The sequence below is a fragment of the Zingiber officinale genome, chromosome 4B (assembly GCF_018446385.1).
Source record: "Zingiber officinale cultivar Zhangliang chromosome 4B, Zo_v1.1, whole genome shotgun sequence".
Lineage (NCBI taxonomy): Eukaryota > Viridiplantae > Streptophyta > Magnoliopsida > Zingiberales > Zingiberaceae > Zingiber > Zingiber officinale.
The window spans coordinates 128,346,774-128,418,862 of record NC_055993.1 but is presented as its reverse complement, the minus strand read 5'-3'; the positions used below and the strand labels follow the sequence as shown (position 1 = coordinate 128,418,862).

Below are 72,089 nucleotides of genomic sequence, written 5' to 3'. Positions count from 1 at the left end.
GCCGGAGCTCGACGGTCTTCCGCCGACGTTTATAAACGCCGCTCGTCTCTCGATATTTAACGCCGGAGCTCGGCGGTCCGCTCGGAGGGTTTATAGACGCCGGCTCGTCTCTCGATATTTAACGTCGGAGCTCGACGGTCTTCCGCTCGGATGTTTATAGACGCCGGCTCGTATCTCGATATTTAACGTCGGAGCTCGACGGTCTTCCGCTCGGCCGTTTATAGACGCCGTCTCGTCTCTCGATATTTAACGTCGGAGCTCGACGGTCTTCCGCTCGGACGTTTATAGACGCCGGCTCGTCTCTCGATATTTAACGTCGGAGCTCGACGGCCTTCCGCTTGGACGTTTATAGACGCCGGCTCGGCTCTCGATTTTTAACGTCGGAGCTCGACGGTCTTCCGCTCGGACGTTTATAGACGCCGGCTCGTCTCTCGATATTTAACGTCGGAGCTCGACGGCCTTCAAGGCTAATTTCAACACGGTCCGAGCAGCACGTGGTCTTCGTGTAGTCGGTCGTTCGGCCAATAATTTCAAAATACGTTTTATCACTTTGCCTCCTGCATTAAAAGGACATAGGCGACCAAGACACACATAAAATGAATTATATCAGCGCACCTTTCACCCAGCTCGATAAGGTTGGAGATGATTTGCGCTCCAAGGTCGGTCCAGCTGTCGTCCGTCTTCATCCTCCAAATAGTAAGCGCCCGAGCGGAGCTTTTTGATGATTTTGAAGGGACCCGCCCACGGAGCTTCAAGCTTGCCGACGTCGCCGACCGGCTTGACTTTCTTCCAGACAAGATCGCCGACCTGAAATGATCTGGGGATTACGCGGCGGTTGTAGTTTTGCTTCATCCCCCTGCCGGTACGCCATCAGCCGAACGGACGCCTTGGCTCTTTCTTCTTCGACCAAATCCAGCTCCAGGTTCCTCCGCTCGGCGTTGTCCTCATCGTAATTTTGGATCCGAGCGGACTCGACGCCGAGAATGACTGCTTCGCCGCCATACACCATGTGGAAAGGCGTGGCGCCCGTCCCTTCCTTTGGAGTCGTTCGGATGGCCCATAAGACGCCCGGCACTTCACTCCATCTGTGTATTGATGCAGGGTTGCCGTGTTATCAAACTTACCCAGATGATCATCAGGGTCGGTTGTCCCATTGTACTCGCCGATCGTCGGAGGTACGTAGTGCTTGGGCAGAGGGTCTCGTAGAATAGCCTATGAAAATTGACGATTAATCCGCTCGGGCGATGAGTCCGTGCGGGGGGCTTTTCCTTTCCTGTCATCTCGTCTAGGCATTTCATCCGAAGAAGATCCCCGACCTCTATGAGTTGCTACGGCTTCGGGGGTGCGGAATAGGGCTCGATGAAATGCAACGGTAGCCGGTTGTGCTTCCGCTCGACCACCAGACGCTGACGTTGCTTGCTGTTCCGGCCGCTCGGCTGTTGCTTTCTGTTTTTGCTCCACAAGCTTGCCGGCCCTCAATTCGACCAGAGCGTCGAGTTCCTCCGTCGAAAGCGTCACCGTGTGTTGTCGTCCAGCCTCGTCCATTGTTTCCGTTCGGATGCAGGAGCGTTCCCACAGACGGCGCCAAATTGATCCTGTCCGAATGTTGAATCAACGGACGCTGGACACGTGGCGCTCCCGGCTGCTGACGTGGATCTTCGACTGGTTGCACGATCCTCCGGTGAACCTGCACAGAAGTCGGGTCGGGAAGGGGTTCCCGGCGGCGACCCTCCGACGCTCAAGTCAGGCAAGCAAACAGTGAAGAAAGTGGCTCCAGAGGTGTTGAACGCGTACCTCCGGCGAAGTATGCGGCTCTTTATATAGAGCGGTTAAAGAGCTCCTACACGTCCACCGAGGCGCGTACGTATCCGCAACCCATACCTCGGTATGTGTCTGTCAGAAATCTTACCTGACGCCATACTGCTACAGTCCAATCACGTCTTCGATGGGACAACAGAACACCTCGTTGTCAGACTTGGAGTATGGCCTAGCCATAGGACTTGACGGCTGTCAGAAGATGTTCCTGTCCTTCTTTACCCACCACCGCCTGGGATGTCCGTCCGGCCGGCTGGACGAAGAGCGTCGTCCGGACGGCCCTCATCCCCTGCGCCGGCCGGGCGGCACGCCCATCACGTCCCGCCTGTCGTTTGCATTGATATGCTGGGGAGACTTCCGGGCGGGTGCTACGTAAGGACTGTTAGCACTATGCTACCTTATATCTTCGACCAAACCTGACTTCCGCTCGGCCATTCTTTACTGTTCCATTGAGCGCCAGACCCCGACTCCTATCCGACCGGCCTGGAGGTCAGCCCCTCCTTCTCCGGTCAGCCGACTTGTCCACCTGGCCTTTTGACTTCCACATGGCGTCGACCCCTCCAAACGAGGGCCACCTGTTCTATCCGTCGGATCAGTTCTGATGAACAAATATCACAACAAACTTGTCAACACTAAAGAAGTAAACTCCCACTACGATTCTGATTCTTCATCCATAAGTTTTCACAATATAAGAGAAATCCAGCCCATCAAAAATCTCCAGCTTCCAAATTTTACAAAAACCTACAAAAGCACAACAACACTTGAAATTCCAGCGTCGCATACATACTTTAAACACCAAACCGAAGGAAAAAAGCCCCCATACCTTTTGTAGCATTATTCCAGGTAATTTGTCGGAAAATAACCAAGATGAGATGGTTGCACAAAAAATTTCTCAGTTGAACAAAAAAAGATTAAAGGGGCATCTAACACGATCAGGAGGAATCAGAAACCAGGAGGTCAAATGAAAAAGGGAATCAAAATTGTAGCAATAAATGAGAAGTTTTTCAACCATGATTATCTAATTACACTAGTGAAATGGCAGAAGCAACAACCTAAAAGGTCTTCGCTTTCTTCCACACGGTGCCAGGGAGGGAGGCTGCTGGAGGTTGCGGGAGGGGGCCTCTGGAGATCGCGAGAGGAGGGAGGCCACGGAGGTGGCGCTGGAGGGAGGTAACGGGAGGAGGGAAGCTACCGAGGTCGCTGGAGGCCATAGGAGGGAGGTCGCGAGAGGGGGCGACGCTGGAGGTCAGGGGAGAGGAGGCGACGCTAGGGCTTCTGTGCGTGGGCACGTGCACGCGTTTTGCACGTGAGAAAGATTTTATACTACATATATGGTAAGGGAGGGATCAGAAATAAGTGATCCAGAACATCTGATCCCATTTATCAATGGACAAGTGGTTAAGAAATTATAATTGATATTTCATATGTGGCAAATGGCGATTCGCTCGCCCTCAGCGTCCCTATCAAGGAGGTAAATCACGGGTAGCTATTAGCCATTAGTGCAAATGGCCAAGACATGAGGGAGGTTATGCTCGGAAACATTTTCGACCTCAAGACCTCATGTGGCAACACCCTATGTCTTAACCATCACAAAATTATAAATGATATTTCAAAATTTAATTTAATATAATCTGTGTATTAACAATATATATTCTTATCTAAAATAAATTAATAATAATGATTATATATATTCTTACGACAATTAATGTAATTATTATAAATAATTTATTGTTTAAAATAAGTTGTACTGTAATTCTTATTTAAAGAAGAGATCGTCGAAGAAAGAGGCACGAAGTCATTTTATCAAATCTTGTCATTTTTGCACATTTTGATCAAGATTTGTTCGAAAAATTCGATTTTGCTACTGTACTAATCGTCGATGAATAAACTATCGGACAACTATCTTCTGGATTAATGAAGTCACCAAACAAAAGGCAATGGTTGGACCAAACTTTCGCAAGCTTGAGAAAGAGAAATAAGGAGAAGATTAGAATAGAGGTTAAGGGATGCCCGGACTTAACTACTTCAACGACGTTTAAATCAATTTTGGATAAAGGGAATGGGAAAAAAATACAGTGAAATATGATGATTAATTAAAAGGCAAAAATGAAAGAGAAAGAAGAGGTTAACCTGGGTGCCAGTGTCGGCATCAGCATTGGTGTTGGTGCTCGTCGTCCACAATCCGAGTAGATCGCTTGAGCTCGCTTTGCCATTGTGCGGTTGCATGCATACATTCACTCAGGAAAGTGAACTTCTTTTATATCCATAATGTCAAAAAGATGTTGGTATCTTTTTGGATATTGATAAATGAGATGTCATACTTCAATAGAAAAAATATCACATTGTTGTACTAGAAGGTCATGTTGCTTACATTTTGTAGGGTATAAGATCATGTAAGATCAACAATATGTTGATCATACTATTCCATGTATTCTGATAACTCATATATTATTTCACGTGTTACACATGCTACGTCAATCCACAAAATATTGAGATTGTTGAACTCAAGGGTGTGGCTTCTTAAGTGGAAGAGCATCAAATTGACGGACTGAGCAGGAATAACCAGGGTGTCCGATCGACAAGGTCAAGTGGAAATGAGTAGTGTCTGATCGGCAGGGTCAAGTAGAAATGAATGGAGCCGAACGGACTAAGCCGATGGTGCTGAGTCAGTGACGCTGAGACGATGATCAGATTAGAGAATATCGTCTCGAGTAAACTGACGAGCATAATAAAGCTTCTCGTTTCGGACCAACAGATTAGGAACGATCCCGCTTGAATTTGACTACATCTATTGACCTTCCTAATGCTTCCTAATACACGTGGACTCTCATACTCCCCATGTCAGTTACGTTATCTTTGTTCAGTTATGTTATTTTTGGTCGAAGTTTAGAATGAGAGGACGCCGGAAGAGTGACACAGTGCCTGAGACTATCCGCGTGGTCGTCGCAGAGCAACAGTCGCCGAAAGTGAACCCGTGCACCCGCCGCCCGGAAGCGGGACCTAGCGTGATGAGCAGGATGAAATCGGTGGCCGTGGCTACGTCGTCGGTTCTCCGCCGCAGACGAGGATTTGATGATCGACCCTACGATGAACAGTTGAAAACAGAGGCGATGAGAATTTTGTTTGGATCAATTTCTTGGTGATAGTTGAACAAGAAAAGTTCAATCACAAACTTGACAATTTAGATTTGTTTTTCGTACAGCAAAGCCAAAAGTCAAATGTACCGATCAATTTTAGATCAATCCCAAAACAAAGAAACAAAAAAAAAACTATAAATTAATCGATGACTTGGTCAACCTCTGGCATGGCGGCCATTGGGGAGGCGCTTGAGCGCCTCCAACAGAGTGTTCCTCAGCCGGCCGAGGTGCGGCCGGACGTTCTGGTTCTCCAAGTAGATCCGGCTGATCTCGTTCCACCCCCTCTTGTGCACGCCGTAGCGGTCCTTGATCACCGGATCATCCGCCCGGTACTCCTCCCCGATCGTGCTCTCGTCCGCTTCGATGTAGTACTCCAAGTACTCGATCCTCATCGCCGGCGCCGGGTCCCCGAAAGTCTCCCTCGCGAGCCAGTCCAGCCCCCCGAACGGCACTACCTGGATCATCACGGCGCCGTCGGGGAGGAACACCATGTTGGCGAGTCCGGCGCCGTGGACGCCCATCATCACGTCGGCGGAGTTCACCAGCCGCGCGAAGTCGCTCACGTTGGTGCCCTTGTGCGGCTCCGTCACCCGCACGTCGAACCCTAGCCGCGCCGCCATATCCCTCATCCCCTGCATGTTCAGGAAAACCCTAGTTTTGTTCCGCGCGATGATCAGCAGCCGCGGCTTCCGCCGGGCGTCCGCCGCCGCCGCCGCCGACCGCTCCAGGCCGTACGCCTTCCTCAGCATCGCCTTGAAATCCACCATCGAGTACCCCGTCGGCGTCCTCGCCGGGTCAATGCCGAACACCGTGTGGTAGCTCAGCCCCACGATCACCCGCGGGAAGCAATGAACCGCTCCTTCCTCTTCGATGTCCGCGTCGATGATCTCGTAATCGGAGAGCTGCCTAAAAATCAGGGCGAACTTGGTCACCCACCAGTCCTGGTTGTCGGCGACCACGAACTGAACCTCCCCGCGGAATCGGTAGGCGGAGATGAAAAGGGGGACGAGCACATCGGTGAAGTCGTGGAAGTGGTTTCCGGTGAACCCGCCGAGCGAGAACACCAGCGCCGGGACGCTGTGGTTGACCGTGCATTCCGGCGGCGGTCCTCCGCCGGGGAACGGCTTCAAAGTCCACTCCTTGATGTGCTTCATGGTCGCAGAGTTGTTCTGTTTTCTGCAGTAAGGCTTGTTTTTCCATTCTCTCTCCGTCAAGGAAGGGGGCAGGAAGACGGTCTGCAACCTTCCTTGCAATCTCACATCTCCTTCCGCTTCGCAAACAACGGATCTATTGCTTGTTCTTGAGCAAATTGGCTCCTGCGAGACGATCGCAGCTTTCTCTGCAACAATTTCTCGAGCTATTGCAGTGGTCTCTTCTTCATCTTCATCCTCTGCACAGAACAGGTAGGGTTTTGTTCCAGATTTAGCTTCAAAATCTTCGCCTCTTCTTAAAAATTCGATCTTTGCTTCAAAATCGTTCAAATTACCTGTTATCGCAGCCTCCTCACTCTTCGAAATCGTTTCTGCTCCTGCCAAAGCCTGTGGCTTTGCTGCAAGAACAGTATGCTCTTCAGAACATAAATTCCTTAAATTGCTAGCTGAAAGAAAGATGAACAGAGAACACGAACCAAACGGAGCTGCGCAGTATCGAGCCTTGATGAGGGAGAGGATGCAGAGAGACATGATCACGATGGCAACGATGAGCACGTTGCCTGCCCTCCTTGCCTCAATCCGTGAAAGTGAAGGATTCCTTGCAGACTTCATCCTTGTTCTCCTGGATCAGTCATGGCTCCTCTTCTGATCAGATCCTTCGCTTAGATATAGCCAATGTTCGCGAAGGCGACACAAGAATATCCAAAAACATGACTGGACCAGTAGAATCTCACCCTAGAAGAGCTGATAGATGGTCTCTTCGGAATGATTGGAAACTATACATTTACTCCATCCATAGCTACTTTACCTTCAAGGATATTGCAATGTTGTTGTTCTATCAGTGTCTGAATCACCACAGTAATTGTCTTCCTTAAACTAAACGATTGGGTAGGTGGGCAGGCAGATTGGCAGCTCCATTTGAGCAGCCAAAACTCGTCATTATCTGAGCAGGTGATGAACCGGTGGTTGCTACAGCTTGAAGGCACAGTTTGAGCAAATGCAAAATGTGTTGCAGTCTGAAGGTGTTCAAATCCATCGCTCAGTGATAGGAACGCAACGCTTTATTGTTCTTTATTGTCTGATACACTCACTACTGCAAGCAACTGCTGAGCTTCTTCACCGCGGAATCAGGAGCAAAGCTAGCAATCGATCAGAGGCGTGGACCTGCGAGAGGTGCGGAGCTTCTTTGTGCTTAGAGATGTAGTTGTCGTGGTAGATCGTCAACCTCCAAAGAACTATGAAGGACACATCCCACCAATAATTCTAGGGTTTGCACGAGAGTGTAGTGGGAATTAGTAATAGTTTAACCAAGTCGGAGCATGGCGAGATTAGTGGGCTATTGTGTCAATTGGGGTTGGACAAGTTGAATGAGTTGAGCGAGTCAAATGGCATGAGCAAGTCGGGCAAAAATGGTAAGTCAATGAATCAAGCAAACTCGACAGACGGAGCAAATTGGATATCTGAAGTTGAGTGATGGAGTCGACTAAGTAGAAGCTCAATAAACTGTCAAACCGAACAACACTCTCGTAGTTATCGGTAAAAATGCTGGTAAAGATGTTTAAGGGTATGAGCGTTTTGGTTTACGTATTTTTTATTTTCATGAAATAGACATGAAAAATATAAATCAAATACTATTTTCTAAAATATACATGTTTTCGAAAAAAAAAAAAAAAACCACGAACCAAACACTCTGAAGTTTTGCACGATTCCAAAGTTATTAATTGTTTTTCCAAAATTACCCTCACATAAGCAGCGAGAAGGCAGCGAAAGAGAGGGACGGGACAAAGGATGCACGTCGAACTCTTCGCTCCAACCTTCTTAACTTAGTAATATAGGACTAAATACATATACATATATATTACCAGAACAACAACAAAAAAAATAAAAAAATTAGTTTGAATTAAAACACAGAACTCAACATGTAGCAGACAGTAAGCATCAGCGACCCTATTTAATGTTTTTTTTATTTATTTATATGTTTGTTAAATATTTGTTTATTTATATAGAATTATTATTTTTAATAAATAAATATACAAAATTTAAAATACTAATATAATTATAAATATTAAATTAAAATATTAATTAATATTATAAATAAAGATAAATAAAAATAACTAAATGGATAGTGGGGTTATAAAAAAAATTATTGAAAAAAAATTGATAAATTCAATTAGCTTTATTGTCTCATCCTTGGATGATTGATCTTGATCCCATGAAATTTTTCCATCAATTATCATGATAAATCGAAAAATACTCATGGTGGGCAGTCCAGAACCCAGTATCATTTGGTTGTGTGCCATATTTGGAAAAAAAACTTTTAACGGGGTGACCGATTGGCCCCACGGAATTTTTCCACTAGTTACCAGGATAAATCGGGAAGCGCTAACGACGGACAGCCTAAAAGCCCAGCATCCTTTGATTGCGCGCCCTATTTGAAGAAAAAATCATTATAAATTTGTCATAGTTAGGGATCGAATCGTGAGTTTTTGAGTAACAACTTGGATACTCTGTCTCTTCGTAAAAATGTTATTAAAAAGGTTTATGATAGTGAAGAAAGGTTTTAAAAATGAGTGAAGTTTTAAACTTTTGATATGACAATTAATCATGTCCGAAAATCGTGAAGAAGACTTGCTGGAGATGTGATTTCTAGGTTGACCGCTTATAGAATCCGCTCCGTTTTGCAATATACTAAACGTCAGTGTCGGACAAGGGAAGGAGTCATTGGCGTTAGTCCTTCGTCGCTCAAGTCAACCATCGGAAAAATGGAAGGAAGCTAAGCAATAGCAAGTAGAAGCATGAATAATGAATAATGCGTACCTCCGTTGGTACATGGACCTCCCTTTATATAGCATCCCAGTAGGCGACGTGCACGCACCTCAAGGTGTGGCCATGTTCAGAGACGGATTTATGTATGGGCTGTCCTGGGCTGTAGCCCAGCCCTGTTTGAGAACCATATCTACTTCCAAGCCACCTCCAGATTGAGCTTATGCTTCCTCTGATTTCATACCCACTTCCTTCGTCTTCGAGGCAACAATAGCCTATATTTTTTCATCCTTTGCTGCTACTTCCTCTGTAGCGGTGGCAGCCGAACCATCAGTGGTGCGGTATTGTTTCAGATATGTCTTTCGTAATTGTTTTCCTCGATCTTCATGTAGTGAGACACAACACCGAGCAAGTCAGAGGTCGCTCCAACGGTGGAAGACTTATCGACCTTGCAACGGCGCCACCGAAGGAAGGCGGACTTGGTCACGTCCTCTGCCACTGTGGCGCTTGAGAAGAGCTTAGTCTGGTCCATCTGCTGCTACCCGTGGCCCGTGGGAGTCTCCGGATCCTGGCTTGTCGGCGCTGTTGCTGTCGGAGCCACCAAAAACGAAGGGCAGAAGCTTGCGAAGGTCGAAAACCTCAAGCAAATGTGTTAATGTATAAAGAGGGTACATCGTGAAAATTTGAGAAATTTAAAATTACTTTAATATGAATAACATTATATTTTTTATTATTTATTATAATTTATTATATTTTTACTATTAAAAACATTACATTTTAATTTTTTTATAATTTCTTTTATTTATCTCAGTCATTTCATTTCTATAGCCTAGTCCATCTATTTTTTCTGGATCCATCCCTAGGCACGTTCTTTAAATTCTCCTATGAAAAGACATGTCATAAATTACTCTGACATCGTCATACCTTAACAAGGTATGCAAATATCTGACAACACAGTAGAAGTTTTCGTCGTACAATCCGCCTATTAGCTATGTCTCATTGTCAACGGTATTATCTCTCAAAGGGATATCAAGAGATATGAAAGGGATCCAACCGGACCAACGCTCTGGTCACCTTAGCGTTCCTCTATTTTGTGATGAACATCTGATATTCTTACCGTAGTGCTCTTGGTTATACAAACATTCTGCTCGAACAAGTCACTTATCGATCGGACATTTTATGCCTGATTAATAACTATACCAGACCTCCACCTCATCTACCATCTTCATTCTTGACCCGCACTTGATGGACCTTATCACCACATCAACAATTATACAATGGAACATAAACCTGGTAAAAGGTTCACGACTGCAATGCCCTAAGCAACTGTAGTTATTTTTATCTAGATTAATTTTAATTGAATTTAAATATTTTTAATTAAATTTAAATAATTTGGATAAATTAATATAAAAATATATTTTAATATACTGATGTTCAATCTGCATACTGAACTTCTAACAGTTAGCCGATAGCATTTGCATGATAGATGATGTTGGACCCCGTGGTGTTTTGATGTGATCAATCAAATTGGTTAGGTCCGACTTTACATTTGATCCCTGTGTCTGAGTGTGCAAGAGCTTAGGAGCACAGGAAGTCGAGCGGAAGACGCAGCTAGCGAAAAGGACGGCACGGGAAGGGAGTCGACGGGCTCGGTGCGTCCGAAGGACGAGAGAGCTGCAGAAGAGTACACCGGTGGACAAGAAGAACGTGTGCGGCGTTCGAGGGACGTTAAGCCGGAGAGGAAGACTGCTCGAGAAGAAGGCCGGGAATTGGGTTCGAGTGAGCCCTATTCCAATTGGCCATAATCACCCAAAAGATCGTAGCGTCAGAAGTCAAGGCAAAGGAGAACGTGGACTGAAAATAAAGCTCAAGGCGCCTTAAACCAGTGCTGAAGGCGCCTCAAACTGGTCAAAATAACTGTTTATGCTGCGGATAAAGTTTTATCCGCTGACCGAGCTGGAGGCGCCTTGAATCTTGTTGGAGGCACCTTGGACCCTCGGGATAGACTTTCCAAGAGCTATATAAAGGCCCCTGAAGCTAGGAAATATTCAACAACTCAAGCAATCAACTGTGTAGTCTTTCCTAGCAATAGTTCTAAGCTTCCAAAGTGTAAAAGACTTCTCCGCCTTCAGAAAAGGAGATGTTTCTAGTGCGCGCTTTTCATCGCCCTGGATTAATAACCTTCTTGGTTGTAACCAGGTTAACTCTCCGGTCTTCTCTGTCCTTCTGTTTAGCTTTATTGTTTTAAATTTATTATTATTGCTATTTGCACTTTCTAGTTGAAAAATCCGAAGAGAGTAGTTTAATTTGTGCAGACAATTCACCCCCCTCTTGCCGGCCTCCGCTGCACCTACAATTGGTATCAGAGCAAGACCGCCTCAGAAGGACTAACCGCCGACTGAAGCACAACGATCAAGACGATGGCTGGAGCGAATATTCGTCCCCCGAAGTTCGATGGAGACTTCGCGACGTGGAAACGCCGGATGGAGGTATTTTTCAATACAAAATTTGACATTTGCTTAATTATGAAATATGGCTATACAGTTCCAAAAGATAAAGAAGAAAACACGTGGAGCAAGAAGAAGCAAGCCGATTTTGTCGCCAACGGAAAGGCAGAATTCCACCTGCTTTGCGTGCTACCACCACAAGAGGTAAGTCGAATCGGAAGCTACGACTCCGTGAAAGACCTCTGGGAAAAATTCCTGGAGCTTTACGAAGGTACCTCGGAAGCTAAGCTAGCGAGGCGCGACATCCTCCAGACCCAATTAACGAACCTCCGGATGAACCAAGGCGAGAAGGTAGCGCAACTCCAAGCAAAGATCAAAGAGCTGATCACGCAACTAACCAATCTTGGAGAATAAGTAACGAACCGGGACTCAATCCGGTACGCGCTCAACGCCTTCCCCAGAACTCCAGAGTGGACCTCCTTAGTAGATGCGTACTACATCTCTAAGGACTTTGAGGTAAGTACTTTAGAAAATTTGTTTTCTACTTTTGAACTTCACGAATCTCAGATTGCAGAGCCCATTAAAGTGGAGAAAGCAAGTCAGAACATTGCCTTGAAGGCAAGAACAAACGATTCTGACTCCGAAGCCTCGATCGATGAATCCAAAGCTGCATTAATGGTAAGACGATTTAATAAGTTTTTTAAATCTAACAAATTTAGATCGCAGAAGCATGAGCGAAAAAAAAGAACGGTTCGTTGCTACAACTGTAACGAAGAATGGCACATCAAGGATGACTGCCCTAAATTAAAAAGCAAGTAGAAAGAAAAGGAAATGGTCAAATACAAGAAGCCAGAATCCTCCAAGTACAAGAACCTGAAGGCCACTTTGTCAGATTCGTCGTCTTCTGAATCAGACGTCGAAGTCTTCTCAGGGTTAGCGCTAATAGCTAACCATCAGATGGAAGAATAATCAAGCTCAGAGATGAGCATAGATGAAGGGGGAGGAACATCGGAAGAAGAAAGCTGCAGTGAAGGGGAGCCTCACCAAGTCAAGTAAGTAAGGTACGTAATCTAACCCCGACTCAGTCTTTTCGCTTTATTAAATCTCTTTCTAAAGACTTATTCAAATTAGAAAAAGAAAATGCTGAATTGGAATTGAACCTAGCAAAAGCATGTCCACTAGAAATGTATGATAATCTAAAATTAGAAAATGATAAATTAAAAGTTGAAATTGAGAAATTGAAAGATAATGATGCATGCTTAAATAAATTTTCAAAATCAAAATTAAGAATTTATGGAAAATTGAACTGGTATATAAGAAAACATCAGGGCCAACTTAGAAGAATACCTAAAGGATATGTATCGCCTAAATTTTTAATCAACCCTGTAGGAAGGAACCTTTATTGGGTTCCAAAATCTTTGCTAGTTTAAATTTTTCTTTTTAGTTAAAAGCTTACAGTGAGAAAATTAAACAATGAGTTTCTTTATAGAAACTTTGTCTAATGAAGTGGTTGTTGCTCCAATAACCAAGAAGGTCTAGTGTCTCACCACGACCTGGAAGTCGAAATATCGAAATAAAAATGTTTAATTAACTTTATGATAAAAGCATTAAAATTAGAATTAACTAATGTTTTGAAATTTTTTTAAATATTTGATTAGAAATTCTTTTAAATTTTTTTTTTTTTAGAAAAGTGTCTCTTGAAAGTTTTACTTAGAATTTTTTTTAAAAAAAAATTAAAAAAATAAATAAATTTAACTTAGAAATTATTTTAAAAAAATCTAAAAATTAATTTTGACTTAGAAATTACTTTGAAAATTTCTAAAATTTCAGTTTACTTAGATTTTTTTTAAAAAAATTAATGTTTCTTCTTATAACCCTGTTTTTACTGTGATCAAAGAAGGAGAGAGAAGTACAAGTTTTGGGGGAGAGCATTTTTTAAAAAAAAAAATTTAAATATTTTTGAAAAATTCTGGTTAATTCTTAATTTAGTAGTTGCAATTTTATTTATTGCAAACTTATGCTTAACATGTTAGTTTAGTAATTTTCTTTTAATTTTTTTTTTTGGTCTATTTTTAACCCTAACTTGAACTTGGGTTAATGCACATCAAAAAGGGGGAGATTGTTGGACCCCGTGGTGTTTTGATGTGATCAACCAAGTTGGTTAGGTCCTGTTTTGCGTTTGATCCCTGTGTCTGAGTGTGCAGGAGATTAGGAGTACAGGAAGTTGAGCGGAAGACGCAGCTAGCGAGAAGGATAGCACGGGAAGGGAGCCGACGAGCTCGGTGCGCCCGAAGGACGAGAGAGCTGTAGAAGAGTACACCGGTGGGCGAGAAGAACGTGCGCGGTGTTCAAGGGACGTTAAGCCGGAGAGAAGACTGCTCGAGGAGAAGGTCAGAAATTAGGTTCGGGTGAGTCCTATTCCGGTTGACCATAATCACCCAAAAGATTGGAGCGTCGGAAGTCAAGGCAAAGGAGAAAGTGGGCTGAAAATAAAGCTCAAGGCGCCTTAAACCAATGCTGGAGGCGCCTCCACCTTGGAGGCGCCTTCAATCTGGTTTGAGGCGCCTCGGACTGGTCAAAATGACTGTTTGCGCTGCGGATAAAGTTTCATCCGCTGATCGAGCTGGAGACGCCTTGAACCTTGTTGGAGGCGCCTTGGACCCTCGGGATAGACTTTCCAGAAGCTATATAAAGGCCCCTAGAGCTAGAAAATATTCACAACTCAAGCAATCAACTGTATAGTCTTTCCTAGCAATAGTTCTAAGTTTTAAAAGTGTAAAAGGTTTCTCCGCCTTCAGAGAAGGAGATGTTTCTAGTGCGCGCTTTTCATCGCCCTGGATTAACAACTTTCTTGATTGTAATCAGGTTAACTCCCGATCTTCTTTGTCCTTCTGTTTAACTTTATTATTTTAATTTTATTATTATTACTATTTGTACTTTCGAATTGAAAAATCCAAGAATGATAATTTTAATTTATACAAACAATTCACTCCTCTTTTACCCGTCTCCACTGTACCTACAGATGACGCCTTCCCCAGATGGTGTGCCGCCTGCATTGCTATGCGCACCATAAATATAATCGCACTATTAGAAAATATTCTATTATTTTAAAAATATTTATCCGAGTTACAATAATCTAAATTAAAATTACAATCGAAATCACATTTATCGATAGACTTTAATATTCTATAATCTTATAGATATTTGTCCAAGTTAAAATAGTATGAATTAAAATTATAATCGAAATGAGACTTATCTGCTTATTGGTCTACTTTAATATTATATAATCTAAAAATTATTTGCGAGAGTTACCATTATGTATCCTAGAGTAATTTTGATATTAATAATTGAGTTAAGTTATTATGTCCTGATGTATAAAGACTTAAAAATATAAAAAGTTAAGCAGAAGATATATTAAATAAAAAAGATTGTATGAGAAAAAAGTTAGTATATTTGATGTATCTAAAGGATGAGAAATTATAGAAAAATATATTGATAGAGTAAGAAGGATGCGTGAGACATATTTTAGAGATAAAAAATAGAAGAAAGTATGCTCAAGGAGAAGATCAAAATTAGATTCGGATGAGCTCGACTCTAAACAAACAGAGCATCCTTCAAGCGAGCGGAATTAGAAAATGATCAACTCATGACCATTAGAGGTGTCTCTGATTGAATGGAGGTACTCTGATTGATCCTGTTTGAGAGTTGAGTCGATGGATGTTGGGGGCGTGTCGTTCTCTGCTGACTCCACGTAGACTTTGAGCTGACGTGAACTCCGGTGAACCTACAGCAAAACCGAGCGGGGAGGGGGATCCCGGCGACGGTCCTCCAACGCTCAAGTCAGGCGAGAAGAAATCGAAACAGTGTAACGAGGCCAAGAGCTACAGTAGATCCGAATGCATACCTCCGTCGAAGGTTGGGGACCCTTATATAGGGGCTCCCAGGAGGCATGTGCATACTTTTCGAGGCGTGCACGCTCCTCAAAGCATATCTAGAAATGGTCGTGTCAGAAAAGTGTGCCTGACGCCATACCTCAACCGTCCGAGCATATCTCTGACATGACAGTGGAAACATCCACCGTATAATTGTCTGTCCGAGCCGGCCGCCAACTATGCTATTCGTCGGCGACACATGTCTCGAGAAGGATATCACCGGCTGTCCCCTTTGTCCTCTTCTGCTCTTTTTGTCTGTTACTAGCCTGACCGGGAGAGATGCAAGGACCCACTGCCATCCGGGAGGGGACGTGTATTGGTCCGAGCAGGAAGGCCGCTCGGCCACATACTCGGACGGGAGTGTCTTCGCTGATTTGCAACTCGCCGGAGCGAACAGGTCGCCCGACGCCTCAACTTTCCTAGGCGGACTCATGAGCGTCAGAAACCCGGCCCGATCAACCAGGTGGCCTTCCGATCGGCCACACCTTTAGGTTGACTATCTTGGCTTTGACCTCCACATGTCATTGACCTCTATCCCGCACGGGACTCCACTCTTACTACCGGATCACTGATGATCTAAACTCGGAAGATCCAAAGCACCTTAGATGTAACTGAGGTGCCTCACATGTAGACTAGAGTCATTGTCGGCTATGGGATTGGAGGCAACCTTGACTACTTGAGGAACCTCCAAAAAGTTAGAGTTGTTGCCATGGAGATAAGGTGTGAAGTCAAGCTCAGGAGAATTGAAACACCTCCGATGAACCGAGGCGCCTCCGATGCCACCATATCAACTAGAGCACCATTACAACGAGGATAAGAGTCAGTTCATTGGAGGCACCCTAACTCACTAGAGGCGTCCCCGATGTGTCACGTAGAGTCGTCAATTTAGATTGGGTTCACCCGTTGGTTTTGCTCACCCTATCAAATAATTTAAGCGAATTGAGTTGAAATTTTATCAACCCAAGTCCATTGCGGGTCGACCTGCCTTGGCTCACAACCCATGCAAGTCGACCCATGATGGGTTAGGGTTGGCCCGCAAATTGAGAGACACATGTAAGCTAAGTTAATTTTATGTCAATTTATTATTTTTCTTTTTTATAATTTTAAAATAAAAGCAGTAGTTTTTATCAAATATATGTACTTATTTGTATCTATTTATATTTAAAATATTTATTTCTGGATATATTTGATTAATGAAATATTTCCGAAGTAAACGTTGAAGATATTAAACTTTTTTAAAAAAAATTAATGGGTCTACATGTTGGTCCGTCTAACCTGCAATCCGCCTTTGATTGGGTTGAATTGAGAATTTTTTTCAACCTGCCAAGATGATGAGTCAGCCCACCTCGCCCCATCAAATGGATGACCAACCATGGGCCGACCTGCCCCGCCACGGGTTGGTTTGTCTGACAGCCAGGGATGACAACGAGTCCGTGTTAGGGTGAGTTTGGCCAAACCCGGAACCCGCCCCGCCTCCCTTTGGACCTGGCTCGCCCAGCGAACCCGGTTGGGCGGGTCCGGGTTAGACCCACTAGACCCACCATATTTATTTTTTATTTTTTTGAAATACAAAATAAAATTTTTAAAAAATAATTAAACATTAATTTTATTTTCAACATTTATATTAATAATATTTTGTAACAAAAAATATTATCACAAATTAAAATCTATCAATTTTGATTCAATTAAAAATTAATTATCAATTTTATTTAATTAATAATTAATAAAAAAATACTATACGAGGCGGGTCCGGTTAAACTTGGGACCCACCCCGAACCCGCCTGAGACTCATTTAGGCGGATTTAAACCCACTCCACTGAGACGGGTTTGTTACAAGTCTGAGTTTCAATCTACCCCATGGTCATCCCTACTGACAGCTCTAGTGCCACATCAATAATGGTCACTTTTAACTAGTAGGTTATAAATTGTGCCCTCAAGCTAGCTATAAATAGAACACACTTTGTTCTTAATCTCTAAACTCTATACCTTCATTTTAAGTGCTCGAGCCTTGAATTTGTGTAAGAGGCTACTTCATCTCCAACCCTTGTCAAAGAAGGAGACTCATAGTGCTTCTAATTGTCTTGGATTAATAATTACCAGATTGTAACCAAATAAATCTCTCGAGTCTTTACTTTCTTTTATTGTTGATTTGTGTGTCCTTACAAAGCAATTAGTAAGAGAAGTTGTAAATTTTTATTTGCAGGATATTCACCCCCTCTACCTAATCCACCCGATCGTAATAAGTGGTACCAGAGTCCAACCGTTTTATAATGACTTGTTGGTGTAATTTACACTAATGATCTAACTCATGTTTTGATGAATGACAAGTGAATTGAAGTTAGAGTGTTTGTGATCTAATTGCTTTACCAAGTGTGTAGGAGTTGACGGATTTGGAGGACCTGACACCAGGTTGAAATCCAGCTAGCTCTACAAGACCCGATAGCTAGTGTGAAGTCTATATAGGTCAAGGAGTGATACAATATCTGGAGGGAAATCTGGTTGGGTCCGTGGGACCTGACAACTGGACGAAGTCCAAGTTCAGTTAGGTCCGCTGGACCTAACAACTAGCTGGAAGACATGGTCGATCAAAGGTAAGTCAAGCAACTATAGTTGGTAAGTACAAGGTAAACAATTGGAAAAAAGATTCAATGAGGACGCATTCCAAGTTGAGGGAATAATAGGCGTCAGTTCAGTTTAGGTCCATTTGGAAAACCTAAGCTAAGACCTTAACTATATCCTGATATCGAGGAGATATGATCTAATTACTACTACTATCTTATTGTATTGTGCTAACTTTATTTTGCAGGATAACATATTTTGGTTGTCTGGACTAACTCTTTTTTATAGGAAAGAAGAAACTGAAAAAGAGTGGTCTGAGCGCCCAAACCCCTGGCCCTAGATTGGTCTGGGTGCCCGGACTAGTTTCGCCCGGACGGGGTGCTTGGCCAGGGACCCGGGCAGTTCGAGTGCCCGGAGTTGGTCCAGGTGCCTGGATAAAAAAGTTCATCTAGAAATTGAGTTGGAGCGTGACGATTGGACATCCCACATCAACGGTCCAGGCCGCCGGAGGGGGTTCAGGCCCCCAGAGGTGGATAAACTTTGGGGATGAAGTTTTGACGAGAGCTCGCCATATCAACACGGTCTAGGAGCCCAGGAGGGGATCCAGACATCGGGACGAGGCTATAAAAGTGGCCTTCGATTAGCAAGTTCAGAACATCAAGTGCTACGACTTTCATTCCCGTGCGCCATTCCAAAAAAGCTACTACGATGTTGTAATGCTCCTACGACAACCGACGATCAAGTTCTATTCATTATCTCTATTGTCGGTAACATTTTCTTATAGTTCTTGTATTTCAATTTTATAACATTTCAAAACATTAATGGATTGCCTAATGAAAATATTCAACGAGTGCGGTCCTTAAAGTAGGAGTTATCAAAGGCTCCGAACCAAGTAAAAAATTACTTGTGTTAGCGCGTACTTATCTTTTTCTTTCTAGCTTATTTCTCTTTATCTTTTTATCGTTGTGTACTCTCAACTTCCGAAAAAGCAAAAGTCATTATTCACTCCCTCTAGCGTCTTTACGATCCATCAGGACTAACCGTCGACTAAAACAACAAGCAAGATGGTCGGAGCAAGCATCTATCCACCCAAATTCGAGAGGGAGTTCATGCTTTGGAAGCATCGAATGGAAGTATTTTTTAAAATTGATTTTGACATATTATTAATTATTAGATATGGTTTTGAAACATTCAAGGACTAGAATGAAAAAGAAAAAGAAGAGCAACAATAGAATAAGAAGCAACAAACCAAGTTCATGGCAAACTGTAAGATCAAGTTCCATCTTTCGAGCATACTACTGCCTCAAGAAGTCAACCAGATCAGTGTCTACGACTCCGCTAAATAACTCTAAGAAAAATTTTTAGAGTTGCATGAAGGAACCTCGGAGGCCAAATTAGTAAGACGAGATTTGTTTCGAAATCATCTAAGCAACCTCTGGATATAAAAGGGAGAAAAGATAGTACAATCGCAAGCCAGATTCAAGGAGTTAATAACTGGCCTCAACAACCTTGGTGAAATAGTAACAAATAGAGATTCACTAAGGTATGCATTAAATGCATTTTAAAGAACTCCGGAATGAACTTCAGCTGTAGATTTCTACTACATCTCTAAAGACCTTGAGATAATTATTTTAGAAAAATTATTTTCAATTTTAGAACTTTACAAATCTCGATGTACATGACTAAGAAAATAAATGGAGCTGAATCAGAATATAACGCTAAAAGTTAAGAAAAATAAACTAGATTTAGAGTCATTTCTTAACAAAGACGAAGAATCATATATGGTAAGAAAATTTAAAAGATTGTTTAATTTTAACAATTTAAAAGAGACAAACAAAAAGGCTTCTACGCAGAAAAAGAAAAGTTAGTTGTTACAACTGTGATGAGGAGGACATATCAAGGACAAATATCCCAAATTAAAGACATGGGAAAAGAAAATAACAAAGGTCAAGAAAGTCCAAGTACAAAAATCACAAGGCAACTTGAAACGACTCATCGTTAGAAGAGTATGAAACCGAGAAATACATCGGACTAGTACTAACGACCAACCTCCTACCTAAAGATGACGAAAGCGAAAGCTCTTTGAAGAAAAGCAACAATAAAGGGGGAGACTCAAATTGTAAATTAAAAATGATAAGTAAGGTATGGATATTTCTCTCAGATAAATTATATAAAGCAGTAAAAATGTTACCTAGAAGACTATGTTTTAATGACTGAATATATAAATTCGAATAAAGAATATGCATACTTAGTAGTAGAATTTGATAAAAATAAAGATGAAAATGAAAAAAAAAATAACAAATAAAAATATTTCAAATTCATATGCTTCAAACTAGGGATGACAATGGGTCGGGTTCGGGTCGGATTCTATATCCTCCGTCCCCATATCCATCGGGTATAGGATCTCCGATGGGTATACCCATACCCATTAAAGGATCGAATATCTTCTATAGTTTTAATTTTTCTTCTTTCTATCCAAACACTTTACATGAACAAATTGGAGTTTGGCAAGTAAATTGGAGTTTTTCTTCTTTCTATCCAAACATTTTTCTTCTTTATGTTTTGGCACAAATTGGAGTTTGGCAAGTAAATTTTGTAATTACACCCAAAAAATTTTGCAATAGCCCCTATTGTAATTGCATAGTTCATGTAAAGTATTAAAATTTTCTTTAATATATGTATATATATTATCTAATCGGGTATTCGGGTCGGGTATCGGGTATTGATAGTCCCTCCATACCCTCCTCCATTCGGGTCGGGTATCGGATCCTCCATCGGGTTCGGGTGGAATTGCCATCCCTACTTCAAACAAAAATTTAGATATAAAGAAAGACTTAATTGATATATTAAAAATTATAAGGACCAAATTATAAAAGTATTAAAAAAATGATATTTTAGAAAATATTTAGTTAATTTAGTAGAAAAAAAATTATTTTGAGTTCTAAAATTTCTATTAACCTAGAAGATTTCCTTTAATATTTGCTAGAAATTTTATTATTAAAATTTCTGACTTACTTGAAAATAGTTTATATAAACATAATTTTGAATTTTTTTCAATTTTTTTTTACAGAAAAGCATGCTATCTTCTATAAGAAAAAATTCCAAAATTTTTTAACTATTAAATAATTTTTTTAATAAAAATCAAATTTTTAAAATTGGAAATTTTTGGATATTGATTTTAGAAAAACTTAATTTTTATATAAATAACCATTATACGATGAATATTCATAAAAATTAGCAAATTGTTTTAATGCTGAAGTCTATTTTTTAAGTATTTAATTTTAAAATTAATTATTTCTGTCTAAAAAAATATATTATCTCATTATCAGTAAAATAATTTCTCTTATAATTTTTTTCTATGATTGATTATGTTTTACATTTAAAAAATAATAATATTTTCCAATGTTAAAAATAATTTTTAAATTATTTGTAGCAAATCTGAAGTTTAATTCTTCAACATTATTTTATTTAAAAAATAGTTTTTGTACGCATACGCAAACTTACATCGCATATGTACATTCCTTTGAAAATTTCTTCAAATTTGTTCTTTACTATTTTTATTTTTTTACATATTTTTAATATAATAAAAAGGGAAAACTAATAAGTGTTAAGTTAAGGGGAGGACTTAATTTCAATATTTGTATTATGATAGTATATATTTTTTATTATATAATTTTTTATTTGATTTCTCTAATTTAATTCGGATTGATGTACATAAAAAAAGGAAGATATTGTAAGTATTTTGGGTTGATTTGATGTTGATCAACTGATTTAAGTTAGACTCTGTATGTTTGATGTATTGTGTTTAGGTGTCCCGGAACATAGGAATACAAGAAGTCGAGTGGAAGATATAGCCAGCGAGAAGGATTTCACGGGAAGGGAGCCGACAGACTTGGTGCATCCGGAGGACGAGGAGCTACGGAAGAGTACACCAGTGAAGTGAGAAGTGAGCACGAGGTGCATCCGAGAGGGACAAGAAGTTGGGAGGAAGTTTGCTCGAGGAGAAGGTCAGAGTTAAGTTCAGGTGAATTCAACTCCGGATGAACTAAGCATCACTCAAGCGAGTGGAGTGAAAATGGTCAACATAAAAGTTGACCATTAGAGGTGCCTCCGATTGAACAAAGAGGCTATGATGATCTGAAGATCTGAGGTGCCTCGGATAGAACCGAGGCACCTCGTATGCTGAATGGTGTCATTGCTAGCTACGAGACTTGAGGCGCCCTCGACTACTCGAGGCGCCTCCAAAAAGTTGGAGTTGGTGCCATGGAGATAAAGCGATTTGCTCGCCCTAGTGTCCCCACCAACAAATCTTTAGGTTAACACGGAAGAGGTAAATCATGGGTGATTACTAGTGATTAGTGCAAGTGACCAAGGTATATGGAAAAACATGCTCGGACACTTCGAGTTTCAATCCCAAAACTTCATATGGTAACACCCTTGTCTCAACAACCCTACTTGAAGGAAATCTACTTCCCCAACAAACCCATGATATGGAAGAATCAAACCAATTAATGGTTCAAGTGAACCAAGCTTGATTTCATGAGAAGAACCATTTTCATTGGGATGATCTAAGCTCCAATTGACGTATCTTAATTTGAATGTGAATTATCTTCAATTGAATTGAACCAAGTTCCTAATTGAACTGAGCTTTTTCTTAATTATCAGAAATCTTAATTTCCTACCAAATCAAGTTCACATCCTAAGAATGAATTAATGTCATAAATATAGCGAGATATCATGATGAGCTCAAAATGAATCCTATTTGTAAAATATGATATGAATCAAGAGGATATAAACGACAAATACAAAAGTTAAAATAATACATCAAAATATTAATTATCATATAATTGTCGAGCAAGTGCACGACTGAAAGAACGGAAACGAGGGGGAATAGAGTTTTTTTACTTTTCCGTTTGCTCTTTCACGCCTCTTCTACTTATAGTCATGACTTCCTTATACATAGCTCTGACCTTTCATATTAGTGAATGACCGATTAAAAGTCATCCGTTGATCATCAATGGTCATCCATTTCAAATTGTTGAGCAACAAATAAAAGAATAGTTTGAATGATAAAATATTGATTAATTTGTTTAGGCAAATTTTGTTCTGACTGATTTAACATTCGATGCACGCACTAGCACAAGTCATCTTTAGTTTGCTGCAATCCCGGCGAGGGTGCTAAGTGAGAGAAATTCTCTTCTGTTTACAATTTCAATGAACATATACATTATAAATCAATCGTAAAATCACAAACTCCACGACGTGAGATTAAACTCCTATGCACTTGGAAGTCTTTCCCATCCGCCTCTTTTATTTCCATTCAAATTTTCAACTCACACCGCGAGTTGAACAGCTTCACGCTTTCGTGAAGAACATGGGGGCCTACGTTCACCATCTGCTTCATGCAAATTTAATTTTTACGCGAGGCTGTCTACTTCCTGCATTTACTGCTGCCAAAAGCATCGCAAATACCATTTCTACAGATCAATAAAAATTGACTTATGCATGCCCTTTCATCTACGAAGTCCCAAAACTTGGAACAGAAAAATTGCAGAATATAAAATGTATATATCAACATGCATGATGCACCTGTCTAAAGTTTTACCCTGTGCAGAGGATCCAACTGTACCTGACCCAGTACTGGACTACGAGGCACTCGAAGGAAGTCTTCTGGTTGACAACAATGGTAGACCATATCCCTTCTCCGATAATCCATTTGTTCCACGCGCACGAACAGTAGAAGACAGGGTTGTTAGGAATGACGACAAATTGTATACAGACAGACTGACAGAGAGCAGTTTGGGTTGGACCTGGAGCCCAAGCAATGTTACATTTTTGCCACCCCTATCACGAAGAGAAGATCCTCTGGTCAGGTTTTTATAGGTTAAGAGATGATCTATAATATAATTACATTTTTGTCACCCCTATCACGAAGTAATTTTTATTTATTTAATAATTATTTTACAAAGTTGATCAATTTCTCTAAACAACAATATAAATATTGACATGAGTTAAAGAAATACCCTAAGTCTATTGCCCAGTACCAAAGTTACATGGTTGGAACATCTGGATCTATCGTTACGGCAATGCTTCCTTTTGCATATGGCGCAAAGCTTCATGTAGATGATGCTCAGCAGTGTCATAGTTCAGAAACCTCATGAACCAGAATTCATAATTGTCGACCTGAATATACTTTTCGGTAGAATTTGTTTTACTTGTAGAGGGCACAATTGAAATCAACTGATGTAAGTGAATTACAACCTGCAAATTAACCATGATGAGAGTTTCAATTGGTAAACTTGATTAAATTAACAAAGCATATATGAAATGAGAAGGAAAATAAGAATACTTCGGATTAACCGTTAAATCACAGATAAAATTAAGTACATTAAATCATAAAAGGCTGAGAGCATGGTGATTGACTAGTTGTCGGAGTAGGCAACTAGTCAATCACCATGCTCTCGGCCTTTGAAGTATGAAATAGTCGAGAGCATGCAGATAGAGAACTGTATACTTGATTGTAGAAGTAATGATTTACTCTATGTAGAATATAAGTATGAAATAGCAGAACTATTGAGATGTGTGCATTTCAAGCTACTTCATGACTTGTTAGTGAAATATAATCAAGGTATAACTCACCGATGCACCAAGAAACCTATTTTATGCATTAAGTTAAAATCCACCAAGACGAGTTGAGATCCTCTGTCCCCAAAATGGTGTGTCCCCATGTCCCCTCATCGATCGGACGGTCATGATAACATCGTGATGTGCACTGCATCCTTGAGATATGATTTAAACCGTCCGATCGGTGAGGGGACATGGGGACACACCATTTTGGGGACAGAGGATCTCAACTCCACCAAGACACCTATTTCATGCATTAAAATACAAGTCATTTTCATCCCTTTGGATGCTCAAGTGATTTTAGCAATGTGTACACCTTGACTCATTCTTGCATACAGATAGTAAGGGTATTCCAGTGCAACTGATGAAACATACTTACAATAACAATCCAAGCAATTTATTTATAAACAGTGTTTTTCCATTGAGAGCACAAGGTTGTATATATATATAGAAATGTCTTCCACTAAAACATTGGTCATTACAAAAGTAGAGGCTTTCGAGAGATAGAAAGGAATAAAAGTTAATAAGGTTCATACAAATAATGCTTTTCCACTCTACCGAATGTTGAGGATGAAGAAGAAACCAAGTAACAAGGAAATATCTTGTAGGCTAGTCCTGAAAAATTACCTTTCATAAGAGTTACCACATTAAATTTACCTAGCTAGTTGTTTAATGGGCATATACACTTATTGACATATATGCGTGCAGTATAAACCGCCTTGAGCAAGCTTAACAGAATAAAAATAGGAGCTTGGAAATTATTAGATTAATTAGGGAAAATAGTATGATGGTGAGTGATACAACAACCAGCTGGAAAGCATCAGCTCACTAATTCAAGAACATAGTTCAGCGACAGAAAACTAAACATAGATTGCCCTCCATCCCAGCGAAACAACAACATCAAAGGAAGGAAGAAGAATGAGAAGTCAAATGTGTGGAGGAAACAACCAAACTAACCCAAATGATTCTGCGTGTAGGCTGAACAAAAGGCCACCTTGCACTACGAACCAAAACCAAACATTTGACTAACTTGTTTAATCGATGATTTAGTGGGCTCTTCTTCGTTAGCTGCTCACGAACAGCCTGCACACAAAACGACCGCTCGTTGCTTGCCGAGGCAACGACTTCCTCGTGCGTTGGTGAGGCAGTAGCCACCTCTCGAGCAGCTATCGCTCGCGACCTCCTTGTCGGCAGCCCCCTTGTCGGCTATAGAGGAAGATCTGATGCCCTGCGGAGAGGAAAGGAGAGCGCGGAGAGGTAGAGAGTGTGGCGCCGATGAGTGGCCGCGGCGCGGAGAGGCGGAGAGCGGGGAGAGGCGATTGCAGTGTCGGCGAGTGCTCGCAGCATGGAGAGGGAGGGAAAGTGTGTTTTTTTAACCTAGGACTTTTACGCTTTTTTTTAACCTTCGACTTTTCCTTCGTTTTTCCGTGTATTTTTTTAACTTACGACTTTTCGCAGCATGCCGTATGCTGTTTGATCCTGTCCGAATCAAGAGTCAGCGGATGCTGGGCACGTGGCGCTCTCTGCTGGATCCTCGAGTGCTCCGGCGAACCTGCAACAAAACCGAGCCGGGAGGGGTGTCCCGGCGACGGTCCTCCGACGCTCAAGTCAGGTAAGTGTTGGAGAAAGTGGCTGCCAAATTCGTATTCTACGTACCTTTGGCGAAGTAATAGCCTCTTCATATAAGACGGAGAAGGAACCGATGCACGCCCACCGAGGTGCGTACGTGTCAGCAACCCATACCACGGTATGCACTTGTCAGAGAGCTTACCTGACACCATGCTGCCACAGTCCGAGCATGTTCTTTGATGGGACGGCAGGACCACCCGTTGTCAGACTAGAAGTATGGCACAGCCATACGACTTGACGGCTGTCAGAAGATGTCCCCGTCTTTTACCCACCGTCTGACTAGGGTGCCCGGCCCGCCGAGCGGGCGATGAACGTCGTCCGGGCGGCCTTGATTCTTTGCGCCGTCCGGGCGGCACCTCCTTCCGCTCGGTCATTACGCACTGCTTTATTTGAGCGTCGGACCCCTGGTCCCTACCAGGGTGCCTTTTACTATCAGATTTTCCTTTCTTCTGAGTCCGGTCGGCTCGCCCTTTTCCGGCGAGCCATTTGACCTTGTGACCTCCCCTCAGCGTTGACTCCTTATGGGGTTCCGGATTTTTACCGCCGGATCACTTGCCTTCCTCTCGAGTCTAGTCGAAGGAGGCAAAGTCCGACTGACTGGACTGCCGATCTGTCGAACAATGATCATTGCCTTAGGCCGCTCGGCCAGGCATAAAGATGCTCATCCGTGCGGCGATATCTGTCTGTCCGGCGATACTTTGTCCATGCCTTGTATTTTCTAGGAATCGATGTCCGTTGTTCTCCCATACTACCCATCACGTGCTCTGCGCGAGGTAAGGGGAGCTCATTAAATGCGGCTAGTACCCGGCTGACACGTGGCGACCGTACATTTGTCAGAGTATGGCGGTTACGTCACTTCCGATGGGACAGCCGCCGTTTGAAACGGACGATCCGATGACAACCTCGATATCGACGACCTGGATCGGACGGTGGAGGTTGCTTCCGGGAGGCCATATAAAGCTTGCGGCTCCGCTTCCGCCGCCGCCTCGCTGCTTCATTCTTCTCCGGCTCTTCTCTGCTCGTATTCTCTTCCGGCAACCTCGCCCCTCAACTCTTCGGCAAACCTCGGCCCTTCGTCGATCATCTTCTTTGTTTGTAAGGCCTTTTCTCTTGTTCCCAGCGCTTTCTTCTTTTTGTTACCCGTTTCCTTCAATCGGCTTCTTCTCCCTTCTTTGCTCACCCCTTCCCTCGGCATCCTATATTCTCGTCCCTTGACCATGACTAGCACTTCACAGTCGACTGGCGGAGCTCCAGGTCTATGGTACACGACCATGGAGAGCCGTTTTGATGAGGAAGACGCCTTGCGTCTCGTCCGGACTTATGACCTGCCGACCGACCACCAAATAGTGTTAGCCACACCAGCCGATCGGCCTCATGCACCGCCGTCCGGCACAGTGCTTTTCTTCCGAGACCAATTTCTGGCCGGACTGCGTTTTCCACCTCACAAATTTTTCTTAGAAGTCTGCAACTATTTCCGCATTCCGCTCGGCCAGGTAGTTCCCAACTCTATTAGGCTGCTGAGCGGAGTGATAGTTTTGTTCAAGCTGAACAACATCCCCTTGGACCCAAAAATATTCCATTACTTTTACTATCCCAAGCAAGCCGAGTGGGGTACCTTTGTTTTCCAGTCTAGGATAGGCTTCGTGCTTTTTGATCATATGCCGAGCTCCAACAAACATTGGAAGGAGCATTTTTTCTATATACGTTTTCCCGAACGGCCAACTTTTCGCACCAAGTGGCAGACGGCGATGCCATCGCAACCGGAGCTCGGCAAATTTAGAGGTGACGCGGCCTACCTTCATGCAGCCGACCGGCTAATTGGCCAGCGCTATCATATTGACAAGCTACTCCTCCCGGGAGTAATGCACATATTCGGCTTGTCCTCTACCACAGCCGATCTGCCCTGCAGCATGAGTAAGTTTCCTTATCTTCCCATTTGTTTTGTTCTAACTGATTTATTTTTTGCTTCTGCAGCTGAAGTCATGTGGCGTGCCAAAGCTACCGAGAAGCTACTCAGATTGAGGAGGTGACGAACAAGGAGGCCGCCGAGCGGGGCCTTGCTCCATCCGATCCGACCGGTGGAGAAAGTGAGGGGGCACCAACTGTCCCCGAAGCCTCAGATGTCCCTGCCTTTCACAATGAGGCCGCGGGTGACCTGGAACCTCCTACCGAGGCTGAGGTAGGGGGCCGTTCGACCGATGATGTGCCGCTACGCACTCGGAAGCGCCGAAAACCAGAATCTGCCCCTGCCTCTGCCCCTGCCTCTAATCTTGACGAGCCACTGCCCGAGCGGAGCGCGGGCGCACCGGCGCTATCCGGGACGGTTTCCCTCGAGAGTACCCCAACTCCTCAGGGCTCTCCGAGGGCCAGCTCTGAGGTGCCGCCGTCCAGCCCTTCCAGAACTTTGCGCCGTATCAGGCGTATAGGTGAGCTTCCCTCCTCTTCTGCCGGTGGGCCGTCCGATAAGGCTGCTGATTCTCAGAGCGAGCCGAGCGGCCAAAACTTGATAACGACCGTTCTGCGCCTCCCCTCAGAGGCGTACATGGCTGCTGCCGATCGGCCAGTGGTCCCCGAGCAGCAGATTACTCTGACGGGCCCTCTTGCCCAAGCTTGGCTAGATGCTCGGCGTCGCATAGCCAAGATTACTCCCGGGCAGCTCGGCGATAGCAACCTTCAACAGGCCACCGGGGTATGCTCTCCTTTTCTTTATTTGCATATTCGAATTAGGTTTCTAACCTGTGGACATTTGTTGGTAGAACTGGGTGGAGCAGATCGCTATTAGCAATCGATTGGCCGAGCTGGAGGACGAGTTGAAAAAACAAAAAACCGTTGGGGGTAACGGGCAGTCGGCTGTCGCTCTGGCGAAGGTCAAAAAATCGCTAGATGCCGAACGGAAAAGGGCTAACGATTTGGCCAGCAAAGTCGTTCGGCTCGAAACGATGATCAAGCAACGAGAGAAGGAGCTCAAAACGGCGACCACTCAGAAGCAACAGGCCATCAATGATATGGACCGTATGAAGGTGGAGATCAGGGGGTTGGAACAACGCATCAAAGACTTGGACGCCCTGTTGGCCGCCGAGAAGGAGGGCCGCTCGGCGGATCTCCAAAGATTCGACGGAGATCTGGCCGAGCTCCAAGCCGCCAGCGATGCCGCCCATGCCGCGCTCAAGGAATACCAGGAGGGGGAGTTGGCCCGCTCTGACGAGGTGAGGAAAGCGTTCCTTTGTTCGGAGGACTTCGGAGAGAAGTTCACTGACAAGATATCCCTCACGTTCGAGGAGGCGATCAAGGCGGCGGTGGGATATCTAAAGACCAAAGGTCACTTGTCTGCCGAGTTGACCATCCCCCCCGAAGATATAGCGAGCGTGATGGACACCATCCCCGACGCTCTCTTTGATTTTGATGTCTGAGGAGCGTTTTTATAAACTTTTTTGTATTCCAGCCGTTCGGCCCGGACTATCTCTGTAATGACTTTTTAGCTTGCGTAATAGATGATCTTCTGTTCCTTTCACCTTTTATTGTGGCAAGAACTTACTAAGTATTCTTTATAACCATTCCGCTCGGCACCTCGCTATGCCAGACAAACGAATTATCTTCAATGTCTCATTACGCGCCTGATCAACCGCTCAGCGCGCAAACTTGTTTGCCTCTTTAATTCCGATTAACCATCCTTTGCTCGTCTCTTGATATTTAACGACGGTACTCGTCAGCGCGGATGTTTATAGCCGATCGGCGCGGCTCTTGATCTTTAACGACGGTGCTCGTCGGCCTGGAGGTTTATAGCCGATCGGCGCGGCTCCCGATCTTTAACGACGGTGCTCGTCGGCGCGGATGTTTATAGCCGATCGGCGCGGCTCCCGATCTTTAACGACGGTGCTCGTCGGCGCGGATGTTTATAGCCGATCGGCGCGGCTCTCGATCTTTAACGACGGTGCTCGTCGGCGCGGATGTTTATAGCCGATCGGCGCGGGTCTCGATCTTTAACGACGGTGCTCGTCGGCGCGGATGTTTATAGCCGATCGGCGCGGCTCTCGATCTTTAACGACGGTGCTCGTCGGCGCAGATGTTTATAGCCGATCGGCGCGGCTCTCGATCTTTAACGACGGTGCTCGTCGGCGCGGATGTTTATAGCCGATCGGCGCGGCTCTCGATCTTTAACGACGGTGCTCGTCGGCGCGGATGTTTATAACCAATCGGCGCAGGTCTCGATCTTTAACGACGGTGCTCGTCGGCGCGGATGTTTATAGCCGATCGGCGCGGCTCTCGATCTTTAACGACGGTGCTCGTCGGCGCGGATGTTTATAGCCGATCGGCGCGGCTCTCGATCTTTAACGACGGTGCTCGTCGGCCTGGAGGTTTATAGCCTTCTGTTTCGAGCTCCCGGCTCGGATATAAACCTCCCGGCCGATCGGCTCGGGGGCCTTCGGTTTCGAGCTCCCGGCTCGGATATAAACCTCCCGGCCGATCGGCTCGGGGGCCTTCTGTTTCGAGCTCCCGGCGCGGATATAAACCTCCCGGCCGATCGGCTTGGGGGCCTTCTGTTTCGAGCTCCCGGCTCGGATATAAACCTCCTGGCCGATCGGCTCGGGGGCCTTCTGTTTACGATGACAATGCCTTATATTCGCTCTTTTGACTTTTCATCTCTGCATTTCAAGTATTTAGTCGAAAAATGAAATACACAGGGTGATCTACAGTGATACACCTTTCACCCTGCCCGGTAAGGCTGGAGGTGGTTCGCGCTCCACGACCTATCTAGCTGCCGTCCGTCCTCGTCCTCCAGATAATACGCGCCCGAGCGGAGCTTTTCGATGATTTTGAAAGGGCCTGCCCATGGAGCTTCAAGCTTGCCGACGTCGCCGACCGGCTTGACTTTCTTCCAGACAAGATCGCCGACTTGGAACGATCTGGAATTACGGCGGTTGTAGTTTTGCTTCATCCGTGACGGTATGCCATCACCGAACGGACGCCTTTGCCTCTCCTCTTCTACAAAGTCCACTCCATGTTTCTTCGTTGTCATCATCATAGCTCGGATCCGGCCGACTCAACGCCGACTTGACGGTATGACCTCACCGCCATATACCAAATGGAACGGTGTGACTCCGTCCTTTCTTTTGGCGTCGTTCGGATGGCCCACAAGACGCTCGGCACTTCATCCGCCAACTCCTCCCAAATGGCAGAATACGAAGAATTTCCCGGTTGGCGACTTCACGACCGTTGCTCGAAGATAGGCCACGGACGTGAAATGTTGCTCAATGCCGTAGCTTTTGCACCAATCCTCTAACATCTTCCTGTGAACTGCAAGTTGTCGGACACTAGTCGGCGAGGATGCCGAACCGACAAATGATGTGTTGCCGATGAATTTTTAACCATTTGTTCGGTGATCTTTGCAGTGACTCGACCTCCACCCACTTGGAGAAATAGTCTACCGCCACTAGTAAAATTTCCTCTGCCCGCCATCGGAAATGGACCCACAATATCCATTCCCATTGATCGAACGGACATGAGATGGTTGATGCCTTCATCTCCTCTGGGTCGGTGGGAGAAGTTGTGATACTTCGGCATGAAAGGCATGTAGATACTGTCCGAACGGCATCTGTTTGTAAAGTTGGCCAAAAGTATCCGCCAAGAGGATCTTCTTGCCAATGAGCGTCCGCCCGGATGACCCTCGCATGATCCTTGATGTACTTCACGGAGGATGTGTGAGTCGAGCTACACATTTCAACAAAGGGCACGAGAAAGCTTTCTTGTAAAGTCGCTCTCCGATGAGTGAACCGACCGGCTCTTCCTGAGGAGCGGGCTGCATATTCATCGGATGGTGTGGTGCCCGAACGGAGGAATTCTATAATAGGTGTCCTCCAGTCACTTGGAAACGCGAGGCCTTGCATCCGGTCGACATGCGCCACCAGCAGCGTTTTTTCAATTGGTTGCTGAATGGCGACCGGCGTTATTGAGCTCGCGAGTTTGGCTAACTCATCGGCAGCCTGGTTCTCCGTTCGGGGGATCTTCTGAATAAGCACCTCTCGAAAAGTAGCTTTGAGTTTTTCAAAGGCCTCAGCGTAGAGTTTGAGCCGAACACAGTTGATTTCAAAGGTGCCGGAAAGTTGCTGAGCGGCCAACTGCGAATCGGAATAGAGTGTCACCCGACCTGCTCCCACATGCCGTGCTGCCTGCAATCCGGCTATGAGGGCCTCATACTCTGCTTCATTGTTAGTAGCTTTGTAATCTAGCCGGACGGATAGGTGCATCTTTTCTTCCTGAGGTGAGAGTAGTAATATTCCGATCCCACTTCCAAGCCGAGTGGAGGATCCATCCACATATATTCTCCACATAGCTTCCGGCTCTGGCTTTTGCACTTCGGTCACAAAATCAGCCAAGGATTGGGCTTTAATCGCCGAGCGGGGCTGATATTGGATGTCAAATTCACTTAATTCTGTCGTCCACTTGATAAGCCGTCCGGACGCTTCTGGATTCAACAGCACTCTTCCAAGTGGACTGTTCGTCCGGACAATAATGGTATGAGCCAAGAAATACGGTCGCAGGCGCCGAGCGGCTAGAACTAAAGCAAAGGCCAACTTCTCGAGCCCAGTGTAACGAGATTCAGCATCTTTTAAAATGTGGCTTAGAAAATACACCGGCTGTTCTTCGCCGTTCGCCCTCACAAGTGCTGAGCCTACAGCATGCTCAGTTGACGACAGATACATATAAAGTGACTCACCCCCGACCGGCTTGGCTAACACTGGTAGAGAATTAAGATATGTCTTCAACTCTTCAAATGCTCGGTCACATTCTTCATCCCACTGGAATTTAGTAGCCTTGCGCAGGATCTTGAAGAATGGCAGGCTCCGGTCGGCGGTTCTGGAGATGAATCTCGATAGAGCAGTTATCCGACCGGTCAACCTTTGCACTTCTCTTGTATTTCTTGGGGGCGGCATGTCTTGCAGTGCTTTAATCTTGCTGGGATTTGCTTCAATTCCCCGCTCGGTCACTATATACCCCAAGAAACGCCCTCCTTTGGCTCCGAACAGGCACTTTTGGGGATTTAGTTTGACTCCATATTTGCGCAGCGTTCGTATCCTTGAAAAGATCGGCCGCTCGGACGGATTTGATAAGAATGTCGTCCACATAAACTTCCAGATTCCTCCCGATCTGCTCCTTGAACACCTTGTTCATCAAGCGTTGATAGGTGGCTCCGGCATTCTTCAATCCGAACGGCATCACATTGTAACAATATGTGCCGTCAGCAGTTACGAAGCTTACTTTTTCTTGATCTTCCCGGGCGAGCGGTACTTGATGATATCCTTGGTAAGCGTCAAGCATGCAAATTAGTTCGCAGCCGGCCGTGGAGTCCACCAGCTGATCTATCCGGGGCAGAGGATAAAAATCCTTGGGGCATGCCTTGTTCAAATCTCGAAAGTCGATGCAGACCCTCCACTTGCCGCCCGGCTTGGAGACCAAGACTACGTTGGCCAGCCAGCTCGGGAACTGCACCTCGCGTATGTGGCCGGCCTTCAGAAGTTTTTCCACCTCCGCCCGGATAATGGCATTCTGCTCGGCGCTAAAGTCCCTTTTTCTCTGCTTCACTGGCCGAGCGTCCGGTCGGACATGCAATTCATGCTGCGCTAGGCTTGGGGAAATTCCAGGTAATTCATGTGTCGACCAGATGAAGACATCATGATTTCGTTGGAGGTATTGAATCAGCTTCTCCTTCTGTTCTTTCTCCAGATCAGAGGCGATAAAAGTCGTGGCCTCCGATCGGGTCAGATGGATCTGGACTTCCTCCTTTTCATCATAAATTAAAGCAGGAGGTTTCTCGGTTATGGCGTGTACCTCAATTCGGGGCGCCTTCCGAGCGGAACAAGCTTCTGCTCGGATCATCTCTATATAGCACCGCCGAGCTGCTAGCTGATCTCCCCGCACTTCTCCTACTTTGTCCTCCACGGGGAACTTTATCTTCTGGTGGAAGATTCGTCAAGCGCCGGTCGTCCCAAAATAACGTTGTAGGATGAGGGAGAGTCGACCACCACGAAGTTTATTGTCCTTGTCCTCCTGAGCGACTCTTCTCCCAATGAGGTGGCTAGCCGGATTTGTCCGACCAACTTCGTTGCCGTAAACCCGTAGAGCGGGTCGTCATGGCGGCGGATGCTATTTGCAGCTGATCGAACGCCTTCTTGAATATGATGTTGACCGAGCTCCTGTGTCAACAAATATCCGGTGAATGGTGTAATTTGTTATTATCGCTTTAATGAGCAGAGGGGGCACTTCTACTCCTTCTAAGTCCCCGGTCCGAAAGTGATTTCCGGTCCACTTCTGGCTGCAGCTGACCGCGTGGATCTGCAGCTGCCGGACGCCTTCCTCGCTCGGTTGGAATCTCCTCCGTTCAGACCAGCAATAACGTTGATCTCGCCTCGAAGTATTGTTCTTATTTTCCTCCTCCGGAGCGGACGGTCGTGCCGTTCTCTGGACGTCCGGCGATTCTCCCGCCTTGGGGATCGGTGCCGATCGGGTGTTTTGATGTCGCCCCTCGGTGCGGGTCCGGTCAACTTCATGAGTCCTACGTCTCCTGTCGATGGGAGGCGACCGTCGTCGGCTTTCACGGAATAGGATTGGACACAAGGAAGGCTTCGCAATCCTCGTGTTGTGCGATCCGTCTCGGTGGAATTTGCGAACATAGGGTCCACCTCTTCTTTGGCTTGAGTCGAGCGGCAGCCACCTTTCACCCGGCGTGAGGGGATCGAATTGCTTCCCTCGGTCCTCGGGTGGTGGCGGTGTCTTGTTTCACGGCATGAGCAGTCTTGGCCTACCGAGTTTCCTTCCGAAGCGGCTTGCGCTTCTTCAACATTTATATATTCGTTGGCCCGATGTAACATGTGATCATAATCTCGGGCGGCTTTCGGATGAGCGACCGGAAGAAGTCCCCATCCACAAGGCCTTGCGTGAAGGCATTCATCATCGTCTCCGATGTGGCCGTGGGGATATCCATCGCCACTTGGTTGAATCACTGAATATAGCCTCGAAGCGATTCTCTTGGCTCTTGCTTGATGGCGAATAAGTCGACACTTGTCTTTTGATAACGCCGACTCGGCGAAGTGGTGGAGGAAGGCCGTTCAAATTCCTTGAAGCTCGTGATGGATCCGTCCGCAACCTCCGAAACCACCGCTGAGCCGATCCCGAGAGGGTGGTAAGGAAGACTCTACACTTTACTCCATCGTGTATGGAGCGTGGCTGTATTGTCGAACTTACCCGGATGATCATCCGGTCTGTTGTTCCATTGTATTCACCGATCGTCGGAGGCACGTAGTGCTTGGAGAGGGTCTCATAGGATAGCCTCCGAAAATTGGCGATTGATCCGCTCGGGAGGAGTCCGCCGGGAGCTTTCCCTTTCATCCCGTCTTGGCATTTCATCCGAGGAAGATCCTCTATCTCTTCGGCTGGTATGGCTTGGGTGCGAAATAAGGCCCGATGGAATGCGACGGTGGCTGGAGGTGCTTCCGCCCGGCCACGCAGATGTTGCTTGTTGCTCCGCCCGCTCGACGGATGCTTTTTGTTTTTGCTCCATGAGTTTGGCGGCCTTCATCTCGACCAGAGCATCGAGTTCTTCTGCTGAAAGCGTCACCGTGTGTTGTCGTCCAGCCTCGTCCATTGTCTCCGATCGGATGCAGGAGCGTTCCCACAGACGGCGCCAATTTGATCCTGTCCGAATCAAGAGTCAGCGGATGTTGCGCACGTGGCGCTCTCTGCTGGATCCTCGAGTGCTCCGGCGAACCTGCAACAAAACCGAGCGGGGAGGGGTGTCCCGGCGACGGTCCTCCGACGCTCAAGTCAGGTAAGTGTTGGAGAAAGTGGCTGCCAAATTCGTATTCTGCGTACCTTTGGCGAAATAATAGCCTCTTTATATAAGACGGAGAAGGAATCGATGCACGCCCACCGAGGTACGTACGTGTCAGCAACCCATACCACGGTATGCACTTGTCAGAGAGCTTACCTGACACCATGCTGCCACAGTCCGAGCATGTTCTTTGATGGGACGGCAGGACCACCCGTTGTCAGACTAGAAGTATGGCACAGCCATACGACTTGACGGCTGTCAGAAGATGTCCCCGTCTTTTACCCACCGTCTGACTAGGGTGCCCGACCCGCCGAGCGGGCGATGAACGTCGTCCGGGCGGCCTTGATTCTTTGCGCCGTCCGGGCGGCACCTCCTTCCGCTCGGTCATTACGCACTGCTTTATTTGAGCGTCGGACCCCTGGTCCCTACCAGGGTGCCTTTTACTATCAGATTTTCCTTTCTTCTGAGTCCGGTCGGCTCGCCCTTTTCCGGCGAGCCATTGGACCTTGTGACCTCCCCTCAGCGTTGACTCCTTATGGGGTTCCGGATTTTTACCGCCGGATCACTGTTAATAAAAAATGAAAACATTCACGGCGTACATATTCTTACACGTTGTAATTGTTATTAACAAATTTATATTATTGACGGCAGACATTAACAAGTACGTTGTTAATAATATTATTAACGGCATGCTTTTAATGTGTGCTGTTAATTGCGCTCTGTAAAAAGTTATTTTTGTTGTAGTGGTAATTAGTTATAATTTTTTTAAATTTATTTTTCTATTTAGATTATAGTTTGAATTACGGTGAATCATCAGAGGTTGTCCGGAGGCCACCGGCAGCCCCACTCAGTGCCGGACAACCCAACCATCCATCTATCATAGACAATATCCGATCGTCCATCTCAATTCAAATTATAATTTAAATAGAAAGATGACCTCTAGGTCATCATAATTAATTAAGATTAAATCATAATTATAATCCAATCATAATTATATTATAGACCATCTACTATCCATAAAAAAACGTGACTAGAGGATCCGATCTCTTTATTCCGATCTCCTTGTTGACTGTTATTAGAGAATAGAGGCGAAGGCGGGAAGGGAGAAAGGAGGGCAGCTTGCATTGAAAAGACAGAGTGGGGTTTGAACATTCGTCAGTAAATTTGATTGAACTAATTGTTAGTCTATTTTAGAAAAAAACAATTATAATGGATCAAAGTTTACTATTAAAATTGAATTATATAAAAACAATTAATTCAGTAACGGCTTTAATTAACCAAACTTAAAAAAAATCAATAAATTAATTGTAACACTGTAGCAATGCAAGTATGCAACAATTGATTGATAATATAAGGATCGACTATGTGAACAGCCTGAATTTACTGTATTTGATTTATAAATGTCAATCAATTGTGGCACTATCACGGATCTGGACAGCAAATCGTAATCTGTCTATTGTCAAAAATCTAATTAATTTAATTGAATTTCAAATTTTATAACTAAAATCGAATAGAATAAATTGAAATAATCAATTTTTTTTAAATAATTTTTAAATTAACAAAAATTGAATTTCTCAATTAAATTGATATATCGATTTAATTGTGATTTTATTCACGGCTGTCGTTAGAACATTATATTGTCTCCATTTGAACTGTTCAACAGTGAGCGCAGCTGATCTCTCGTGTGCATTGGTTAGCGATAAATTTACATAACCAGAATCTATGGAAAAAGACTGATATAATGAGTTTTTTTTTAGTGTTTTAAAGTTTTTTTTTAACTATGTCGATTAATAAGGATGATCTATCTTCTTTTAAAAAAAATTCTATCGGTAAATTAGAAAACATTCAGATGATCTATTATTGATCAATGTTTTTAGATAAATTATCTATTAAAAAATTATCCATTAATTTATTAAAATCAGTGAGAAAAAAAATGTACACTCTACTGTTGCACCGGTCTCTCGGACGGTTAAACAGTCTGTTGAACTCAGGTCTTAAAAGTCATTACCCCAGTGAAGGGTGCAGAGATTATTGCCTAAAGATTAGGCTGCTGTCTAATCAATCGACTTGTTTGAAGGGCCAGCGTGTCTTTTCTTGCCTCATGTTTCTGAAAGACTTGAGTCATAGCGAATTAGAAAGTCCTCTATCTCCAGAATAAAGTTTTAAAATCTAGATTATAAAAAAAAATTAATGGCTCAAGTTTTGTGTGATTGGAAAATGAGGATGTGGCCCGGACATGACGTAGTGGTCAAGAGGTTGCGGAGTTACGGGATTTGATTTTTAATGGGGTGTGTATTGACGTTGAAATTGATGGAAAAACTTGGACGGTGGTCGTGGGTCGAAATGTTCTGGATGAAAAAAATCTGTAAGTTTATCGTGACAAGTATTGATTCGACATTGAACGATAAGAATCCATTGTCGACAATTTATTATAACATTTTCATAATTTACCTAGAAAATTTTGATAGAAAATTTTTATAAGATTTATTTGATGGTTTTCCAAATTAATTGGATTGTAGAAATTAAAATTATCAATAAAATAAAATAGGAAAATAAGGTGTGGCCCCCTTCCACACGCAATAGCGGTGAGAACATTTGTCATCAATTAAGAAAGTTGCTTAAGTATACATGAGAGTTTTGATATGATGATCTAAGTCAAGTTAGATCCTGTTATGTTTTGATATTCTTATGTCTAAGTGTGCAGGAATTTAGGAGCACAGAAGGTCGAGTGAAAAACGCAGCTAGCGAGAAAAGACGACACGAGAGAGAGTCGATGGACTCGGTGTATCTGAGAGACGAGATACTACGGAAGAGTACGTTGGTGGACAAGAAAGAAGAGTGCAATGGTTCCGAGGGACAAAAGGTCAAAGCGGAAGGTTGCTCAAGAAGGTCGAAAAATGGATTCGGATTAGTCCTATTCCGGATGACTGAAATCATCCAAACAAACAGAGTTGGAGCGGAAGATCCGGACGAAAAGTCAACTGGATATTGACTGTGGTCCGGGCGCCTGGAGCAGTTCCAAGCACTCGAACCATCTCGGGTGCCAATGGCGCCCCGGAGGCTCCCTCGAATGCAGATCGGGTTTAAGCGGGTCTGGACATCTAGAGCGATTCAGGCGCCTGGACCTGAAAGTTTATCGCGATCCGTTACGACGGAGATAAAATTTTATCTTCTCTAGACATCTGAAACCCTTCAAAACGTTCCGATCAGGACTATAAATATATCTCTGATCCCATAAGCTAGATAGAATACTTATAATAATTCCATTTAAATTTAGTTTTGTAATTATGTGCTTTAACTGTTATAAGAGATTTCTCCGTTTGAAAAAAAATTTAGTGGACTTTCAACATTTTAAATTAGGAATATTGTAAACCACATGAATCTCTCCGTCTCTTATTTATTTAATTAATTTTTAAATTCTTTTTTATATAAATGTTTATTTTAATAAAGTTATAAAATTTAAGTTTCTTTTAATTTTAGATTATTCATGTTCTTTAATCGGCCGCTAGGGACCAACAAACCCCAGGGATCAACAAGCTGCAAGGTAGAACGTGCTTTGACGTTGATTTTGCTGAAAAATCTATGCTTGGAGGCCCCGATTGGAATATCCACGTTTGAAAAATGATAAGTTTACCTTCGCAGGCAGAGTACATGATTTGACATGGGATGACTTTACAAGGATAGCATAATTGAAGGAATCGATCGTGTTGTATTATTGCTATATTTTGGGATGGTGGGTGAATGAAAGGAGGGTGTCACACCTGAATTATTGAGGGTGAGAGGATTGAGGGTTCACAGGATGATTTTAAGTAGTCAAAAGGGAATTTAAGGACTTTAAGACTTTCAATCTCTATAATACAATTTTAGTCATTTCAATTTAATTGTCGAGCTAGTTTTCTACCCATCGTTGCGACATTATACATCAAATGGCGATGGAATGAAAATTAAGACACAAATCATTGACGTTGACCCCAAAAAGATCATACACAGCTTAAAATAAAAAGTTTCTTAGAACTTTCGTGTAGAATAGTATAATAGATTTGATTGAACCCTCGTGCCTGTTTCAATATTAAGCCGGCGGAAATTAATCTCATAGTCGAGTGATGGAGACGTACAAATAGAAAAGGTGGATTTCTGATAAAATTGATAGAAAATATCTTTCCACGTAACGGTGATTTGATTTTTTAATTTATCTCTTTATAGTTTATAGATTATTGTATGACCAATCGTATAGAGCGCTCAAAGTTAACATATAACATTTTACATAAATATTATCCATTTCACATATTAAATTTTATAATTAAAAAATATATAATATTATCCCGTCCGAAAGAGAAGAAGATGGTATGGTTGACTTGATAGAAGCTCCTTGTTGTTATATAAAATTGAGAATGTTAGTACCGGATCAGAAAGAGGTTCTTGACATTCAAGTCAATCTTTGATTTAGTGGAGAACAGTAGAAAAAATTATAGCTAGAGTGTGTAAAATGACAAGATTTCACATGCCTCCGGTGGTAAACAAGAGCTCCCTTTATAGTGTCACTGTAACGTTTGTGTACGCATCTCAAAGTATATACATGTTTTTCGAAACGTTCTAGAAAAAGATAAGTTCTAAAATGTCCCTAACACTTTTCCTTAAGCTAGTATACGATGTGTCAGGTTGAAAGATTCGAAAGTACAATTTACTTGTTGAACATGCTTTGTTGTCAATGACACAAATCTCCAAAAGGTATGATGAGATATATAGCGGTCCCACTATAGGTTGATCAGACATCGCTTAGCAGGGACGTCCTAGCTTGGTCATACTGACCAGAGCTATTTTTCTCCACTCGACTGTCTGGTTGTCGGAGGGTTACCTTTTGTCTAACCATATACGTCGTATACTCGATGGGGACAGTGAGCCGAGGGATTTACGATTCGTCACTTAACCTCAGTTGTAAACTTTCAGAGGATGGTCATTTGGATCAGACAACTTTACTTGATCAATGATCTTAAACTTTTGACTATCTTGATTTTAACCTTCACAACCTTCAGGTTAATTACTCTTCTCTACTTTCTATCTTTAATGGACTTTTCTTCCTCACCATATCATATAACAATTTTATTATATCCCTCATTCTTCTTTAAGCGCAATCATAATGTGAATTTGCATGCGTGCATCTCTAAATGTTTACATGAGTTTTTAAAAATTCATATACCTCAATCATACTATGGCATTAAATATTGAAAATGCATTGGCGATTCAATAAAATGCTATAGATTTAATCTAGTCCATTTTCAATTTTAAAATTTGAATCCCTAGCTACTCTATTTAAACATAATAAGCCCAATGATTTTCATATGCCAAAAATTAAAAGGAAAAAAACATTCATCGTATTTTCATCCTAAAAATATTCTTATAAATATATGATTTAAAAAATCAATTCAATTTATCCAAAATTATATTATTTTTATAAAAAAATCTTTACTAATTTAAAAATCACTTAAAGTTGATTCATAATAAAATGCTCAACTACATGAAGTTTATTTTTTTTAAACCAAATTATTATTATTTTATATAAAATACTATATATTATATATATACACATAATATTTTTGATAAGTTAAAATTTAAAATTATTTTAATTTAATAGCTACAGCAGCAGCAGCAACAACAACAAGAGCAACATTACAATAATAAAAATGCTAATTTGGGATATCGTTTTTATTTTTGGCCATATTTATATATCTTATAATATTTAAGTAAATTTTAAAACACCTTAAAAATTTTCATTTCATTTTGTTTTATTATTGAAATATTTGATATGCTTAATTTTATTTTTTATTCTAAATATTAACCTAAACATTTCGAAAACAAAATAAAAAATTTAAAGAATATTTAAAATAAAGAAACAAGAAACGTGGTGGGGGACTTTGAAAATTATCTTTGTTTTTCAGTCGCCCCCATTTATTTTCGAGTTTCTCCCCCTTCTTCCCCATTTTTCTTCTCTTTCTCCTAGTCTACGTCTTCCACCACTCCTTCCTCACTTCTCCCCCTTCCTCCGATCCCCCGTTCAAGAACCCTAACCCCCAACGGGAAGTTGAATCCACGGACGGGATCTGATCGCTAGGTTCTCTATCGATGGGGGAAGGGGACGCGCTCGAGATGTCGGGGCCAGAGGAGATGGATGCTTCGTGCATGAAGGGGGATCTGGCGATGGAGGTCGACGCGCATCCAGGACGGGAAGGATCCGCCACCTCGGAGGCATGGCGCCGTGCCCTCGCGAAGGTGGTGCCTGCTGTGGTGGTTCTGCGGACCACCGCCGCTCGGGCCTTCGACACGGAAACCGCCGGGGCCAGCTACGCCACCGGTTTCGTCGTCGATAGGGCTCGAGGCATCATGCTCACCAACCGTCATGTGGTCAAGCCCGGTACTGTTTTTTGACCTCTACTTTTCTAGCAGATCGACGCCACAATCGCATTCACATCTGTTTTCCGCGTCTTATGGCTGCTGCAGGTCCTGTTGTCGCAGAGGCGATGTTCGTTAATCGCGAGGAGGTTCCAGTGTATCCTATATATAGGGATCCTGTAAGACTGTAGTTTATGGATTTTATTGCATTTCCATTAACTTATTGGTTGTTCATTTGCTCATCTAGCCAAGTTTATTCTTTATATAGGTATCTCGTAAGTTTGTAGTATGCCAATTTGATTGCAATTTCATTAACGTAGTGATATAAATTGGATCATCTAACTGAATTTCTGTTTTTGTTATTTGCTATTTTTTCAGATAAGAGCTTGCGTATAGTTTTATATGCGAAGATTTTATTCTCTCCTCTTGATTGCTTCATATGCTAGTGTTCACCGAGCAACCAGACTTTTATAGATTGATCTATTTGTACCCCAATCCATTTTCCATTTCTCTATCCCCAGTTAACTAGCTTTGATGGTTTTTTCCTATATCTTGCATCATTACTTTGTAGTTCTGAAGTTTGTCCTTATGTTTGTGAATACAGGATCACTTTGTGATGAATATATAACTAGTTTTGAGTTCATAGGCTCTTGCACTTTCAGTAAAATTGGAAATTTGAACTGAATACAGGAGTGGCTATAGTCTTCAATTTGTACACAGTGATCCTTGCGTTAGGAGGAAAGAGAAAACATTCATAAAATTTGTCATAGTTAATGGAATTTATGTCTTTTTACCCCTCTTGTTTGTCATCATTATTTATTTTCAACTTTGTGTCTTAAATAGAAGTCCAAACTTAGAGGAGATAAACTATTTCCTAGTGCAAATCATTTCACTGTATCTTTTTTGCTATTGGATCAGTACGATATACTGATAAGGCAGTGGAAATAACTAACCGAAGAGAAAAGGGGAAAAGATGATGTATGTGTATATAGAATTTTTGTGATTTTCTTTCACCAAAATTTCTTCCTCAAGTAGTTGGAGAATTTCTCAAAGTACTAGCTGAATGTCTAGAGTTACTGTCTTTTGGGTACTTTTATTGCCTGAACTGGCCAAGCTGATGCTCTTGTTCTTTACCTCAATGTATTACATCTTGATGCTCCATTAGCCTCTTGTTTCTGTAGGAAAATAAAATGGATGCGAACAATCGGTGTTCGTTACTATATGATTAGGACTTGCATATGAGTGTCCAACATGTTCGCGTGTGTTTTTTTTTTTAAATGTATGTGAACAAAAGAAACGTCAAGCGCCCGCTCAAAGTGTTGGGGCGCATGTGGGCGGTAGATGAAGAGTCAAAGCACCAAAGTTTCACAGTCAATCTGAAGTGTGGATCAATTTAAATTTCCTTCTTAATTTATTATACATGATGAGGAACTGCTAGTTAATTGAATTGCTTCCATACAGATGCTTTAGCTGTTATTATACATTTTCCTAGCTTATTATTATTGGTCTGGCATTTTCTTAGACATAGTTGCTGCTTGAGTGTTCATTCAGTTGATGCAAAGCAAGCTGCTCTGAGATGATTGCATTACTTTTGATTTTAGGTAGTTTTGTAAATGACTGATGTAGATCCATGTGATGGCACATTGTATAATTTCTCTACATAATATGTAGGGACATGGTCATTGGTTGATCATTTTACTTGTTCCTTTAAATTGTGTTACATGGGGTGTTAGCATTATGTCTCTCAAGCCACTCATTACACATCTTTGTTGTAAGCCATTTTCCTGCTCATTGATTGGGGCATGTCCGAGTTTTTTTCTTGCAAGTTTCCTTTTATTTAAATTAATTAATATTCTAAACTTTTCTGATTTTGTCTAGATACACGATTTTGGTTTCTTTCGTTTTGACCCTGAAGCAATCAAATTCTTGCTGTACGAGGAGATTCCTCTTACACCTGAAGCTGCTTGTGTTGGATTGGAAATACGAGTTGTCGGGAATGACAGTGGTGAGAAGGTAAATCTTTTGTGATAGAATTTGTAAAATGGAGTGACACTGAATTACTTTCTTATCTATCAAATTTGAGATCTTATTAATTGGGTCCATGTAGCCACCTGGAGATCTTATCAAAGTTGCATTTATTACATTGGAAATAATTTATAAGACTTCTCCATTTTCATTGTGTTTCCTAGGCAACAAAAAGACTTAGTCATACAACAGGTAACTATAAGTAGTTTATACTTGGAAAATGACTTATTCTGGAAAGAGGAATCTACTAAGCTGAAAGGCATCTGTTTTTTGTCAGCATCTTCAAGTCAAGGCTTGAGCTTCTTGGTCGTTTGGAAATTCTCCATTCAGCTTAGTTCAGTTTGGTTTGCATAATAAATCATATCAATTTTATATTAGCTATATAGTAATGAAAATAATATATAGACTTAAATAAATATAACATAAATCAATTTTTCTTCTTGTGCAATGTCTCTAAGAATTAAGTCGGGATTAAAGGGAAAATTTCAAAAGTCATCTCAATTTGGCCATATTCTAACTTGATTTCGTCCCTATTGACTTTAAATTTACCAGAGTTCAATGTGTTCTATCTATTTGTCTAATGTAATCTAACCAATTTTGAGCCACTTTCTTAAAATTGCTAGTTTCTTTTTCTTCTAACTTCTCAATCTTTTTGAGATACCGATTTTGTGGTAAAACTTGGATCAACCATTGCCATGTTGATCCAGCTTGGACAATCCATATTAGTATTGGCAGATTTTGCCAATTATAACCATACCTTCAACTTGAGATTTTTAGTTGCTTCCATCTGTTTCAAGACATATTCACCACTCTTAGTTAAAAGTGTTTGTTCAAACATCTAGTTTGAGGTATCTTATGCTGTGGCTTAACAAAATTTCAGGTCTCCATTTTGGCGGGAACTCTTGCTCGTCTGGATAGGGATGCTCCTCATTATAAAAAGTATGTTATGTCTTTTTGATTTTTCTTAGTTTATGGATCATTTCTAAATTCAATCCTGTTACACTATGAATTTCTTGACTGTATAATAAACAATTTTTTTCTGAAGAAATGTATGAATTATGAGTAATCTTAATTAACATCTGTTCTAAGTACATTACAAACCCTACTATATGCCTCTCTCTCTCCTTTACCTCTTATGTCATGATGGCTTCTTGCCACATGGATGTCGGGGCGTAAACCTCCGGACCCTGTGTACCTCACCCCACCCACCACTTGCCCTCTCGGCTACAATGATTTACCTCTCTTGTTATGGCCTTGGGTTGGGTGCGGCGGGGCCGCTGGGGGCAAGCGATTTCGCCTTTTTTACAGCAGCAGATGATGGTTTCTTGCCTTTTGCTCTCCCTCTATCTCTTCCCAATATATGATTTTTCCTCCCTTGGCTACCATGATTTTCTTCTGACTATAGTACCATTTATGAGGACAATTCATCCTCACTCATAATATCATACCTCTCTCTCTCTGAAGGTTGATTTGGTCTTGCCTTCTTTTTTTCTCCCTTGATTTTGCTCATCCAATGGTTATATCATAGAGTATAATAGTTGTTAGACATACAAATGGATTTTTTTCTTCCATTTTCATTAGCTAACTCATTACCAACTTTTTCTCTGGTATTGACCACTAGAATAAATTTGTAATCTTGTTCTCTCGTTGGACTAAGTTTGTCCTCTTATTCGTTGACTGTTGTTGAATTTGAATTTTGAATTTTCTTGATGGGATATGGATTAATCTTTTGATTACAGTCTGGCGACGTGATCAAACCTATTACGCCCCGGAGGTGTCCTTGTCTAACGAAATGGACAATACCCCCTTTGACAATAATAGATACAACATGATACAAATCCACAAGTAGGAATAAACACAACAACAGAAGATAAATATAACCAACTACACAATAGAGAGATATACTAAATCCACTCAACATAAAAATTGAAACGACTGCGTGCCTGCACGGCTTAACACGACAAGTACCATAATCGAATGAATAGTATACCACAAGGCCAAAATCCACACACAAGTTATTTATTACATGAACAAGTCCGAAAAACCAAAATGCAAACCAAGAAGCAATAAGTAATCGCAGCGAAAACTCTCGATGCGACGTGGGACTAGCGGTCAGGATCTCCAAGCGACTCCATATATCATTTATCTACTATATGAGGAAAGAAGAATACAACAAGATAGTGAGTTCAAATGACTCCGCGGTTAATAAGGAAGAGATAGTGCATGAACAACCTAATGTAAAGAGTTCAAAAAGTTATACAGTCTTAAAGGTAAATACTCATCATTTGGAGATAACATAAGTATACATCTACTACATAATCAATCTACTCAGCTGCAAATAATACCATGAGTAGGGGTGAGCAGTCAACCCGCCGAACCGACCAACCTGCTCATACCGACCCAAATCAAACCGAAAAAATAAACCCGTTGGATTAGGGTCGGATGTAGGGTCCTGATATTGTATTATCTGATCTAGTAGGGCCGGATAGTTTTTATCCTAATAACCGAACCAACCAGATCCGCGATCACCCTTAATCAAAATAATATCTCACTTATACTAATGAAATGTTCACGAATGTCGTGCAGATTTGGAGAACAACAGAGGAAAATTAATGTATTAATGATTCGAGTGCAAGTCAAAAAGAGCGGTGTAACGTCCAAGGACTCGTTCTTATCTCATGTCTCCTCCATTAATCCACTATCCACAATCCCCTTCTTCAGCCCACTTCATATCCCATAACTCCATAATAAACACATATATTAAACTTAATAATATGAATAATCCATTGTTTACCTTGTTTATTTAATTAAATATAATAAATTATTTATAAAAGCTGCACACGTTGTAGCAGTTACTGCCGATTAACTACTACAACGTGTAATGAGTAATGTCTAGTATCATTTTAAAATATTTTATTTTTTTATTATATTTATATTTATTTTTTATATTTCATTGGATATAGGGTCGGATATCCAAATAACTAATTGACAAACTGCTGGATATCTAATACATAAGAACCGCCGGATATAGGGCCGGATGTAGGGTCCTGATATTGCATTATCTGATCTAGTAGGGCCAGATGATTTTTTACCCCAATAACCGAACCAACCCGACCCGTAATCACCCCTAACCATGAGTAGTGTTAGGTAATGATCAACATGGGTACTGCATATCATAAGCATGTACCAGTGCAAGTAACAGTAATATATCATCATATGTGGGAGCAAGGCTCCACCACAAGAAATACAAATGATCAAGACACCTAGCTATATAGCTATGGACAGTTGGAGAACGTTTTACCACGGATGGTTCCGTGGGCAGTTTGAAATGTCAGTCCCTGTCTGTAGGAGAACCCTCTACCATGGATGACCCCGTGGGTAACCCAGGGTATAACAATCTAATGATAACACTGTAGCAAATAAATCAGCATCATATGAAATAAACATATCCAAATCACTGACGACTCTCCCTACCACAATGGGGAGATATAATCGACAGGAAATAAACAAACAAGAAATAAACAATGTAATGTTACTTACATAGTAACCAACCACATCAACAAGAATATATGAACTCTATGCAACAGTACACAATTATATCTAATATGATAACTATCATCAGCACACACCACACATGTGTACTACTAACAAAATATGCATTGTCATAATGAGAAAGTATCTAAGTACACACTATACATGTGTGTACATCTACATAATATGAATAGCTGAAATGACAATCTTCCTACTGTACACCACACACGTGTGTATAACTACAAGATATGAATAACAAAACATAAGCATCTTCCTATTGTACACACCATACACATGTATACAACTACAAGATATGAATAGCTACATGTCAATCATCCTACTGTACACCACACATGTGTGTACAACTAAAAGATATGAAAACAAAACGTGACTTCATGGATACAAACTTAAAGATTAAGCAAACAAGTATTAAACTCATGTAGTTGTGCGAATAGAGTTGAGATAAATATAGCTACCAACCAAAGTAATAAGTCATGCACTAAGGTCAACATACTAATGAGAGCAAGGGAAGAAATACTCGCCTTTATTTGTGTCTCGTGCTGAATGCCTTTCAATATGGGCTCCTGTCTCTAATTAGAAATCTGCAACAAATAACACAATCAAAACCTAGATCTACCGTAGATCGGGTAACGAAAACAAATCCTAAATCGCTTTTAAACCCTTTGTTATGAGTTCTTATCGTTTCCGATTAATTACTATCAATCTCAACTATTCTCATTATAATCCGACAAACTGTGTATCAAACTCCGATTACCAAATAATGAACCTAGTTAATCATTATTAAACCTAGGCTCAATCAAGAAATGAATCTAATCGTTACCCATGTTCTTCTTCTCCGGTGGCGACGCACGGGCGACGATGGAGGTCCAATAGCGGCGGCTCTGCCGACGAAGTAATGGCTAGCGACGACGAGCTGGGTCGCCGGAAGAAACACACGACAATGGTGACCACGAACCAACTATGGTGGCCACAGATTGCTGCACATGTTTGGTCGCAAAGGCTGCGATGGTCGGAGCAGAGGAAGAATGACGGTTGGTTAGTTGGGCTTGGCACCAACGAAGGGTCAACAAGATAGCTAGTGTGGCCCTGATGGCACAAAAGGGAAGGCAAGTAGTGGTGGTTTCTAGGTGTAATCCTTGTGAATTTTCCCTTCATCTTCCTTTCCTTTTCTTCTCTCGTCTCAACAGCGCAGCGGCACACAAAGGTGGTCGCGAGCAAGAGGGGAGGCGACACGCGCTGTTGATCGCCCACGGCGGGTAAGAGAAAGAAAAATGTTGATCGAAAGCTCAGCACCGATGGCAAATACAAGGCGGCGGTGAACGTGGACTTGCCGACGACAGGACATGGTTGCAGGCGTCACAGCTTGCTACGTTTGGCCACAATGGCTGTGTATGGCCGCCTGGAGAAGAGGAAGAGCGGCTACGATGGGGAGAGGTCGGCGGCGATAGGGCGATGGGAAGAGGGTCGGCGGCGTGAATCAGGAGTAAGGGCATTAGGGAAAAGGAGATAAAGAGTAAGGTTTATATATATATACTTAGGTTAATAATTATAACCTTATGTTAATTAAATCAATCAACTCCCATTTAAGTGATATTCCAAACAGACTTCCTCTAAGCCTAATAGATTTATCCCTTTAAACATGGCATACGAATTCGGTTTAAATCCCGAAAAATTTCTAAAAAATCTCAGAAAATTCTACAAGGTAATTTCCTAATTGACACTTATTATTTAATTGCTATATCTAACAAAACCAGTGCTGATCCTGAAGGCTGACCAATATGATCTATTCACATGCCTAATTCCAACACTTATCTTCTTTATAATTCTACACTAATATATTCTGATAGGTTCTGTGGAAAATATCTCCAACTGATCTTGGATATTGTTTTTTGTTATCATTACCTTCAATTCTTGAGCACTTGAGTTAGAAATGTATCAATTTGTTAGCTGTATTTTGTTAGCGTGTTCTAAGCGCATATGTGAAATTATTGATATTGGTATTTAGACTATGAACTCTGAAAACAAACATCCATGTTAAATATTTGCTATGGCTTATAGTTGAAATTCTGCAATATTTTCTTTGGGTGCTTCAGTACTAGGACGCACTGATCACTCTTAATGTCCTAGTTTTTAATCTTTTTTCTCTTTGTTCATTTAATGTTTTATTTTTTTTTTAACTTTTGTGAATTGTCAATACAGGGATGGATATAACGACTTCAACACATTCTACATGCAGGTATGACCTTCCTGGACATGACAAAAGCTAATCATGAAAACAGTGGTTTCAGTATTTTGTCCATTTTATAAATTACCAGTCATGAGATTAAAAATGCATTGAAAAAAAGCTGGATTGCTTTTTTCCCTTCTTACTTAACACATGTAATTTAAATTGTCATTTTGAGAATTTTGACATTTCAGTTCTGTCCTTCATTATGCAGGCTGCATCTGGAACAAAAGGTGGCTCGAGTGGATCGCCCGTCATTGATTGCCAAGGAAGAGCTGTTGCCTTAAATGCTGGGAGCAAATCATCTAGTGCTTCTGCCTTTTTTCTTCCTCTAGAAAGAGTCAGTTCTTTTGTCCACTATGTTTATTGATCCTAAATACTGTCATGATATCCTCCATTCTAAAACATACTTGACTTTTGCACACAAATATTGTTAATCTTGCAGGGTTAGGACTTATGAATATGTAGATATTTGGTTTGGTGGAGGATAATATCATATTTCAGTCTGGGGCCAATAATGCATCTAATGAATTGTTTATTCATGTTGGCCTATTAGATTTACCTTTTTATTATTTGTATATTATAGTGTAATGTCATCTTTATTTTTTATGGTATGAGCAATATTTTCAAATTTTCATGTGGACACCTCCGAGACTTGAATTCTTCTTCTAATTTTTCTTACCTATGCTGGATCAAGATTCTGCCCGATACTTGTACCCTAGTCCAAGTAATATAAGTGGATGCCATATGGTTGGGTCATTGCAAAATGCACAAATGGTCAACCACATATCAGGTTCTTAATTTAAAGATATAAATTATTTTAAATAAATTATAATTTAACTAATGTTGACACAATTCATAATAAAATCATTCTGCATTTTCTAAAGTAATGATCCATAAAAAATGCAACTGCTGTGCTTGTAAAGTTATTGCACTGCCTTTGCAATAAAAAGGAATATGGGATAAGTTTTGTCCACTATGCGGTGTAACATGTCTAACATCTAAGTTTTATCTCACTTTTAAGGGTGTGGGCTAATGAGGAAAGTTTATAAGGCAAAAAATGAGTCTATCTAATGTCAGCTTAAGAATATGGTCATTAGTTCACGACTATCCAGTTTGATCAGTTGTCTCCGTTTAATCAGGTCATCAAATATGGTACCATAGCAACCTTAGTCTTAGGTTTGGTTGTTGTGAACCAACAACCAAACCTAAGAGAAGATATGCCTCCTTAATGGGTAGCAGATCTGAGAATGCTAGCTGTCAGGATAGACCTCCATGTACATTTCTCCGATTTTCCTAGGTGGCTGGTGGGAAACTTCCGTAGGGCCGGGCAGGTCACGTAGGTTAGACGCTACCTGACCCGGTTAATCATTTTTTTTGGTTGTGAACCAGGTGGAAAGGATTGCTTGTGATGATGAAGCCACCATTAGGCATGAGCTGTTTGCTAGAATCATGGAGTCTATTACTGCTAGTGTGAGCTTAAGAATTTTGGGTTAACAGTTCAAGCCTATCAAGTTGGATCAGTTATCTCAGTTTAGTCAGGTCATTATATATGGTATCATAGCAACCTTAAGTTTGGTCATGGCGATCCAGGTGGAAAGGGTTGCTTGTGCTGGTGGAGTCACCATTAGGCATCATAAGCCGCCAGCTAGGAATTTTGCCAATTTTGGGTCAACAGTTACCTGTCAAATTAGCACTCTAGCATCGCAGTTTTCTTGCTTTGTTACATGCATCTCTGTAATATTTATTGGATACAAATATAGTTTAGCTGCATCATGACAAGATTTTATATTTCCAATGCTGGAAGCCACTATGGAATTTATGGTTGTCTGGCGTTTATTGTCTTGTGCAACTTTTTATTTTTATTTTTATAAGAGAACAATCATTGTTAGTTATATCAAAATTTTTCATGCAAGTATTTGTCTATGACAATATGAATAAATGTTTGTTTCTAGGAAATTATCTGTTCAACTCGATTTGTTTGTAGTCTTGTTCAGTTTGAATTATTTGCAGGTTGTAAGGGCATTATCATTAATTCAAACAAATTGGAGTTCATTTGGAAGCAAGCCGAATTCTATTGCTATTCCTCGTGGTACACTTCAGGTTGTTTTCTTAGCACATTTTTTATGCTCTTTCTCTATGCTTTCTATGAGGTTAATGGTAGATTTAATTTGAAGGAATTAACAGTTACATATGCTAGATAATTTGGCGATGCAATTGTACTATTCCTAGGCAAATCCTGCACTCTTATGCAGCGTACATGTATCTCTACATTCTTCATTTTTACAATATCAATTGGATGTTCTTCATTAATGCTTATCATATTTTTGAACTGCTACAATTTATGTGAATCTTTACATGAAATTACATGTGAGGTTGGATTGTGAGAGATGAGTGATATTTCATAGACACAGTTTTATGTTGACTTTAGATCCCCATCTGACCTAGTACACATTTTAAGATTGCATCAAATATCAAAGTTGATGCATCATCTTTTCTTATGTTAAATGCCAAATGATAGTAATTTTTTGTGTGGAGATCCTTACCTTAACTTGTTGCAGTAATGATAGCAGGATGTTGAGCAAATTTACTGCAAGTATGCTCAGGTGTTTTTTTACATATATGTCCATCCTAGGTTGTCATTATTTCGATGTTGGAAATATTCCACTGTAGAACAAAGGTGGCACGACTCATTCAAAGAGTAAAACACCCGCGTTAATAAAAATTGATTATATGTACTATAGAATTGTGTCTGCCAGAAGACAAGATGGATAGTATCTTGTTTTTTCTTCTACAAGCTCAAGTTTTTCTAATTCTCACGAGTATCCAATCGCATTTGCAAAGTTATCGGTTTGTAGGTTGCTGCATGAAATGTATAATTAACCTTTCATATTGCCACAATGATAGACATGTGATCCGTCCTCTTAAGGCGGTGCGGGTTAAGACATGGGGTGTTGCCACATGAGATCTTGAGGTCGAAACTCGTCATGTTCGAGCATGCCTTCCCCTATGTCTTGGCCATCTGCACTAATGGCTAGTAGTTATCCGTGATTTACCTCCTCCATGTTGGCCTAGGGAGGGGTTGATGGGGGCACTGGGGCGAACGAATCGCCTTTTGCCACATGATAGACATGTGATCCGTCATACAGTTGATTCACTGGAACTATTTCTGTGGAATGCCTGTGTTTTGGTGACCTTTCCTGATCTTGTTAGCAAGGCTAGTTTAGAATCTATTTAAATCTAGCAAGTCAACTGAAACAATTGTTATTTGTCTAGTTCATGCTTCTGTAAAGCATTTTGTTTAATTTGGGTTATTTTAGGTAACTTTTGTTCACAAAGGATTTGATGAAACAAGGCGACTTGGACTTAAAAATGAGACTGAGAAGGTATGTAGACAATTACTGGAATACATACAGCATTCAGAATGATATATACTGAATGAAAAGTTAGTTTCCAATATTCCAATTTCTAATTTTAGTATTCCATACTCTACTATCAAATCATCTTCGTTTTTTTAAAACTTTGACCTTTTCTAATGATTAGATGGTGAGGCTTGTTTCTCATGCTGGAGAGACAGGAATGTTAATTGTTGAATCTGTGGTTAGTTTCTCTTAATCCCATTGAAGAGTTGTTGTCACTTTGTTTAATGATACAATATATTATGATTAGTTTGGAAATTATTGCAGGTTCCTGGTGGTCCTGCTCATAAGCATCTTGAACCTGGTGATGTGCTTGTTCATGTTAATGGGGAGGTAAGTTCAGTTTACTTTGGCCATTCAATATTGATACATCAAATTTGTTGATTCTGGCATACACAACTTGGAATCATTGCTTGGCTTTTTATTTGCCATATGAGGCCCTCTCATGATAGATTGATAGTTTTTCCACACAATTGTGCTTCTTTCTAGTTTTTTGTTACTCTACCCTGTTTAGAACACATTCTTAATACTGTACTAGTATTTCTGGTGCTATAGGAATCCAAGGGGAACTAGTCCGGCCCAAAATCCGTAGGCAGGTGCCAGGCCACTTTGACAATCAAGTATGCCTTAGATGGTGTATAGCCTTGTGTGTCTAAATACACATAGGATCAGATAATACATCGGAAGATAACTAGAAACCAACCATAGAGGCAAATTCAATCATTCAGAGAAGAGAAGTTGGATTTTTTTGGAAGTGGAAAGAGGAGAAGGAATTTTTTTGGGACTAAAACTTGCTTGATTACTACTGAAAAAAATCTTTAAAATAGAGCTTGCAACTCTTCCCCAATTACTATTAACTTGGTCTAAGTCTTATGGTTTTGGTATCGGAATGCATCCTAGAAAATGAACCTATTACAAAAATAAGCTCATCATAAGTGTATCTCAAATGTTTACATTAAGTGCAGGTGGTTACTCAATTTCTGACATTGGAGACTTTGCTTGATAACAATGTGGAAGGGGACATAAATTTGCAGATAGAACGAGGTGGAATTCCATTAACTGTGAAGTTGAAGGTAAAATTAAAATACAGTTTGTCTTTTTTTCAGTGATTGTGTCCATCATACTGACACCGTAGGTTGTCGTTTGAATCCCTTATCTGAGAAAGTATTGCAATCTTTACATTCTCTTGAATTTTTATTTTCAGTTAATGCATATGATAATCTGTTGCTACTTTGTTAAAAATGCTACCTCGATCAATCTAATATCATTTATAATCCAAATGTTCATTAAATTGTTTTTATGCTTTGTCAAGTACCAACTAAGATTTTAATGCTTCAGGTTCAAGATTTGCATTCCATAACACCAAATTACTTCCTTGAAGTGAGTGGTGTGGTTATTCATCCTCTCTCATATCAGCAGGTGTTGGTCTCTTCAATTTATGTTTTACTTATAAAATCTCAAATGGTACTTGGTTAGGAGTTGTGCATAAATAGGATATAAATGTACCATAGATTCTCACACATTCCTCGTCTTAAACAGGCTCGAAATTTTCGGTTCAAATGTGGCCTTGTCTATGTTGCAGATACAGGGTATGCTTTCTGTCAAATAAGCTCATATTTTTTTTGTCAGATCACTTGCTTCCTTAATTATTACTATACATTCAGTACTCATGGATACATGTCAACTGCAATTGTTTTTTTTTAATAATGCATCTTAATATGGCACACATCTTCATCTTAGTATTAGTGAAATATTCATCATTATATATCTGGCATTACCTTCTTGGATAATAAATCATGTCAGTATATCCATCACACTTAATCTCAAAGGAAATTTCTGAATGCAGTATGCTTACAATGCATTTCATGTTTCACTGTTTGACAATCAATACCCTAATATCTTGTGCAAAACTTTTTCATACATAATTTTACATAGAATTTCAGTGTTTGGATATATGTTGTATTGCTGTTTGGCCATCTTCTGTCCTTTATATCTTGAAAATGGACATTTCAACTAGTGAGTTATGGATTCTTTTAATGCATTTATGAAACTAATGTGCACTGTTCTAAAAAGTGCTATAGGCAGTCTCTTAGGAGGGAATGGAAGGAACAATTTTCCTTAGCAATTATGCAGTCCCTTTAGTTGGTTGTCCCAAAAAGTAGTCGCCTAGGAGTCCTCAGCGACATTCTGCCTAGGTGGCCTAAGTAATCCAGATTGGTTCATTAAAAAATGGCTTATTTATTTAATTGGTTTGCTTGATGGAAGCCTAATCACTGAACCTCACCACATTCATCCTCCTTTTTGCTATATGTTTATCTAACTTTGTTATATGGGTTTCTTTATTTCAATGTGAAATATGATATGTGTTATTGTTATATATTTACTTATTAGTTATCATTTATTTGTGTTTGTAGACTTGTTTTGATTCATTAATACAATGTTGGTGAGAATATGCAAATATATCTGATATTGTTTTGCACAACTACTTGGGCATTGTTTTAAACATGCTGGAGGGGACCACATATATCATAGTTGTTGCTGCAATAATATTTTGAATTATTGACCTCACTATATTTACAATTTTGGATCAACAAATGTGTCAAAACATCTATATTAATGTACCTAAAATTAATAAAAAGGAAAAATCTAATAGAATGCTGTTGGTGCGTCATGCGTGTATATATAAAAATATATATGCCAATTTTTTTTTTTACTTTTCTCTATTTTATTTTAATACTATTTTAATATAGGCCATCTAGGCCCCGTCTATCTCTTAGGTGCTATATAGTGGGTCAACTACCTACCGCCACCTAAAACCACCTTTTATAACCTTGTCAATGTTCCAATCAATGTTTGATAAGCTAGCCATGTTGATGACATGGTTTGAGAGTCTGATTAAAGGTCCATGATCAATTTATAGTTTTGATCTAGGTATTGTCCCCTAGCTCAAATGATACGCTTTCAGTATTGTGCTTCTGTGCTGATTCGAGCACTGATTAAGAAGAGGAAGAATAAATAGGAAGAATAAGAAGAAATTGTAAAGGAGAAGAAGAAATCAAGAATTTGAAAAGTAGATGAGAAGGTAGTGACTAGCTGAGGGAGATAGAGAAAGACCATCACATGAGAAAGACCATCACATGAGATAGAGCTGAAGGAAGTAAACTCTACATTGTGAAAGAAGACACTTATTCTGTAGAACCATCACAGGAAATTATGGGGCTCCTATTGTGCTCAAATCATTGCAAAAGAAGATGCTATGCCAACCAAGGGGCCACACCATCTCTAACCTGCTCACATAGACCTCGCGGAAGAAGACAGTGCTCACAATCACGGAAGAAGCCATGGATGCATTGTATATTTGATGGATTCTTACTGCCGATTGGCTTGTGGAACAGTATATGTCAGTTATGCCAACCAACACGGTTTGACATTTAAATTTTCCTTGTAGTTCATGATCAAGTTGCTCGTGGAGTGGTATGTTTTAGACGTGCTGTTCAACATGACTCAATATTTAAACCCTCATTGTTGTAATTCATGATCAAGTTTATTATTGCTCCCACAGGCGTAGCTGAGTTGATACTCGGGTGATAGAATTGCATCACATGATCAAGTTTATTATCTACCATGTCTACATGTTTGATTGTCAAAATATGTTTCTATGGAATGAAAAACTATGCGATCAATAGGGTTGACTGAGAATGAGATGTAAATCATACGTTTGACCAATCAACATGAGTGGTCTAAACACATTGATTAGAGGGGCCATAGCTGGTTCTCTAGATTGTTATAAAGCAGACTTCTCAGTTGCTTGTTGTTCTATCCTTTTTTTTTACACTTTTGCGATGCAATATTAGATTTTTTTTTATTGTTTCCCCACATTTAGTGGTCCATGCACTTTCAAGTTCATGCGATTTTCATGTAATGCATAATCATGGCTTTGGCTTCTTACATGACTCACTATTATGTAATTTGTCGTTTCTTTAAATTGATGTGTTATAATAGCAGTTTTCCTCCAAAAGATTTTTGTCTTTAAGTTTGGTTTTATGTGTTTCTGATATTCACCATAAACTGTAGTTCTAGTGCATCATGCTTTGTATTTGATAATCTAAAGGCAAAGTAGTTAAACTATGTCCTTCAGGTATATCCTCTCTCGTGCTGGTGTTCCACGCCATGCCATTATCAAGAAGCTTGCTGGGGAAGAGACATCACAAATAGATGAGTTCATATCAGTTTTATCTAGATTATGTAGAGGTGCACGTGTGCCTTTAGAATATGTGAGCCATGCGGATCGTCACCGGAACAAGGTCTTGTTTATCTTCTTGTCCACTTATTCTCGCAGATAGTGCGATTCTCCTTTTTCAGAATTTCATGCTTGCTATATATGCCATTGTCATTAACACTTAGATTTCCTCAAGCCAAAACTTCTAGTTTCAATTACATTGCACTATTCTCCCTCGCAACAATCCTTTTCTTAAATAGTTTTGAGTTTTTTATTCATAAAAAGGGTATTTTGGTGCACAAAGTTTCCGCCAATGCGGGGTTCCAGGGAAGAGTCTATTTTATGCAACCTTATCCTGCTTTGCAAGAGGCTATTTCCGAGACTCGAACCTGTGACCTTTAGGCCACACGGCAACAACTTTACCATTACGCCAAGACCTCCCTTTCATGAGATCAAGAATTTAGCAATGACAATGGAGGCTAGTTTTATGTAACCTTTGTATTCCATTTTGACAGGATAACATTTTTTCTTTCTCTGTGCACTCGTTATCTGTGAAATTAAAGTTTCTGTTAGTCTGTCCTTGGTTATATTGTACTAATTAGTTCAATCATTTTATGCTGGAATTATCAAATTTTGCCTGCAGTCAGTTTTGGTTACAGTTGATCGCCACGAATGGTATGCCCCTCCACAACTATATGTCCGTGATGATAGCACAGGGCTGTGGGTGGCTAGACCAGCTATACCTGACTCCACCTTATTGTCTTCAACTGTTAACTGTGGTAGAATAAGCACAACCTCTGTTGGAACACCGGTTATTGCTGCAGAACAACTGGAAGATGATCATCAGAACAAGAGTGAGAACTGGGAGAATAGGTGTAACAGAATGCAGACTGATGATGAAAATATTGTTGATGATTCAATTTCTGGGGATGGTTCTTTTACTGAGAAAAAAAGGCGACGATTGGAGGAAGATTCGATAGTAGAAGGAAGATTATTCTCTAATGTAGCTTCAAATGACTTTAAAGATCAAAACTTTCAGCGCCAACCCAACTTGGAAGATACTGAGGTTTTGCATCATCAGGTAGCAGTTCGAACCAATGCTTCAATTGCAGAACAGGCGATAGAGCCCACTCTCGTAATGTTTGAGGTAGGAGAGCTGTCTGTTTTTTCAATATTTTGGGCTATCTGGTTTAGCATTTACGTTCGGCTGAAAATTTTTATGCTACAGTTATTTGTTGATGTTTGGTCTTGTGTTTTGTTTATTTATGTATTCTTCTGCTTCCTGTTACCAGTGATGCTTCGCTATTGGTTTTTATCCCAGAAAGGGATGGATGGTTAGAAGAGCATTTATTGATTTTTAATGAACAGCATATGATTTGATAATATAAGACTGACATATGCTACTCAAAGCATATAACTTGATCACTGTGCAGATTTTTCTCTACTCTACACTATAATTCATTAAGTTTGCCTTTAGTTTTGTTAGAGTTTTTATAAACTTTAATGGTAATGTTATGGGCTTTTGCTAGAAGTATGTGAGTTGGCTGATAAGAACAGAGAGCATATGAAGGCAGGCAGCTGTTTTCTAAATATTCAATTATAAACAAGTTGGGTGCCGAGTGAGTGAGGTGTATTAAAGCCAGAAATGAAGTGCAAATATTTAGGTAGAAACTAATAAGGACATTGTAACTGAAATGCTTGATGTGATAAATTTCTTTTGATGCCTTTTTCAATTAGATATCCACTCAGGTTACAACAAGTCTTGGATACTCAACTAATGCGTGTTAATGTGTTATGATACACAAACTCTTGTGCTAAGCTTATAAAACTGTTATTATTGAGGTATTCTGTCAGGCTTTATCAGTACATAAATGGTTTGAAATTTTAGCTATGTAACATCAGATAATCTAGATATACCTATAAAATGATGAAAAGAGCCTGAATCTTTTTTTTTTCAAGTTTTTTTTTTTTTTCTGAATTAGACATCGACATGCATTTTTTTTGGTCAAAGCATGCAGAAAATGTCAATACAATCAATGTTATGTGAATCCACTGACTTTGATTTCCAGCTTCATTAATTCAACTCCTATGCTTTGAATTCTTTTACTGTCTTTTGATCTTCCAACCCTTCAACTTCACTCTGTATTGCAAGTCAATTACTATAAATAAGCCACTCTAGAGAATAGCCACAAAAAAATCTCTGCTTTATTTTCTTCATCCATCTTTCTTAATTCTGTTACATTGCCTGTGCTAAGAAATGGCGATCACAACAAGCTCATGGTGGAGAAAATCAGCAACTGTACATGTAGGTTTCATTGAATCCAAGAAAGAGGTTGTCAATGTTCTCCTCAGCTTCTCATGCTGCCTATTGACACCATTATCTGTGTAATAACAAGCAACATTCCATTGGCTGCATTGATAAGCTCTGTCACGGAGTTCTGCAGCTTGATCTGGAATACTGGTAACTGAAGATTCCAGGACGATTTTGACAGACCTAGTGAATTCCTCGAAGAGTGAGCTGACAGAAACTAAGAATTACTATTGACAGAATGCAAGAATTTTATAGATACTCTAGGTATCACTGCCCCGATTGTATGATAAGCTTTTATTCAAGCTCCAAATGTGAATATGATGTGTAATGTGTATCTGGATCAAGATTTTGTTAATGAATCTAGACTATAAAATGGACCACCAAAGAATTTAGGATTATATATATTATTGTTTTTTACTTATTTTTTTCTGTTTTGTTTTTTTGTGTAAAATTTAGATACCTTTGACTGACAAAAAAGGAATTATAGAGAAGTTGAACAGATGCATTTAAGATGGCTGAAAAGAAATACCATGGAGAATCTGATAATGAGGAGAATCAATGGTAGTTGAGAGAGAATCAATGGTAGTTGAGAGGAGAATATGATGTTTATTAATGAAATAAAAGGTAAATTAAGAGTAGAAAATTAAATGGAAATGAAACTAGAAGGTAAAATAGGTAAGCAAACATTTAGGATTAAATCTTTGTGGAGGGATGGTACAACATGGCGAGCTCAATGGCCCATGCTTCATGAGAAGGTGGAAGGGGGAGGATCAGGGGCATCAAAGAGGAGTGCCTTGAGGTCCATGAGGGTTGAGCACGACAAGATGCAATCACTGGCACTAGCATGAGTTAGGTTGAGGGGGTATTTGATCATCGGCAGCAAAAAGGTGAAACCGTCACCTCGACAGCCCCTCCAGGGTGGCCCCTCACCGTCTAGAAGGGAGATAAATCGGGGGGATTTCGCCCTGCAACAGCAGCGCATGCAAGGGATCATTGCCTATACATGATGAGGACGATCAGAGGGGTATTTGACAATTGTATAAAGAGTGAATGCAGTTAAAATATTTCCCAAGTAAAAATTCTAGTTATTTGTGTTGCTAGAATTAATGAAAGAAACTTGGATCTTTTCCTTTGTGATCATGGTTTTTCTATCAAACTTGCATGCTAGAATTAACATTGCTTAAGTATTTACAATGATCATATACTTCTAGATAATTTAATATATTATTTTTAAATGATGTTTGATTCAATTGATTGTATCATCTGATTTATTACTTCTAATATTTTATATATTGAATTAGTTTAACATTGTATACTTTACCACAAATCGCTGGGTATTTATCTAGTTATAGAAAATAGTTATTCTTGATTTCTCTACTTCTGCAGATGCTTAGCTTATTTTTGTAATTTATAAAGAACGAGAAGTTAGCACATTTACAGTGAGATAATCCTTGTCTCATTTTTATACTTAAAGAGGCTTGCATTTTATTTAATTTAATGTGCTTGAGTTACTTCTTTAAGTTTGGATCACAGTATTGCTTTTGCATCACAAATATGTTTTTTTCACTATTTTGTGAAATGCCTCTTCTCTTAGTCTGAGGAATCCCTGTTGCCTTTATCTGAAATTGTTATCAGTTTCTTGAAGTTGCATTGTAATTAATAGTTTGTTTTAATGAATATGCTTATTCTTGCAATCTTGTGTGATAATGTCACGCCTGCAGGTTCATGTACCACCATCATGTATGATTGATGGTGTCCACTCTCAACATTTTTTTGGGACAGGAGTTATTGTTCATCATTCAGAAACCATGGGTTTAGCTGCTGTTGACAAGAATACAGTTGCCGTATCTGTGTCTGATGTAATGCTGTCATTTGCTGCATATCCTATGGAAATTCCGGGAGAGGTAAGAGTTCATTGATTAATTGAAATGTAGGTCAGTATGCTGATTATGCAATTGCACTTACAGAGCTTCCTCAGGTTGTTTTCCTGCACCCGGTTCACAATTATGCTCTTGTTGCATATGACCCTTCTGCTCTGGGGGTAGGTGCTTCCAGTGTTCATGCAGCTGAACTTCTTCCTGGTTAGTTTATTTTCAGGACAGTCTTTTGTTGTAAAAATATTATGCATGATTATTTTGTGCAACTTATGTTGTTTATTTACATAAAACAAGATTAAAAAAATTAATACTATGTGACATTCTATTTCTCGTTCTAGATGAGAATATTCTGGGTATTTGACTTGTGTCTTCATTGCTAAAAAACGTCATGTCTGTAGGAACATTTATAAAGAGAGTATTAACAATTAAAATCATTTCTTTGACTTCCCTACTTTTTATGATGGGGACACCCTTGTATCAGCAGTTAGTTTAATGCAAGTATGTTCATATGTTGATAAGTGTTGATGTTAGGACTGTAAAATCAAGGTAAGTAAATGATGGACTGTTCATTCAAGAATCAGACAATGACCAAAGAAAATTATAAAAAATTCAGAATGGAAAGTAACACAAAAAATTCACCGTGCAACAAATTAAAATTTAGAACAAACCAATTCCATCTAATTGTTTGCATCTAGTGCTGGCTACGTGTTCATCAATGCAATTGAACTCAAGCCTTTATAGACAATTGGCTGTGGCCATCTTTCACTGTCTTTTTGCTCACTGCCCACTCAATTAGGAGTAGGCATTTTGTAGAATATTGGCCGAAGTCACATGGTTAACATATAAATTGGTTTTATCAACGACTTAATCCCATATTCTTCTTGTTGTCCCAGACAACATAGATCTCTATTGAACTTTGTCAACTCTATTCTTTCTATCAAGTTAATAATGTCATAGTCTCTGGTTTGTTCTCCTTTATAATTGTTAAGAGATCTATTTTTATATAGAGAGAGGAACTATTTGCAAATATCGAAATGCATAGGGATGTATACATAAGATGATAATGATCTAATACATATAGGTAGAGGGGATTACGTAGATCCCCCAAATCAATTTGGTTAGATACTTTTGGTTCCTAGGACCAAGGTTGTCAAAATCGAGATTCTACGTTGAAACGGAAGGGAGTTGTAGAATCGTAAACTCGTAGTATCGTAACACGAATCGTAAGTTTCTACCAAAATGTAAAATTATATATAAACATATATATACTCATAGAAAATAACATAGATAAGATTAATAACCTCAAAAACACATTAAACATTTGATTAATAACTTGGAGTGGCTGCACCACTATTGGAGCTTGCTTCACCAGACCCACCAACACTAGCTTCTCTACTCATTTTCGTGAAATTAAAGAAGAACAAGAACACCACCACGCAGCTTCAGCTTCACCAACGACACTGCAACTCTGCAACAGCAGCTCGCGAACCACAGACGTGGCCAACAACCTTCAGAGATGCAGACGGGACAGAGACGGCCAAAGAAGTAAAGAACAGAGACCCACAGATGAGATAGATGGAGAAGGGACAGAGGCGGATGGTGGCGTACCTTTAATCGAAGTCAGTCACAGTGCCGGTCGACGCACACCGGACGCACAGGGAGGAGGAGACAGACGCGTACGTGAAGGAGACGATGGTTGCTGAAGAAGAACGAAGCACAGCAGTTGCGGCGACAATGGCTCGCGACGCGACTTAGGAAAGTTAGGGTTTCTTGAGATCAAATCTTCTGTCCCGAAACTCTCTCTGTCCCTCTGTCCCTCTGTCCCACGCAGAAAACGACAACCGACTCGTGAGAAACACGTGACGAAGGCGGAAATCAGGAGGGCCGATCGGCCTAGGGGCTGATCGGTCTGGGGACCGATCAGCCTAGGGCCTGATCGGTCCCCAGACCGATCAGCCCCTAGGATCGGCCCTTGCAGAGCCCTGATCGGTCTGTGGACCGATCAGGCCATAGGTGGATCGGTCCACAGACCGATCCCTATTGTCCTGTGGACCGTGTTTGATCGATCGCTGCGATCGACCTTCTGGTCTTGGAAAACCAGCGGACATTTCGCGTAGAATCGCTGGACTCTTACGAGTCTACGATTTCCGCTACGCTTCCACGCGATTCTGCACGATTCCACCCGATTCCGCTTCCGCCTGGGCACGCAACGCGGAAGGCCACCAAAAATGCGTAGAATCGTGCGATTCTACGTTCCGACTCGCGATTTTGACAACCTTGCCTAGGACACTTCATTCTTGTGCCTTTCTATTCCGTATGCTTTCCTCTTCCTGGCACTTGCTGCAATTTGCGCCATAGCACGGTGAAGCTGTCCACTGCATTCCAGGTTATCACTTTTCCTTTGCACATAACTCCCATATTCTTCCCTCTCTTTTCTCACATACACTGCTTCATGTGCTCACACATTCATTCTGCACCTGGCACTTGAATTCTTAGTACATCTCACTATGCTCGATATTCTATTGTATGTTCTCTGCTGTAAGTTCTTCAACCTGTTCCCTTCTTAAGGTCAAAGACTAGATATAAGGCAGAGCCTCCTTTGACAATTCCTTCTATCCAAGCATCTCTACTACCTTCAAAGTTTATTTATGTGATTGATTCTGTTTCCTGTTACATGCACATCCAAGCATTGGCCGTGCAACTGGTACCTACTTTATTTCTATCCATATTAAGAAAAGACTTGGACGAGAGATAGGTAGACGATTGTATTGTTGTTACATTTGATTTTAAAAAACACTTGTTCTATTTGATGGATCTTGCAAGAAAATTTATGCACAGTAGTATTCTTATTTGTTTAGTCAGAGTGGGGTGTAACACTTATCATGTATAAATCACATGTTTTTTTTTTTTTTTTTTTTTTGTGGTTTTTCTTTATTCGTTTGTCTCGTTACACAAGGTAGACACTCACACCTTTAATACATGGGTGAACTTGCTTTGTTTGTCTTGTCCTTAAGTAGTGATAAGTTGCCTCTTATGTTTGTCAAGTGTTAGACCAGGCTGCAAAAAGGACTATTGCTGCTATCTCAAGTTACGTCAGTTTTTTTGTTTCAATTTAACAGTCTAGTGCACTGTTTTTTTTTTTTGTTCACTCACATCCAAGACAATAGTAGAGGTACTTTCCATGCCTTCTTCAGGTATAGCAATTAAAATTAAAGATTGTTACTCCAAACATAGAGCAGACTTTCTTAGCTTGTTTCAACAATGCTACTGCCACTCTAGACTATGCTGCTCTACCAGAGTTTTCTATGATCTACCATATCTCTAATCTTGACCTTATTTTTCACCAAAAAGGTGCTCATAAGAGCAACACTTTCCATCCTCTTTTCAGTACATATTTTAATGTCTTCTTGTTTTCACTGTACTTTTGCTTTCTTTAAGAATTTGTATTATGTTTAAACATCTGAAACCATCTCAGAAGCTCTATTTGATCCAAGGTGGAAAGTGATTATGATATTTTAGATGGCAATATTGCATTCTAATGGTACATGAGAAATTGTCATTCTTTTAGCAAGTCTACTATTTGTGGCAAGTGAGTATTTTACCATTAAAACATCTGTTAGCTTGATTGACTAACTTGAAGCTTGATTAATGGTTAAAGCCTTAAAGGTACACACAAATGTATGATGTTGACTTAATATGGACACATTTGTTAGAAGGTGCAGCATTGTACTTTGATGGTTTGTTAATAGGTCTGTAAAGAGACACAGCTATCTTGATGGATTATGATTTGGTGGTTAACAATGAGAATGATGGTGGGTACGTATACAAATAGCTACATATATCAAACTAGCATCATTAACCTAGCGGATATATATTTTGGTTCCTTACTATCTGAAGTCCAGCTTGGATCCTCACAAGCACAACATAACACAGCATTCTAAAGAACGGGAAAAGAAAAATACTAATTTGTTGCCCCATATTTCATACCAAGTGACAAGTCTTCAAACACTATATGCCCTTTAGACTGTAACTAAGAAACAAAGTAACAAATACATACTGGTTTTATTGAGAAGCATTGCAGAGAAGCCATTTAGGACTTAAGGTACTAAGATGCATCCAAGGTATTTCCGCTAAAATATTTATTAGACTGGTATTTGCTTGCTCTACAAAGTAGCTAAGGTATAAGCAATTCATATACTGGTTCTTAGAGATGGTGTGGCACTTTCTTAACTATAGTTAATCTTTTTGATAATTTCTTGTTTATCTTCCAGAACCTGCTTTACAGAGGGGAGATTCTGTATATCTTGTGGGATTAAGTAGAAGTTTACAAGCAACATCAAGGAAGTCTATTGTTACCAATCCATGCGCTGCTCTAAATATTAGTTCAGCTGACTGTCCTCGGTATCGAGCAACTAATATGGAAGTTATTGAGCTTGATACTGGTAATTGTATTGCAATTCAGTTTTGTCATGTATCTGAAAGCTTTTAAGAAAATTGTCATGTATTTAGTGACGTTTTGACTCCAGATTTTGGTAGTACCTTTTCTGGCGTGCTTACCAATGAACAAGGAATGGTTCAAGCACTATGGGCAAGCTTTTCTACTCAGGTAAAGTTGTATAACTGTAAATATTTTTTTTTAGACATGTTTGTGAATAGCACTTTCCATGATATATGGTGCAGTTGAAATATGGTTGTAGCTCTTTGGAAGATCATCAATTTGTTAGAGGCATACCCATCTATGCAATTAGTCAAGTTCTTGAGAAGATTGTCCATCAGGAACCAGGTCCACTTCTTCTCATCAATGGTGTAAAGAGACCGATGCCATCTCTAAGAATTCTGGAAGTAGAGCTTTTTCCTACCTTGCTTTCAAAGGCTAGAAATTTTGGTCTCAGTGACGGATGGGTGCAGGTAATCCATTTACTCATTCCTAATTGCTGTTCTTCGATTCTCTTAAATGAATTTAATGTCACTTTATTCATAGAATGCACTTCAATCAATTTTATTACTTAGACCGGTTTTATCAATGTAAACATTTCAGATCATATTTTGAGTATTGCTTTAGTTTACTTATGATCTTTCTTTCTGTTATTTCATGTGCATTTTGATTTTTCTTTATTGCTTATACAACAACAACAACAACAATAACAACCAAGCCTTTTCCCACTTGGTGGGGTCGACTGTATGAATCTTTTTACGCCATTGAGCTCTATCTCCTATTATATCATCATCTATATTTAAATAAATTTTATCTTGTTTTATTGTTGTTAACCAAGTCTTTTTTGGTCTTCCTCTTCCTCGTTTGATATGCATATTTATCATAGTTTCACATCGCCTAACTGGAGCATTTATTGGTCGTCTAAGTACATGTCCGTACCATCTTAAACGTGTCTCTCGGAGTTTGTCCTCAATAGACGCAACTCCGACTTTCTCTCTAATGGTCTCATTCCTTATTTTGTCCATCTTTGTATGTCCACACATCCATCTTAACATCCTCATCTCTGCAACTCTCATCTTATGCTCATGTGCTCGAGTCATAGCCCAACATTCAGCTCCATATAACATAGCAGGTCTAACAGCGATTTTATAGAACTTACCTTTAAGTTTAAGAGGTATTTTACGGTCACATAAACACCCGACGCTCCCCTCCATTTCACCCATCCTGCTTGTATTCTATGTAAGACGTCTCTCTCAATCCCTCCATCATTTTGTAAAAATGATCCTAAATATTTAAATCTCTCGGTTTCGGACAACTCGTCCTCTCCTATGTTAACAATTGTTTCATTACTTCTAATATTGCTAAATTTAAATTCCATATATTCTGTCTTTAAATCTTTATTGCTTATGTCTTAAACAAATTAATCCAACTTGTGTAACTAAAGTACTTCCAGAAACTTCTTTAAAAATAATCAATTTTCTCCTCATTTTATTAACTTGCGGTTACCTCTAATTGTTTGCAGGTAATAATACTTTACACTCTTATGTCTACTATATTCACTTATTTGTGTTGTTATGTTTGCCAAGTATATATTCCTTGGTACTAGACTAATTTGATAAGTTAATAAGGCTTAAAATGTTTTCATTTTCTTTAAATAATACATTTTTAATAACATATGTTAAGCATACATGCGATAGTGTATAAAATGGCATGCAATTGTACAACTAAGCTGCATACAACTCATATAACTTAAAAAATGTTAACTTATGTCTAGTGGTTTAAAGAACTAAATTAAATAAATAATTCCATGCAAAATTTTATCCTATATCTAGTATGCTGTAACCTCAGCTAGATGATAGTAATTTTTTTACCCACACTGTACTGCAAGCATTGAATTAATGCTAAAACTTAGTACTTGTGATGACATTGTAAATTGATCCTATGATGAGTTTATCTACTTTTGCAATCATTGTAGCTAGACAATCTTGGAAACATACTTCTTATCCTTCACATTTACAGATTAAGCTAAAGTTTTGATAATATAGCATAATGTAATGTATTGACTTTTCTACTAATCTAACAAAGCATGCTTATTAATTATTATGTTCCTGTAGATAGTTTATTCAGTTTGCCAAAAGTGACAATTATCCGTGTGTATCTAAGGGCCTATCTTTGACTTACTTCCATAGTTTGAGTTTATATTTCTATTATTGCAGGCCCTTGCCAAAAAGGATCCTATTAGAAGGCAGGTTCTGCGGGTAAAAGGTTGTTTAGCAGGATCAAAGGCTGAGGGTCTGTTGGAGCAAGGGGACATGATTCTGGCAATTAATAAAGAACCAGTTACATGCTTTCTTGACATAGAAAATGCTTGCAGGGAGCTAGACAAATGTGACTACAATGCTGGAGAACTTAAAATGACTATTTTACGTCAGGTAATGAGTTACTTGATTCAGAATATATTAAGAAACGGCTGAGTTTACGTTTTCTCTTGATATAGGGTCAAGAAAGAGAGATTATTGTTGGAACTGACATAAGGGATGGTAATGGAACAACTCGCATGTTGAATTGGTGTGGATGTGTAATTCAGGACCCACATTCAGCGGTTCGTGCACTTGGTTTTCTTCCTGAAGAAGGTCATGGTGTGTATGTGGCAAGGTAAGAAACTAGTATATGAATTTATAGTTATTTTGTTGGTATTGTCCTTTGGGATTCACGTAGCACATTAACGAAGCTTCATACCATGATTAAAATTTTAACTAAATGCCTTGAGTGAAATAGTTAACTATATAAAAATTAATTATTTAAATTAAATAAATATAACAATTTAAAAAATAGCTTCTGCACATTATAATTAACTTGACCATTAAAAATGGTTAAAATAGCTAGTAAATTAATTTATAGAAATACAAAATGCAATTGATTGAACATTAAGATTATTTAAATAAAATCTACAAATATAAATTTAAATTTTCATCAAGAATATTGGTCTAAACAAAATCTATAATTTTTAAAAAACAATATTGTATAGATATAAATTGATATGAAAACATTTTTTAGACATGGATATCACAAATAGTTTATTTAAACTCATTTAACATACAAAATGCAATTAATTAATATTATAAAGAAACATAACATTATAATTTAAGTTAGAATGATAATAAGTAAAATTATCTAAATATAACAAAATATTTTCTAACATTTTGATTTTAAAATATTAGCTATATTCATTTTAGTTGTATAAAAAAAAGAATTAATCAAAATTTAATTAACACTAAATTTCTATAAATTCAATAATATATATAAAAATAATTTACTATTACAATCAAGTTTAGTGGTAATGACAAACTATAAGTCTGTAAATCTGATCAGCCATCCTTTTATCGAATAAATCAATTTCAAAACGTGCGGTTCAACGATTTTTTTATTTTACCATATTAAACTATATATAACCATATTGAATTATTAAATTATATATGATCCCGGATGCGACACGAGAGAAAGATGTCTTCTTTGCTCAAGTAATAGATCGTACGCGCCACGTGTTTTCCGTGGCCACCATGTCTGGACATAACCGCCATTATTGATGGACATGGTGACGAATTAATTCGGCCAACTGTCTGACTGTACACCGCGGGACGTCGTTCGTTGCTATTTCTGGTGGCCAGATACGATGAGACAAATACGAGGGTGCCGTACGTGGACCCCCTCAGGTACCCACTAATGAAGGCACTCCATGTGGTGTACCCCACTCATCTGGGCAGGTAGGTTTTGGTCTATGGCCTTTGTCTACTAGATCGTGAGATCTATTTGGTGCGTGAGAAAAGCTAAGATTGGAGGACGAAATTAGTTAATATCTTATAATTAAGAGGAGTGAAATATAATATTTAGAAATCTCTATGATAAAAAAATAAAAATAAAATCTAAAAGGTAAGAGAGGAGTGAGTACGTATGGCATTTTAAAAATTTTAAAGGGTTGGTCAAAATTACTCAATTCATTGATTGAAAGGCTTACCTTGATATTTTGTTAAAAAAAAAAACAATCATGAGTGGTATGCGAAAATTAGATTAAATTGTTAATGTTTAATAAAGTATAGATGTCTAAAGTGACAATTTAAGATAAATATTGGTGGAGCCTGCATGATGTTGATGCAATAGGAAAGGTGACACGTTACATTCGAACGACAAGACATTATTAATTTGGATTGTTATTCGTTTCAATTCCAATAATGAGCCAAATAGGATCTATCATGATTTACCTCTTTCAATTATTTACCCATGTCTCATTGTGGTCGTCGACATAATAATCCAAGTGCAGATGAATATGGTGTAGCGAGTTTTTCAAATTACTAGGTGTATTATTTGAATGAGTTTTTTCACGGATTGACAGGAAGAATGAATCATCTTTTTACCATAGATGAGTCTCCCCTCTTAATATCACATCATAGTCCTAGTCTCAAGCAATTATTATTTATATATGAACATGAATGCGAAGGAGAAAAGGACAAACTAATAATAAAATAAAAGGGAGAAATAGAGAATTGTTGTTGGCCAACGTGAACATAACACCAACTATATTCTTTCCTTTATGCGGCTTGATTTCATTTCCATCTCTACTACTTATTTATTTTGAACTTAACAATAATTAAGTTTATTTATTTTAACTTTATTTTTTTGTAAACCTTGTTAAGTTTAAGGTTAGCTTGAGCTAATAAAATGTAGTGACATAATTATTTTTATAATTTAGTTAAATCATTAATCTAGTATGCTTGTATCTATCTATACATACTAAAACCAGTATTGCTTAACAACCTGTACAACATTGAAGAATCCACAAGTCTAATTATTAACTACTACAATTTTGACTTACAAAAGTAAACACTGTGCCTCATTTCATTGAATTATGAAACAATGGAATGGGATAGGTTGCGGAAGGAACTTTACAATGATTTAGTAAGAAAACCGTTCCTCGAAAAGGGGCACTCAGGTTCGATCGAGCTGTCTCAGGGCAGACAGCCTAAACTACACTGAAGTACATTACAAGAACTACACTTAAGATACAAAGTTTGATCATATCTACCACGAAGCATCTTGGCTTGGGAGTGCTTCGATTGGATTTGTTTCCCACACACGAAACAAATGCGATGCCAGGATCAAATGTAGATTGGCTTGACATCGTTCGGGCTGAAACTCGCCCCGCAAGTTGGGCACTTGCGCTGACGGTTGCTAACTGTTCTTTGGACACACTGATGGCAGAATAAATGGTAGCATTTTGCAATCACAACCTGGGAGCATGACATGAAAAACATAATAATCAATCGTCCAGAAGCTCTAAACCCTCAAAGATATATATATATTTTGATTCTAAAATTGGTTTACCTCCTTTTGCCGATCAAGGCAGATACTGCATTTGAGGATTCCCCTATATTCTTTTACTTCTTGCCGAAGTTTCTCCAGGACAGAACCCTTGGTTTGTGCCCTGAGAGAGGCAGCTTTCCTCGTCATGACTTCTAAACTTTCCTCAGTTCTCTTCTTGTTGTACCTGAGCATTCAAGATTAAATAGGCTATGGACTGAATCTAAAGCTACATGTAGTTCATTCATTACCTCTCTTTCTCTATTTCTATCAGCAAATTTGCTACCTCTAGTCGGCTTCCCTCAACCTTGTCTTGAACACCGTCGAGTAATAGTCTCAATTTTTGAGCCTCCATCTGTGCATCCAATAGCCTTTTCTTTGTGTGCTCAAAAGTGGCTCCAC

At 40.4% G+C, this 72,089-nt stretch overlaps 3 protein-coding genes across 5 annotated transcripts in view; 1 reads left to right on the top strand and 2 right to left on the bottom strand.

The window, feature by feature from the left end:
• Positions 1–4,924: 4,924 nt before the first annotated feature.
• On the bottom strand, positions 4,925–7,382 carry LOC121976644 (alpha-1,3-arabinosyltransferase XAT3-like). Its single transcript, XM_042528898.1, has 4 exons — positions 6,838–7,382; positions 6,580–6,748; positions 6,439–6,501; positions 4,925–6,342 (listed from the first exon to the last, which is right to left on the bottom strand). Exons 2-4 carry the CDS (start codon positions 6,713–6,715, stop codon positions 5,108–5,110), a joined length of 1,434 nt encoding a protein of 477 aa, XP_042384832.1. The 5' UTR covers positions 6,716–6,748; positions 6,838–7,382; the 3' UTR covers positions 4,925–5,107.
• A 34,480-nt stretch (positions 7,383–41,862) lies between these two features.
• LOC121976642 (protease Do-like 7) lies at positions 41,863–68,991 on the top strand. Of its 3 annotated transcripts, XM_042528895.1 has the most exons (22): positions 41,863–42,292; positions 42,379–42,449; positions 44,149–44,283; positions 45,176–45,234; positions 50,047–50,083; positions 50,286–50,411; positions 52,085–52,174; positions 53,392–53,457; positions 53,615–53,671; positions 53,758–53,823; positions 54,456–54,563; positions 54,829–54,909; positions 55,030–55,079; positions 57,629–57,794; positions 58,353–58,856; positions 61,742–61,924; positions 61,999–62,101; positions 66,169–66,339; positions 66,424–66,503; positions 66,578–66,805; positions 68,549–68,764; positions 68,830–68,991. In XM_042528895.1, exons 1-22 carry the CDS (start codon positions 42,004–42,006, stop codon positions 68,989–68,991), a joined length of 3,048 nt encoding a protein of 1,015 aa, XP_042384829.1. In that variant the 5' UTR covers positions 41,863–42,003. The 3 variants fall into 3 exon arrangements, with proteins under 3 accessions (XP_042384829.1, XP_042384831.1, XP_042384830.1); XM_042528897.1 differs by lacking the exons at positions 41,863–42,292; positions 42,379–42,449; positions 44,149–44,283; positions 45,176–45,234 and adding an exon at positions 49,035–49,330; XM_042528896.1 differs by lacking the exons at positions 41,863–42,292; positions 42,379–42,449; positions 44,149–44,283; positions 45,176–45,234 and adding an exon at positions 49,035–49,360.
• Positions 68,992–71,154: 2,163 nt separating this feature from the next.
• LOC121976641 (E3 ubiquitin-protein ligase BRE1-like 1) overlaps positions 71,155–72,089 on the bottom strand; it is a 14,162-nt gene continuing 13,227 nt past the window's right edge. The window contains exons 16-18 of the mRNA XM_042528894.1: positions 71,939–72,089; positions 71,712–71,874; positions 71,155–71,617 (exon numbers count right to left, since the gene is read on the bottom strand). The exon at positions 71,939–72,089 is cut by the window's right edge and continues 190 nt beyond it. Coding sequence (XP_042384828.1) covers positions 71,486–71,617; positions 71,712–71,874; positions 71,939–72,089 — 446 coding nt within the window. The 3' untranslated portion in view covers positions 71,155–71,485. The remainder of the gene's footprint in view (positions 71,618–71,711; positions 71,875–71,938) is intronic.

Excerpts from the sequence above, each read along its gene's own strand:
- LOC121976642 (XM_042528895.1), top strand. The coding sequence starts at position 42,004 with ATGGGGGAAGGGGACGCGCTCGAGATGTCGGGGCCAGAGGAGATGGAT. Across the intron at positions 53,824-54,455 it reads TTGTTCATGTTAATGGGGAG|GTGGTTACTCAATTTCTGAC; the intron begins GTAAGTTCAGTT and ends CATTAAGTGCAG. Across the intron at positions 58,857-61,741 it reads CCACTCTCGTAATGTTTGAG|GTTCATGTACCACCATCATG; the intron begins GTAGGAGAGCTG and ends TCACGCCTGCAG.
- LOC121976644 (XM_042528898.1), bottom strand. The coding sequence starts at position 6,715 with ATGAAGTCTGCAAGGAATCCTTCACTTTCACGGATTGAGGCAAGGAGG. Across the intron at positions 6,502-6,579 it reads ATACTGCGCAGCTCCGTTTG|CAAAGCCACAGGCTTTGGCA; the intron begins GTTCGTGTTCTC and ends CTGTTCTTGCAG. Across the intron at positions 6,343-6,438 it reads TGAGGAGGCTGCGATAACAG|AGGATGAAGATGAAGAAGAG; the intron begins GTAATTTGAACG and ends TGTTCTGTGCAG.